Genomic DNA, 58,763 nt, shown 5'->3' with positions numbered 1-58,763 from the left:
AAATTCCACAAGACAGAGATTTTTTTTTTTGTCTGTTACCATATTCTCTATACCCAAAGCTGGTGCTTCGCACATAGTGGGTGCTCAGTAATTATTTGAACAAATCCATCAAAGTCTTAAATGTACAATCTGTGAATACTGAATGAGAGGTTGGAAACAGCCATATTATAGGGCAATTAATGAGAAAATGGTTGAATTAGATTATGAAATGTTAACTTAGAAGTAGTTGTGTCCGTTATAATGGTATTTGATGTCATGGGACAAATAGATATGATTTGGAGGCTTAGAAATATATAAACATTTTTCCATTAAAGTGAATGGAGTTTGCATTTTTAACTTAGGGGAATTCACTCCCTGAGAGATTTTTCAAGACTCTTATCAAGCAGAGGTAGCCTATGGTGAAAAATTAAAACCACCTGCATAACTATGGTATACCAATACTGTGGAATAGTATGCAACCATTACAAGAAATAAAAAAGAATGTCTTAGTCATTTGGGATTGGTGCAACAAATACAGCATAGACTGGGGGGCTTAAAGAACAAACATTTATTTCTGCAGTTCTGGAGACTGAGAAGTCCAAGGTCAAGGTGCTGGCAGACCCAGTGTCTGGTGAAATCTAGTATCCTGGTTTGCAGATGACTGTCTTCTCACTGTATCCTCCTGTGGCAGAGAGCAGAGAAACAGGAAGCAAGCTCTATTGTGTCTCTTCTTATAAGAGCATTAATCTCATTCATGAGGGTTCCCCTCTTATGACCCAATTACCTCCCAAAGTTCCATCTCTCCAAATATCAGTATACTGGGGATTATGCTGAATTTTGGGGAACACAAATATTCAGTCCATGGCAGGATGGAATAGATCTCTGTACTAACAGATCCCCAAGGTGTATTATTGACTGAAAAAAAGAAATTCACAGTATGGTGGTACTTGTATAATATTATCTAAAACAACGCACGCACAGACACACACACAAAGATAGACTACACACAGACACACATCCCTAGAAGAAGATCTAGAAAGATACACATATAACCACCAACAATGCTGTTACCAGGAGTGGGAAGTGTTGTGATAAGGTAGAGGAGAACTTCAGAATTTGGCATAGTAATCAAAGGGAACTCCGTTGTTATTTGTAATAATTGTTTTTACAATGAAAATGTATTAATAGATGACATGTAACAAAATTTTAAAAAATCAAAACAAGAAGCTGGGTGCCTGGGTGGCTTAGTTGGTTAAGCATCTGACTCTCAATTTCAGCTCAAGTCAGGATCTCAGGGTTGTGAGATCAAGCCCCACATGAGGCTCTGTGTTGGGTATGGAACCTGCTTGAGATCGTCTCTCTCTCCCTCTTCGCCCCCTCCCTCAAGAAAAATCAAAACAAGAAGCAAAAGAAAATTGCTTCTGATTGGGAAGACAAGAAGATAGGGCCCTACCAGTGATTTAAAAAGTAAAAGACAAATTATTTCTCAATAGAAGAGCCAGAAGTGTGAGTGGGGGCATGTTCATGATTTGGATTTCTTCATCATCAATATTTCTATAAGGTTCTCAGACAAGTTTGATGACTATACAAATCTCTTGCTTTCTTCAGAGAAGCCCAAACCAGGTATTCCAAAAGCATAGTTTGTAAAGACTGTGATGATGTAAACAGAAAAATTTGTCATTTTCATCTCACTGGAGAAGGACTCTTTCTTTCTTAGCCAGATAGTCTCTGTAATCTTCCTGCTAAATCCAAACAGCTCTGAGATACGTAATGGCAACAGAAGCAATTTCAGAAACTTCTGGAGGGAAACACCACACAAATAAATGAGTCTGTGGTTCAGAGTTATTAGCTTGATGCCCAAATGCATATCATATTTGCAAGAAGCAGTTTACAATCTGCTCTTCTTGACAAATGTAGCACAAGGGGATTTAAATCCCTGCATTTGCAATTTCTGTCTCCCCTCCAAATTTATGGCGAAATCATAGACACGAATAATGTGTCAGGGTTGAATGAACTGAGGTCTCTGCTCTCCTCCTACGGCTCCATTTCACTCAAAGGAGAGTAATAAATGGAAAGCAAAGCAAAGTCTCAGTAGAAAACGAATCTGAGTCCTAATGACCTTCCTGAACTACAAAATGGATTTGCAATTTATTTGGCATTGCCCAAACTATTTGGTGGCTGTAGTGAGGTGTGAAAACATTTTGGCCATTTTGGGCCACAACTGTATGTTTTAAGCATTTCCTCAACGATTCATGAAGGGTCAGAACTACCTTTCCCTGGCAAGGTAAAAATGATTCATCAGTGGTAATGAAAGACTTGTTTCCATCCTGCCCTGTACATTACCTTGATGGAAGGGAGTTGCGAGGAGTGTTGTGATTGATTACTAAGGAGTCTTGTTTGTCCTGCAGCTCCTGGGACCATATATGACCATTTATCTAAGATGTGGATGTTACAAACCAATGCCTGGTATCCCACATCTCTCTTTCTTTTAAAACCACCTGGTCTTTGGCAAGGAACATGAAGACTCACATTTACTTAAGTGAAGTCAGGTGCAAAATAACATGTTTGCTTGCTGACCAGTACCCAGTCTGTCACTTGACTGGTCATCTCCATCAGGATTTGCTGCAATGGCAGTAGTTGGTCAGTCATTGCTAGGTCATTGATACCTAATGAGAATAACACATCAAATGGTCTCAAATTAGTTAGCTTGAAAAATGAAAGGCTAGGAAAGGATTTTTAAAAGCAGGAATAAAGTCCTCCATATTTTGCACACAAATGTTGCCCTTTTGCCTTTTGAAGTAGTCATTTTTTTTTCTTAACCAGAGCTAAAGCTGAAGTAAATCATGAGATAAAGAGAACATTTATTGATGTTCATGAACCTATACTCTTTCTTCAATCACTTATCCATTCATATATCTATCCAGTAGGTCTCAACATAGGGTTCAATTTGAAATTCACTTTGCCTTTCTCCCATCCAAAATTAGGTAAATTAGTTTGAGCCAAGAAATCCAGTAGGTATATCCATGGTTCTACAAACACCCACTATGCTAATGACACTCAAATTTCTACCTGGAACCCTAACATCACTCCTAAATTTTAACCGGAATTGTCTTCCTACCAGACACCTGTACATCAGTATTTCGATATCCCACTAAACTTAATCTGAATGTGTCCAAATTGAATCCATCATCTTTCTTTCTCCTCCTACATCCTATGTTGGATACATGGTGTTACTTCTGTCAGAAGCCTAGCTGCCACCCTAGGCTGCTGCTTCTCTTCACCTTCAACATTCATTCAGTTGCCAAGTTCTATCACTTCTCTTTGTATCTTCCGTTATCCCATTGCCTCAGTCTTGTTTCACTTTCTTCTTTTCTGTTCTATGAACTGGTGTAAAAGATATTGAAGGATAGCAGGATATGGCACTCCACTATGTGACTGTGGGGCTTAGGATGTACACCTCAAAATATGGTGCTTCGGTATGTTGATTACTTTGAGCTGTAGGCACTTGAAAAACCGCAAATGCAGGGAAAGGCTTCCTCTGCGCTCCCTTTATCTGCCTAAAATTCCCAAAGAGGAACTTAGTTGTCACAAATCCTTTCCTCTGGAGATTCATCAAACCAGAGGTGGTAAACTCTAACTACAGGAGAGGAGACTAGAAGTGACACCACACCCAGGCAGATTTCATCACAACCCATCATACCTCCCATCTGTTCTTTTCAGGGCGGACTCATCTTTCCTAAAAATCATTTGCTTTCTCCTAAGAGGTCTGTATCTTCCTCCTCTTTCCCTAGTAATGGTGTATAAGCCTGAACTAAGCCACCTCTTTGAGTTACTCATTTTCCCCTGGGTATCACTAATGTTACATGAGGTTACAAGGTAATAAACTTGTTTTTGTTTTTCTCTTGTTATTCTGACTTTTATTACAAGGGTCTCAGCTAAGAACTCAGAAAGGTAGGGGGGAAATTATTTTTCCTCCTCAACACCAACTTGATGTCAACACAGGTCCTAGTACTCCTCCATGGAAGTGGATTGGGACGGACTCTCTGAGAAATCCCTTGACTAAAACCTTCACTGACTAGCCTCAGTATTCTGGAAAATACCCAAACAAGTCCTTACACTTTGGTTCTACATTTTCTAGCACTTTCATCAATTCCTTACCAACTCAAGGGTCAAACTCACAGAGATTCTTGCGGACTGTCCCTGGCACCATGCCCCCTCTCATCTCTATGTAGTGGCAATTGAACATATATAACTGCCACCATGCATAGCTGGAGCTCATGAAGGGCCCTCATGGATTGAAGTATTGAACAATACTGATGACATCATAGAACAATGCATTCCAAAATCAGTATAACATCATTAGCACAACTGAAACTGTTTATTTTTGACTGGATTTTAAAAATTTGGCTATAGTATAACCCCAAAGGTGGGATGAAATTCCATAAATCCTCCAGTGTCTCAGTCTTCTCTTACTGCAATGATTCAAAGCTGGTATTTAGGAATAATTTGGGGGGGAAAAAAGGATTTTCCTAAAAAGTGTGTTTAACCATTAATGAGACCCCCCCTTCACACACACACACACACACACACACACACGTGCCTTTTTTAAACTATAGGGACTTTTAGTTAGTTATTGTTCACCGGAACTCTCTAGAAGGTGGATTTAAGGGACAGCTTTTCTCCAGGTTGAATAGGAAAGCCTGGTTCCAGAGCACCAGTGCAGCACCCTGCAATGGTGCTCCTCTGATTGCAATCTGCCTTCCCTCTATTCCAATATCCTTTGCTGTAATAAATCATTCTTTCAGTTGTGCAGTAGCATTTAAGGCCTGCCTGCTTAATCTTTAATTGGGTAAGCAGTTACAAGCTCAAATTATATAGTGTGAAAAATATCACAATAGATCACAGTATTGTCAATTTCTCCTGCAGAACTCTGGCATTCTCAAGTTTAACAAAGGCCATCTCTGTCACATATTAATTACTGTGATGTCCTTGAAATAGAGAATAGCATAGTTATTACTATTTGAAAAGAGAGCATATTTCTGTCTCCTGCATGTCAGCCCCTGTGTGTGTGTGTGTGTGTGTGTGTGTGTGTGTGTGTGTGTGTTTGAAGAACACATAGATCTTGATGTAGGGCCTCCTTTCCTGTACATCATCACACAGGTGTCTTTATATATGTGTTCCTTCCTGGAAGAGATTATGTCCCCTCCTCCAGGAAGTCTTCCCTCAGTTCTGTCTTCCTCCTCCATTTAGGTGCCCCTTGTCTGGGTACCATCGCACTCCATTCATTAAGTCCACAAACATTTATTGGGTTATTTCCATATCAGGCATCTGGTTTGGTACTAGGAATTCAAAGACGGATGAAATCAGTTCCTCAAGGACGTAAGCCCCAGCCCAGCTCTTTTCAGGCTGCATTATAACTGTCTGGATTACCTGTCTTGGTTATGGGACAGGTAAAATAAAGAATAGAATAAATAAAGTAGCTGATATATTAACGAGTGGATGAATAACTAAAAGACTGCACTTCAGCAATATGTTAAAAGGGAGCCCATCTAAAGCTTTAATTAAATTTCACTGAAAAAAAACTGCTAATAAAAATTAAGTCTGGGTACTGAGATGGTAGGGAAGGTTCTACACTGCTCAAATATTGTGGTGGAATTAATTAAATGGGAAGGAAAGATGGACTTTCAAACACTGGCTTGTTTGGAGCACAGGTAGGCCAACCTGAGTTGCAGGGCTCATACCACTGGTTCTCAAGAGAGGCAGGATAATGTCCTCTCTCCTTTTCTGACCTCACTCTTGCTCCTCCACCATTATTCATTCCAAATGAGAACATTGTCTAGAATATGGCCTATGTGATTTCTGTCTCTGATGGAATTTCTGGCACTAAAACATGCCATTGAAAAAGATCTTTTTTGCTCACATTAATCTAATTGTTCTGTAAAAAAAGTAACAATTACTGAATAATGGAAAACTTTTCTTCTGGTATTAGTCTGTTATTTAGATAGAATAAAATAGACAAGTTTTTAAAACACTTTTTTTTTCCTACTGAATTTTTCACTCTGAATAAAGAATAAAATAAGAAAAAAAATCTTGCTATGATGTAATTATTAAGCACTGTTGTTTGTTTTGACACAGTGGAACTTTGTTATGCTACATTGTTTAAAAATAAAACCTATATTGTCCGTTTGCCAAAATAGGGAGGGGACTAGAGATGATTTCCTGTCTCTGTGTAGCAAATTTCAAGTCAAAAAATATGTTTTGAACCTAGTGAGTAGAAAGAGACTTTCAGGTACTCAATTCACAGCCTTTCTTCATCAATATTTGGCTGTTTTTGCATTGTCATTATTATCTTCCACCACAGGGGATCTTGAAATGAATGAAAAGATTTTAACTCTTTCAAGTAATCAATGACACAATGATGAAACAATGATTTGTTGAGTTATTTCATGAGTATCTAGAGCCAAAAGCTTCATTCTGTGCAATTCTTCTCACAGTCACCAAATGATTCAGTTCTATGAAGGTACTTTGATACACGGTAGATAGAAGCATTTGCGGCGTAAGAATACTTGTGGTAGAGTATTGTTTGTAGTGTACCCTCCAAGCATTGTTGAAACACAGAAATTCATGATACAGAACCCCCGTTGGAAGTGTTTACAGAAGGCATTTGTCTGTATTGGACGATATTTTTTTTCCTAAGAAAAATAAACCAGGGATCCCTGGGTGGCGCAGCGGTTTGGCGCCTGCCTTTGGCCCAGGGCGCGATCCTGGAGACTCGGGATCGAATCCCACGTCGGGCTCCCGGTGCATGGAGCCCGCTTCTCCCTCTGCCTGTGTCTCTGCCTCTCTCTCTCTCTCTGTGACTATCATGAATAAATAAATAAAATCTTTAAAAAAAAAAAAAAAAAGAAAAATAAACCAATCTTCCCTACATAAAGAGAGAGTCCATGATTATGATGCAACAGAGTAGAGGGTTAAAAGCATGGAGTTTAAACCTAGACTCTCTGGGTTCGATTCTCAACCCTGCCACTTATTTTTTTAAGATTTATTTATTTATTTATTTTTGAAAGAGAGAGAGAGAGAGACAGGAGTGGGAGGGAGAGGAAGGGAGAATGTCAAGCAGACTCAAACTGAGCACGGAGCCCAATGAGGTGCTCCATCCCAGGATCCTGAGCTCAAAAACTGAGCCAAAACAAAGAGTCAGAGGCTTAACAGACTGTACCACCCAGGTTCCCCTCAACTCTGCCACTTAATAGCTGTGTGATCTTGAGTAAGTTACATAACCTCTCTTTGCCTTCATTTTTCCACCTGTAAATTGGGGTGATTGATAATAGTCCTTACCTTCTGCTTCAGTACTGGTATTTAGGGATAATTGGGAAGAAAAAGAAAAGGATTTTCCTGAGAACTCTCTTTAATCACTAGTAAACCTTTAAAAAAAAAAAAACTTAACTACAAGGACACAGCAAACGTTTTAGGTCGTTACTGTGCATTTTAACTCTCCAAAAGGGGGATGGAAGGTATAGCTGTGAGTGTTATGAGACAAAACCAATTAACCAATCCCTTCTAGGTGCTTATAGTAGTAGCTGGCACATAATTAGTGCTACAGTCCTGCCCCCTTATCCAGGGTTTCACTTTCCTTGGGATCAGTTACTGGTGGTCTGGAGGCAGGTGATCCTCCCAAGGAATCAGCAGAAGGTCAAAAGTAGCCCAACACTACATTGTAAGGCCTAAGTGGTTCTTGTCATTTCATCTTATCAAGGAGGCATTTTCTCATCTCACCCCATTACAAGAAGAAAGGTGAGTGCTGTACGGTAAGATATTTCAAGAGAGAGACCACATTCTCATAACTTTTATTATAGTGTATTGTTATAATTTTTCTCTATGATTAGTTATTGCTGTTAATCTTCTACTGTGCCTAGTTTATAAATTAAACTCGAGGTATGTATGTGTAGGAAAGAACATTGTATACATAGGGCTTGGCACTATCCATGGTTTCAGGCATCCACTGAGGATCTTGGAACATATCCCCCACAGATAAGGGAAGAGTACTTATCATTATTAATCCCCTACCCAACTCCTACCCCAACATTTGGCCCTTTTGGCAGTGATTGCATGAGCTATGACTGCCCTAAAACAACTGAAAAAAAAATACAGCAGATATATTATCTGTTAGTGTGCAAGAAGAAAGGCTCTCTCCAAATACACACAGCTAAAAGTCAGACAGACTTGGAAGTGGTAAGTAATCACTTTGAGAACCTCAGCCCATACATTTCCCTAGAGCGAACCACTTCCTTTCCCAACATTATTTTCATGTAAGAGGAAAATAAACATTTAAAGATAGCTGGGAAGAATCAAGGCTCCATATAAGGATATAAACTGATGCCTGTCCTTACCAGATGCCAAATCCCAGAAAGGACTATCTCTGAAACAAGTTTTTAAACTATACAAAGCAAGTTGTCAGTTGGGGGGGGGGTGATTTTTAGGCCACTATTTTCTATTAAGCATTGCAGGGAGAAAGAGAGAGAGAGAGAAGAGAGACAGAGAAGGAGGCTGTGGTTTGTACTAAAAAGGAATTAAAATAAAAAGCAGACTCTAGGACCCTGGGCAAAGAAGACCTTGCCTTCATCTCAATTCTGTCACAGATGAAGTCTGTGATGTGAACTTGGGTGAAAGCCTCAGCCTGGGAGACTTCAGTTTCTTCAGCTGTAAAACGAGGGAGTTAACCGGATGATCTCTAAGATTTCCTACAGTTCAGACATCCTGACTTTATGAAATAAAATAGATGTTAGATGTTATATTCAGCAGGCAACAGAAGCCAAGTCTGGAAACTTAAGCAGGAAAAGGATCTTTCTGCAAGGATATTATTGGTAGCTCACAGAATCAAAGGGAAGGCTGGAGAAGCAAGCTCGGAACCAAAGCAGTTGGGTGGGAGTTCGGGGTGTACTGGGGCATCCAAAAGCAGAAATGACTCAACTCTGCTGCTGGAATGAACAAACCCAAGTCTTTTTTTCCACACGTACATCATTGCACCCATAAATCCAAGTCCTGACATAGAGGATCAAAGTGGTCTAGCTCTGGCCACATGTCACCCCTTGGCTGATTGACAAGAAACCTTGATTTACTGTCCTGTCAAGACATCATTCCATGGGTGAGAGGTAATTCCCTAAGAGGAAACTGGTATAAGGCTATGAAAGAAAGATAATGCCTACTATGTGGCTCTTCACTATGGATGTTGTGCCTGCTTTTGTAATATTGCACACTGATATCACTCTTCTATGTGCAAAGAGATGGGCTATTTTTACAGCCCATCTGAAAATAAACAGAACTTTGGAGCGAGATTATGATGCCATGACAACTTTGTGGACACCCATCATGAAAGTTTGGGCAACAGCACATACTTGAAGAGTAGCCTTAACATGCTTCAAGGGATTGTTCTGGGGAAAACCAAGCCTGGGTTTTATTTTTAGTCAGTTTCTCTCCTCACATCTCCCTGGAATTGAGGAGACATGTGCACAGAGGCACCTGCCAGTCTTCTGTCTTCCATATTTGCAGAGTCCTGTTTTGATTCTAACTGTCAATTCCTTTCCCCACCTTAAGAACTGGGCAAATCTTGATCCTCCTGAATTTATAACAATGGCCCCATTCCCTCACCATTGGTTGGTGTAAGAGCACATCTATAATCCAATTCTAGATGCTCTGACATGAGGAGAAATCTGGGGAGGCTTCTTTTTTTGGGGGGGCGGGGGGAGGCTTCTTATAAAGGTTTCTTTACTCTTAAAAATGGCATTGTGGATGTGATGGTTGCTGGCACTGTGGTACCACCATCTCATCTCTTCTTGGAACCGTGAGACAAAGCACCTGAAGACAAAAGTGAGCAAGTTGATGAGGGCAGAAAGGAAAGTGGGGGGAAACCTGGTTGTATTTCGGTGGGAGTTCTTGAATTCACCAATTCTGGAAGTGTTCCTTTCAGAATTCCTGTTAGGTAAGACAATACATTTTATCATTTAAGGCATTTTGACTTGGGCCTGTTATTATTTACAAATGAAAATATCTTAACTGATAGCCCGTAAAATGATTTTCTTCCAGTAAATAGCCATGGTAGATCCATATTTCCCTCTGGAACAGCCTTAGCTCTCAGGAAGGAAAATGACTTATCCAGAGGATTTTATGAAGTAAATTTTTACCAGGATGTTCTGATTTCCCCCTTCCTAGCTAGGCATGTACATTTCACCTTGTCCTTCAAATCACAGAAACTTCTAGACTCTTTTGCTTTTACTAAAGTACACGATTTCCAGTTCACAGAGGGGTTTTTAATGCACCTTGTGTTGTCATACCTCTAGGTTAATTGATAACATATCCTACTTAGATTTTAAAAATGTAAGAACTTCCTCCCCCTCATTGTCCTAAGATCACCATCCATCAGAATAGCACCAATAGTTAGAGATGGTTATGAAAGATGTAGACAGAAAAGAGAAGTAGAGTAAAAAAGAAACAGAGAAGGAAGCAATCAAAGTCAAATTATGAGAATAAATTGTCAGAAAATTGTGTTCAAGTCTTTATTCTATCATGTTTTACATGAACAGAAAGAAATAAGTTGGGAGAGCAAAAGAGAGAAGGTAGACAGACAGAAGCTATCTACTGACAGAGGGAGAAAGGAAAACGCAATTCATATGATACTTGTCTTTTGTAAAATTTAGGTTTATTAAATATAGATACAAAAAGTGTATGTATTTTATATACTTCAATCTAGGACGGAAACTACATATTAATCCTGAGACCATAGGCAAATTGGTGAGCTTCTCAGGCTGAGGTTCCTTAGGGACAATGACATCTGTCTCCTGGAGTCATTGGAGGGAAGAAGTGAGACTATAGAGGACATGTGCCTGATATACAGGGGTTTAATAGTCTCTTATCCAATAAATATGTATTAAGAACCTTCTGTGAACCAAGCATCATACCAGCTGCCAGGGATATTATGGTGAGCAGAATCAGTCTAGAAAGGGCAACAGAATAAATTAGTAACCATGAAAATAAATGTAAATAACAGATATGAAAAGGGCTATGGGGGCTGAGAAAGTGTATCCTTGAGAAATTTGACCTCTTCTAAAAGACCAAGAGAAACCATTTTCAGTGCTGCCTAAACCCACTTTCTTGAAAAGCCTACCCTGCTTACCTCCAACAGGAAATGATTCTACTGGCCTGTGAATTCTCAGCGGGAAGCGTGGAGCCTATAAATGACATTTATCTTACCCTATTGTGTCTAGCGTTATAACTAGTAGTATGCATGCCCCGTCTCCTCTACCAGATTTTGGACTCTTTGTAGGCAGACAGCAGGCCATCTACATGTTCGAACGCTTCATAATATCTATTAGAGTCTATTATTTCAATAAATAAGCAAAATTAGCTTCCAGAAAGCTGCCACAATTTAACAGAATTTGAAGCTTAATTTATGCCTTTTGTAAGCCAAGTTCCCATTGATTTTCAAGTCATTTGTCTGAACATAATAGGCAGTGTGCGAGGAAACAATAATTTGGCCTCTCAGAAATTGTATAATATCCATCCTTCATGGAGTGTGATACCCCTAAACTCCTGCTGAATAATGCCAGACCTGAGCCTGACTCACCTATTAATCAAGTTTACAGAGACAATAAAAAGTGAGGCTACTAGAATTCCATTTGCCAAATCTTCAACCCCTAAATGTTATGATTAGAATCTCAGTTTGTGGTCTAGCAAAAAGAAAGAAAGAAAAGAGTACAAGGGAAAACCTCTGTGTGCTGAATCATCCATGCCTGTTAGGTCGCTTAACATTAAATCTGACCCTGAAGTTAAACTCTAGAAATCTGCTCAGAGAAGCAATTGTAACCATATATCGATGCCAACTGATTAAATTCTACCCTAACTCTGGAAAGATATTTTTCTATTTTTCAATGTTAAGAGATGCCCTTTTGTCTATATGTGCTTTTATTGTAATTAATAACTATCATTTTTCTTGACATCAGTAACAGCTATGAAAAATATGACACCAAAAAGAATCAGAGGAAACATTTTGCTATTAGATTTAAATATTCAAGTTTCACTTAGTATTTCATTTAAATTCATTTTATTTTGATATCTTTGATTTTTTTAAAACATCCTCAGTGCTGAAAGGAGGCAAAATTTATAAATCCAAACAAATGTATAAACAAACAACCCAGGCACTGTTAAGTAATTTACCAAATAGAATCCATTTATATAAGAAAACCTATCACATGAGAATCTGCAATGTGGGCTAATGAGAGAAAAGATTTTCTTCCTTGATCCTGGTTTTGGTTCCTTTCAAAATCTAAATCTTGGGTCCATTGTAAGCTGTAGGATGACAGATATGCAAGGACAGTGAGCATTCCCTTGTTGTTTCCATGGGTTTCATCAGCTTGTTTTTCATGACTCATGATGCCTTCCTGGAAAAAAAACTCATTTCTTTGATCTCGTGGGGCAAATGAATGCTCTTGAGCCAGTTTTCATCAACCAGTCAGCATTCCTACTGTTTCCTATTGTGAATTCTCAGCTGAACCCATATATTCACTAGTTAACTCATTCCCAAAGTAAAATTATGAGTATTCTTCAAAAGGATTCAGTCCAAACAGTCCAGAGGAATTCATAAGGATATTCTGAAGATTGAAAGGGAAAAAAGACAAATATTATTTACACAAAGATGAAAAGATTAGTGGATAATAATTTTTAAACCATTTATTAAAACTGTGTCTTATAAGAATACCAAAAACCTTCCCAATATCACTAATTAACATCTCTTTCCAATCCTGTGTTAGGCAATGGAACCTCCATAATAAGCCTAGGAAGACAGTGTGGTTAGTGGTAACAACTCCTCAGCCTAGGACCCAGGAAACCTAGGGTCTCCTTGAGCTTTTGTCACCACAGTATGTTTGGGTTATTTTCCTCTTCTATAGAATGAAAGTGTAAGTGTTCACACAAGTTTCTTTTTTTTTTTTTTTAAGATTTTATTTTTTTATTCATGAGAGACACAGAGAGAGAGGCAGAGACACAGGCAGAGAGAGAGCAGGCCCCATGCAGGGAGCCCGATGTGGGACTCGATCCCAGGACTCCAGGATCACACCTTGGGCCAAAGGCAGACACCAAACCGCTGAGCCACCCAGGGGCCCACTACACACAAGTTCTTTTAAAGAGACATAAAAGTTGGAACTTAATCATGCATTCAACATATACTTATTGGACATCTACTAAATGCTAGGCAGGATTTCCTCAGAATGAGGGGTCTCTCCGTTGTGCTCTGTGAGTTCCCTGTGATACTTCTATCACATTATTGGCATTCTGTTGGAATTGGGATTCCTCAATCTGATTTCCCCACTGACTGCATGTTATTTTGCCAATGAATAGCAGAACTCTGGAAATACAGTAGTTCTCAAAAAGCATTAGGTGAATGAACAAAGAGAATCTCCTCATAGGCAAGGCTAATCATCCCAGAATAAGGACTGGAATGAGAGGTATCAAACATCCTATTTCATTAAAACAACTGTATGATTACATTAGTCTACCTAACGATTTCTGAACCAATAGCAGACTCTGATTCCACTAAGACCTGCTTCTCTCTAAGCCTGAACACAAGTATCTCCTTAGCCCTTAGTTTCCAGTTTGACATATTGAGCCACCTACACTCGATCCCTTTGGTTGCTTCTCTAGATCTGCATTCCATTTTTTGCCACCCTGTTTGGTACCCTGGGAGGCCAATCTATATGAACTGCTTCAGTCCAGCTTCAGTGTCTTCTGGCTCTGGTTGGGTTTGACCAATGGGAAGTACTATCACATGGGGGAAAGAGAACAGGACAGCCAAATTGAAGTATTCTCTCTCTTCAGGGCAATCACAGGCTGTTGTGTCACTTGACTAAAAATCACAGTTCCTATCAGTAGCCCTCCCCACGTAGTCCATCAGAGAGAGAGAGTGTGTGTGTGTGTGTTTGTGTGTGTGTGTGCCTCTGTCTTTCTGGGTTCCTTGCCACTTTAGTCTTAGGGACAGTGGCAGTGCCCCACTACTACTAGTTTTCAGTGCTGTGCTCTCCTTTTGGATTTTCCCACATCCTGAGTTAATAGACCCTTTATTAAATTCACCTCAAATGATCCAATTTGAGTATACTATTAGTTTCCTGCTAGAATCTTGACTGGTAACTACTCAAGTATCATGAAGAGTAAATAGGGAGATATAGGTATACCACTTCATAAAAAAGAATGAAATTGGGATCCCTGGGTGGCGCAGCGGTTTGGCGCCTGCCTTTGGCCCAGGGCGCGATCCTGGAGACCCGGGATCGAATCCCACATCGGGCTCCCGGTGCTTGGAGCCTGCTTCTCCCTCTGCCTGTGTCTCTGCCTCTCTCTCTCTCTCAGTGTGACTATCATGAATAAATAAATTTAAAAAGAAAAAAAAATTTTTTTAAAAAAAGAATGAAATCGTGCCATTTGCAATGATGTGGATGGAATCAGAGAGTATTATGCTAAGTGAAATAAGTCAGAGAAAGACAAATACCATATGATTTTACTCATGTGGAATTTAAGAAACAGAACAAACAAATATAGGGGGGAAAGAAAAGGGAGAACCAAGAAACAGACTCTTAACATGGTTGCCAGAGGTGAGGTTGGTGGAGGGGTGGAGGTGGATGGTTGAAATAGGTGATGGGGATTAAGGAGGGCAGTTGTGATGAGCACCAGGTGTTGTACGTAAGTTTTGAATTACTAAAGTCTACGCCTGAAACTGAAAAAAATAAAAAAGAGTAAACGATGTAGCCTATCACCACCAAGCACAAGAGAAGGATACTAGTAAATGCTAGTGTCTCCCCTCTTCCTTATAATTTTTATAGCCTCTACAATAGCTATCAATAGTGCCTTAACATAATAGCTACTTAATAAATATTTGTTGAATGAATGAAAAACTATTTCTAAGACACTTCTGACCACAGTCTGGATTCCAGCACCTGAAAATCAGTGCATGTTAATTAGGTCATCAGATGTTATGTCGAGGAAAGTTTTTTTAATTTCAGTAATTGAGGGTCAGTGGGTAGCTCGGCTTATAAATTTGCATTCTCCTCTCATGTTCTGACTGAAACAACGATTGGCCTGCTAGAATCATCTATAACTCAACCCCGGAAACAGCCAAGGGATGAGCTGACATTTCAGGGGCAGATGCTGTTTAACAGACAAAGATTAGTTTATTCGTACTTCCTAGACCTTGGAAGAAATAGTGATTTTATTTCATGTCATCTAATTCATATAAACTGCTTTTGCAAGTTCATCACTTTTTGTATCCTACACGCAGATAGAAAAGAAGGTTGGGAGGCTGGGGTAAACTGTACCTCCTCAGGTCTTTTCATGTTTTTTTTTATGTTTTTAATTGGATAAAGGCAAATCATTAAGAAGGCCAAATCATCACTCACCGTGTATATTGATCTTGCGGATGCACCGTGGAAGTAACTTCTAGTTCTGGTATTGGAGGAAGCACTTTCTTGACCTGATTCAAGGGCAGCCTTTGCTTGGTCTCTAGTTTTTAAGAAAGAGAGCTGTTCCAGTCTGTGTTTAGTTAATAGCAATGCAAAAACAGATCCAACATTTTCCAACGTACTAAGAGAATCATGCCCTCCATCTGGCAAGGATACTGGCAGTTTCCCTCACTCACTGAATTTCCTGCCTACAACTGTGATACCTTTTACCCATTTCTCTTAACTCTGTTTTTTTCATTTCTCCTCTCTCCCCACTTCCTGAGTACAAGCCCCGAAGCACTGTTAAAGGAGGAGCAAAGCAGAGAAAACCATTTTTTCCATACAATGCCAAGTAGAAAGAATAGAACTTTAGTATGGAAATTGACTGCAAACATTTCCATCTCTGCATTTCGTTAAAATAGGTCCCTAAGAATTTTTATTAACAACATCTTTGATTTCAGGGACAATTTTACCAAGAAACCAAGTTACAAATCAGATGAATTCTAGTCTGTCCTCCTTTTCAAAGACTATGTGGCATCAAATCCTTCTAATATTATCTGCAGCTGACTTCAAGGTAGGAGATGAAATTTCAGGCCCATGGCATATGGTATCTCTTTCATTCCACTGGGATCTAGGGCCTTGCTTTTCTAGTTTTTATACTGAAACTAGAGTTTTACATAATACATGTGGTTTTTGCTTCACAGATGTCTCTACTTTTTATACAAAGCCATGGACATGAATGGAAATGAGGTGACCTATAATTTAAAGAGAAGTTTGAGTAGCTGCTTCTGAAGAAGACAAATCAAAAAGACTTAAGTGTAATCAAGAATATGATGCTTATCAAAAACGCTTTTAAATTTTAAAGAAATTTCCATATGCATAAAAAAAGAATATCATGTTTCTTATTCATGAAGATGATTAAACACTGGAATAGGTTACCAAAATAGAAATACTGTCAAACCATCTCTTGGAATTATATACTTTAAAAAAAATTTTTTTTGGAATTATTTACTTTTAATTAGAAAAACATTTAATAAGAAAGACTTATTTTGGGGATTTAATTTTCTGAATAAGGGACACATAAACATGATTAAAATTTTACAAACTATAAAGGAATATTCAGCAAAATGTCTCCCTCTTACTCCATTTGCTATAGACAATCACTTTCTACCACACCAGATAATTCTCTTCCTTCTTTCCTTTCTTTGCCACAGGCAACCAAGGCTTTTAGATATGGGGGGATAGATATATAGATAATAGGTAGATAGATTTACACTTTCATATGTACATATATGTTATTTTTGTCTTTATTTACACAGCTGGTAGCATACTATACATATATATGTATATTTAACAGTATGGCTAAGATCTTTCCATAAATGCTTCCTCATTCTTTTTTACAATTTCCTGGTACTCCATAGTATGGATGTATCATCCTGTCTTCAAACACATCCTATTAGATTGTGTCCAGTCTCATACTGCAAACACGCTAGCAATAAACATTGTACTTTTGTCATTTCTGTCATATATAAGCAATCCATGGGAAAAATTCCTAGAAATAGAATTGCTGGCTCAAAGGGCTTGTATATTTGTAACTTTGAAATTACATATCATAGAAGTTGTTACTCATTTTAGCCTCTCGGTTTACCTTAGCCAAGTATGGGAATGCAGAACGCCTATTGCCCCTTGCTACAGAATATATCTAACTTCTGGATTTTTACCAATCTGGTAGATGAAAATGGCATTTCCATGTAACTTTAATTTTCATTGCCACCTGAATGTAAGCTCAACAAAACAGAGATCTTTATTTGGCTCATTGCTGTGTGTCCTACTCCCAGAAGGCCAATATTATTTGGCACATAGTAGACATCAAAAGAAAAGTTTCTTTTGAAAGAATTTATTGTTAATGAGACTGAACAACCTTTCATATATTTAAGAGCCATTTGTAGTTTCTTTTCTGTAAACAGTCCATTTATATCCTTATCCATTTGTCTATTGGGTTATGATCTTCTCTCTATCAATTATTAGAACTTCCTTTTTTACCAGGAAAGTTTGCTTATCATATGTGACGAACTGCAAATAATTTTTTCCTAATGGGTTTTGCTATGTACATTCTTTTTCACATAGTCATATTTATCAGTCTTTTAACTGAATTTTGTGTCATGGATAGAAAGCCCTACTTTGTGATTATAAATTAATTCTACCATTGTTTCTATTACTTTTATGGTTTCATGTTTACATTAAAATTATTGATCCATTTGAAATTTACCCTCATACTAGTGTGAACTCTGGAGTAAGAAAATTTTTTTCCAGGGAACCCTGGGTGGCTCAGCGGTTTAGCACCTGCCTTTGGCCCAGAGCGTGGTCCCAGAGTCCCAGGATCGAGTCCCACATCAGGCTCCCTGCATGGAGCCTGCTTCTCCCTCTGCCTGTGTCTCTGCCTCTCTCTCTCCCTCTCTGCCATAAATAAATAAAATCTTAAAAAAAAAAAAGGAAATGTTTTTGGTGGTTATTCAGTTGTCCCAATACCATTCATTCAGTAATCCTTCTCTTTCCTACCAATTAGATATGCGACTCTCATCATTTACTCAAGTCTTAAACTTTCTCATATTTCATTAGATATATATTTTTTAAAGATTTATTTATTTATTTGAGAGAGCAGAAGCAGGAAGGGAAGAGGGAGAGAGAATCTTAAGCAGACTCCATGCTGAGCAGGGGAGCTGGACACAGGGCTCAGCCTCACAACCCTCAGATCACAACCTGAGCCAAAGCCAAATGTTGGACAGTTAACTGACTGAGCCACCCAGGTGCCCCTCATTAAATATATTTATCTACTTATGTGCCTGTACCATGGTGGAACAGATCCTTCTCTTCTTTAGTCTTCTCTGTCAATTTTTATCTGGCTATTACTGACAGCTTATTTTTCATCAGGATGCTAAAATGACCTTGTTTATGATTTAGGAAGAACTGGCAACTTTACATATTCATCTTTTTATTCAAGAACATGATATACCTTTTTGTTGTTCTTCAAGTCATTTTTATGTCTCTCAGGAGCATTTTTCTGGGTTTCTTCAGAAAGCTCTTACTCATTTCTTTATATTAATTTTATTCCTAGTTATTTTATCTTTTTATGGTTGTTTTAAATGCAGCATATCTTTTAACTAGTTGTTTAAATATATGAATGGTATTGATTTTTTGTATTAATTTCATACCTTGCCCCTTATTGAATTTTACTTTTAAATTTTTCTAGAGAATTCTCTTAAATTTTCCAGTACATAAAGTGATCATTTTACCTTTCCGATTTCTGTCTCTTACCTAATTATGTTGACCAGTACTTCCAGGATGATGGTAGGTAAAGTGGCAACAGTGGACAGTCTTGAAAATTGCTGGCTTTATAGACATGCTTTTAGTGTTTCCCTAGTAAATATAATTCTGGGTTTTTGTTTGAGATAGATATATTTTATCATGTTAAGGAAGTACCTGTTTATCTTATTTTTATTGGTTGGGAGTTTTATGAAGGATGGACATTAGAGTTTGTCAAATGCATTTTTAGGATGTAGAAAGATAACCAAACAAATTTTCCCTTAGATCTATTAATGAGTGATGTTAGTAGATATCTCCTAATGGCAAACTGTTCCTATAGTCTTGGAATAAGTAGGAGTGTATATATGTATGTATAGATACATATATATATATTTTTAAACATTTTATTTACTTATTTATGAGAGAGAGAGAGAGAGAGAGAGAGAGGCAGAGACACAGGCAGAGGCAGAAGCAGGCTCTCTGTAGGGAGCCTGACGTGGGACTCGATCCCAGGTCTCCAGGATCAGGCCCTGGGCTGAAGGCGGTGCTAAACCACTGAGCCACCCGGGCTGCCCAGATACATATATTTTTTAAACTGTGCTACTACTGGGTTCTTTTGATAATATTTGTTTAGGGTTTTTGCATCTATATACATAAGCAATATTGCTCAATGATTTCATTTTAGGCACAATCTTTCTTAGTTTAAAATATTATTAATGTTTACTTTACAATAGAATTTGGAAGCAGCCTTCTTTTCTATGGCCAATAATAAATACATTGAAAATATCTATTCTCGGGGATCCCTGGGTGGCCCAGCGGTTTGGCGCCTGCCTTTGGCCCAGGACACGATCCTCAAGTCCCGGGATCGAGTCCTGTGTCTGGCTCCTGGCATGGAGCCTGCTCCTCCCTCTGCCTGTGTCTCTGCCTCTCTCTCTCTCTCTCTCTCTCTCTGTGTCTATCATGAGTAAATAAATAAATAAAATCTTAAAAAAAAAAAGAAAGAAAGAAAGAAAATCTATTCTTTGGTGATTGGTAAAAATTCCCCCATGAACTGCTCTGTTACTTTCTGAGGGGTAACTGACAAATTTTCTATTTCTTCTATGATAATGGTTTTGTCTAGATTTTCTACCTCCTCTGGTATCAGGTTTTGTAAAATTTTCCAGAAAATTATCAATGTTAATTAGAGATGTTAAAAAGTAGCAACTACTCTTTAAGGGGCAGGAATGATGCCTTTTAGGGGCCATTTCAACAGACATTGAGGACCCTTCCATTCCTATGAAAATGCTAAAATAACCACCAAAGCCAGAATTTCTTCTTACACAATATTTAGCCTTCTAAAAAGTGATTGACAAAGCTTTCCTGACTGGCTGGGACAAAGGTGAGAAAATGAGACCAGTTTTTATGTGGACACCAAGCTCTCATCTCCTTGCTCTCTTCCTCACAGACCCATCGCATTTGATTACCTTAGCATCCTTTATTTTTACCTTATTGTCTATAAGGACAACCACATCTATGGGGATAATTCTATAAGCCCTATTTGTCTCACACTGAAAGTTCCTAGGAATCTGTGATTTTTGTCTTTCTAAATCTCACCTTCTCCACGGGTGAGTGTTGTAGGCAGAACTCTAAGACAGCTCCTGAGATTCCCATCCCCTGGCACAATGCCTCTTCTAATTCCTTTCCCTTGAGTGTGTGCAGGACCATGAATGGGATTTCCCTCTTGTGATTTGGTTACATTATATGGCAAAGATGAGATTTTTGCAGGTGTATTTAACACTCCAAATCAGTTGATGTTGAGTTACTGAAAAGGGAGATTATTCTGGGTGTGCCTGACCTCATGGGGTAAAAGCCCTTACAAAAGAGACTGGGCCTAACCTGAAATTGGAGAGGATCTCTTGTGGGGCTCCAGGAAGCAAACTGCCATGCTGTGAACTGTCTATGGAAAGGTCAGTTAGTGGGAGTCTGCAGGTGGCCTCTGGATGCTGAGGTACTTCAGGCAGACAGGTGGTAAGAAGCCAGGGCCCTTAGTATAGAACCTCAAAGAAATGCATCCTGCCAACAATCTAAATGAGATTAGAAGTAGAGCCTCCAGGGGACCCCTGAGTGGCTCAGCAGCTGAGCATCTGCCTTCAGCTCAGGTCATGATCCTGGGGTCCTGGGATCAAATCCCACATCTGGCACCCCATGGGGATCCTGCTTCTCCCTCTGCCTATGTCTCTGCCTCTCTCATGAATAAATAAAATAAAATATAAAATAAAATAAAATAAAATAAAATAAAATAAAATAAAATAAAATAAAATAAAAGTAGAGCCTCCAGATGAGAATAGAGGCCAGCTCTCATCTTTATTTTAGCCTTGTCAGACCCCAAGATCCAGCAAAACTATGGCCAGATTTCTGACCCACAGAAACTGAAATAACAAAAGAGTGTTATTTTAAGGCTTCAAATTTGTGGTAATTTTTCACACAACAATAGAAAACAAATAAAGTGATCAACGGACCCTTGGCCTGCAAACCACAAGAAGTTGAGTTTAGAATGCAGGTTCTAGAACCCTGTCCCAAATCTACTGAATTATAATCTCTCTTCAAAATGGTCCAAGGGCCTGAAATTTTACAGACATCCAAGTTGATTCTGATACACATTAAGGCTTCAGAATGCAGATAATTGCTTAGGTAATCTTTGACAAAGTATCTTATATACAGAATTTGAGATTTGGAGGCAGTTCTTTCTATGGATAAAATATCAAAAGAACCTATTCATGACATTAAATAATTATCAAAGAAAATTAGCAGAGCTCTTTTGGTTGGAAAGCCAAACTGTTCATCATTTGTGAGTTATTTGGTTTGCTGATGTTGGATAATATGGTGTAACCATAATTTACTATATAAAGCTATTATCTGTCAAAATGGTGGCTAGTCCAAAATAATTTTCTAGTAGTGCATTATATTCTGTTTCTCCTCATATCCAAGGAAATGTAACTTATATGCTAATAGAAAAATTTCTGAAAAATTGATAAAAAGGCAAAAAGGTAGGCCTTCTTCAGAATAGCTAAGATGAGTGGGATATTATTCTGATTCTACACTGGGAAATAGAATTTCTTTCAAATAATATTAATTCACCAGGACTAGTTAAGGCAGCAGAAGCTGTCAGGAATATTTTAAATCTTCACAGAAGTCTATTCATGAATTTGTCAAAGGTCTGAACCAAATACTTCTTTGACTTTTTTTTTTCAGGAACCTTGGAAGAGCCTTAAAAATTAAAAAGAACCTTAGTATAAGTTTTGACCTGCCTGAATCTAGTACACAAAATGAATTTCCAGCAGTAGAAACTTGAATTAAAATTCCATGCCTTATATTCTTGAATAAGCCCCTGTCACATTGGCCATGACAATGTCCAGATGGCCCTCTGATATTTCCTTTCTTCTTCTTCTTCTTTTTTTTTTTAGATCTCTGTCACTTTTCAAAAGTGCTTTATGTCTATAACATCTGGTATCTAACCTTAATTCACCCTTCCAAAGTAATTTTTGATTCCCACTGAGTAATGGAAACTTGCAAGGTCTTTTCTTCACTTTGCTTCTTGATGATTTTCATGTCAAAGACAAGGCGCATCCCCCATGGTGATGGTACATCTAAAACCTCCTCGTCCTAGCTGGGAATCTCTTGGCTGCTTAGAGAGTTTTGCCCCATCGATCCATCAATTTTTTATATTTGTATTTACAAAACTACTTGTTCAGCTCTACTTGGGTATGAAATTGGAAAGTCGAAATAAAATAACAACCAACAAAACAAGGAGTAGTAGACAGAGCTAGGGATCCAGACTATAATCTTGTGACTTCTATTTCCTGATAGTGAATTTATCCGATTTTGTTGCAACTGCTTATTTGCCTGCCTCCTTGTGTATAAAGACTGTATTTTATGCAACCCATTTTCCCCAAAACCAACCTTGGGGCATGACCCATAACAGGTAAAAAAAAAAAAAAAAAAATATGTTGAATGACTGAAAGAATGACACCTAACTTCTTTGAGTTTCATTTTTCTTAATAAAAGTGTGGGGGTCCAAGCAGTACAAGAAGTCAACTCTGAGGTGCCACCTAGGAATTTGGGGATAAGAAAATAAGATTGTCCTCTGAGAGCTGGCCTGTAAAATCAACTCGTGATTACACAGAAACATGCAAAGTCGTCTTCAGAAATCACTCCAAACAAAGTTAAAGCCTATTATGTGTTAAAAGTGCTATGTTAAGTGAGCCAGTCAGGCTACCCCTAAAGTTGGGGAGAAGGCCTGTCAAGCTGTGTTGGCAAAGGAATCTATTTTTAAGACCTACCAAACAAGCCTTAGCCGTGATTTGACTTCCCACGTGGTTTTGTCTACGGAGAGAGGACACACGTATTAGCTGTCTGAAGTGTTTTGGTCCATATTTTCTCTCGATTGTGTTGCTCATTGTGAATTAATGCATTGGCCTTCTGCTCTTATTAACCTGTTTTGTGGGCTGGATCACACAATGGATCTTTTTTGGTAGGCCGCTATTGCAGAAGGCTGAGCCTACAAGCCTGAAGGAAGGCCCTGGACCAAGTAGTCACCTACATGAGGCACTCGTGTTGCCTGGTGGGTGGAGCAGTGAGGCAGTCCCCGCTGGCCTCTCCCCACAGGTTCTCTTTAAAGGTTCAGCAGTGGATACAACACCTGAACTTCCTTGTGACGTCAGCAAAGCTAGTGTGGCTGCCTTGAAGCTACATGGAAGAAACTAAAGGTAAGGGTAATTGAGGTAATTAAGGTGTATTTTGATGTACTTTGAAAAATAGAAAGCACTACCAACTGTAAAACAGAGTATTTTTCAAGCATCATTTTAAGCCCACTCGAGGGGTATTTTTGGAATTGGGTGGGACTGCATAGGTGCTCAGCAGGATGGCTGACCTTGGAAATGGGGACCTTAGCGCTTCCTTCCTCTCCCCGTACTTTGGGAGATTCAGCTATGACTCTGTGGTGCCAATGGCAATAATGTCTACCCTGGTACCCACAAAGTACCGGCTTTCCTTTTAAGAGCTTCCCCAGAAAAGAAGGAACTCACATTAACCCTCCCAGATGACCGTAGTCAAGATGGATGTGGGCATTTTCAGATGGTTTGGTGATTCTTAATCAGTTCTCTAATCTGGCTCCAAAAAACCTTCCAGTCTTATTTCTTCTTACTGCCCCAGGAACCCAAAACTTCAGCGTTGCTATGCATCATTCTGACCTTTTTAGCACATAAAAACCTGGGCACTTTTGTGCAAGCCCAAGATAGCTACTTGCTTTTTAGGGCTAATAGAACCAATTATGGCAGCTTGAAATAGACTTCCATTATTCAAGGAGCCAACTTTCTACTACATTCAAAGCTCCATCTGTTAACAGTGATCCTAAAACCACTCAGCTGTTCCAAATCTGGCCAGTGTGAAAATCAAATGAGGATGGGAAAGTACATGATTGCAAAATTACCTAGAATTAACGACTAAAGAGAACAGACAGCTGCCAATATTCTGAGCTATTGTCTCAACTCCTAGTTCATTCACACTGTGGATATCCTTGGCACTTCAAGGAATGAAGCTGATAAAGTGCCTTTGTCTAGCTCATGCCAGCCCTCACTTCTGATCTCAGTTATAATTTAGGGGGGAAGAGTTTTTGAAGGGTCTTCGTAAGACACCACAGCAGCTGTACTTTCCACATAGTCAATGTAGAACTGTATTTATCTCACACATATTTATTGGTACCTACTCTGTGCCCCCATATGCACTATGCTATGAGCTGGGGATGCAGTGATGAATATTATTAGGTAGAGTTCCTGATCTCAAGGAGCTAGGTGACTCATGGGAACAATATCAATCAAATAACACAAATATATGGATGCCTGGGTGGCTCAGTGGTTGAGCATCTGCCTTTGGCTCAAGGCGTGAACCCTAGGGTCCTGGGTCCCAGGGTCCTGGGATCAAGTCCCACATCAGGCTTCCTACAGGGGCCTGCCTCCCTTTGCCTATGTCTCTGCCTCTCTCTCTCTGTATCTCTCATGAATAAATAAATAAAAGTCTCTTTTAAAATAACACAAATAAAATAACAGTAGTGACAGCCGGCACAGGGAGAGATGTGTGGTGTTATGAGGGTAAGAAGGGGAACTGACCTAGACTCGGAGGCCCAGTATAATTTCTTTGAGGAAGTGTTTGTGGAGCTGAGATCAGAAGTGAGGGCTGGCATGAGCTAGACAAAGGCAGGGTAAGAGGAAGGGAGATCTGCAAGGAGGGGCAAGGGAGGCAGGATGGTCCTGGCGAGGAGAATCTGCGCAAAGATGGAGAAGAGGTTGGTCTGTATATGTTTTATCATCAGGTCTTCCAGACCTTGCACAAAAGGCCATCACATAAAGGCATCCAATGAATGAACAGAATAAATCATTCTATTTGGCCTGTAGATTCTCCACACTTAAGAAATTCTTTCAGCATAAAGAGTCACTCTCCGCAGTCTGCTCTGTTATCAAGCAGATGGCTTCAACCTTTACTGTTTTATGAACCCAAATCTGTACTCTAAGAGTCATAAATATTATAGTTAAGCAAGTAAAAATTAAATTTCCATGTTATTTTGCTTGGTTGTTGGACATCTGGCATGGGTAATTTATCTTCTCCTCTGCTGGAAATCGAAACGGATTTAGTCTTTATTATGCTGGCCGTAAACATGTTGCAAATTATGATTTTACGTTGCCATTAGTTATATTTTGGGGTAATACAAATTATAGGGTCATCCACTTACTTTTGGCATTTAGTAATTCTCTTTCACAGTAAAATTCCATTTTGTTTGCTTCATGGTCCCTAAGAACCCACCCACATTAACTGCAAAAAACATTTCACTAAAGCTGAAGTGTTACTTTGAGGGTGACTCACACTGTCACACACAAGCTCCCACAACCTTATACAGCATAGGGAAAAATGTTTCATCTCAGTTTCCAATGTTAAATGTAAAAGAACAAGGTGAGTTTTGATCTGTGACTTGAACCAGCAGGGGTAAACTCCCCAGTGCACCAAAGCCGGTAAGTGCTGTGCCGAAAAGCCCGCTGGACAAAACTGAGTTTGAACCCTGACTGTGCCAGGAACTGGCTGTGGGTCAGTTACTAAAACTCTCTTAGTTCCAGTTTTTCTCATCAGGAAAAAAGTAAGATTCTTGTGAAATAAAATGTGGTCTAATGAAAGTTGCTTAGTGAATGTTTATAGTTTAACCAGATTTCCCTTCTCCTAAGGCCACAGGGTAGGTGGAGGGGTGGGGGTGGGGGGCATAGAATCTCCTTAACCTTGACATCAGCTCTGTGAAAGCGGAGACCGTGCTGGGCTGTGCCACTGTATCATCAGTGCTTAGCGTAATGCCTGGCCCTTAGTGTCCAACAGATTTTGGTTGAATAGTTGAAGGTGAAGAATTTCAAGTTTTAAAGATTTCACCATTTTCAGTGGACATAGAGTGGAGAGATGAAGTGAGCCCCTTCACCAACCCATGCAGCAAGTCTGTGGAGGCTCTAATCCTAGAAACCTGGTGTCGTAGAAACTTAGTTATTGGCAATCCAACAATGGGGACATCTCTGGGGTGCTCTCAAAGATGCAGGAAGCCAGAGGGGCAGATAGTCCTTCTCCCTGCTTCCTGGCACCCAGAGTACCAATCCATGGCCTGCACTCAGTCAGGGCTTACAATCCTGGACAGTGATGCAAAGCTGAATGATCAAAGGATAGGTCTGGAAGCTCCGAGGGAATGTCTAGTGGTGGTGATACCAACAGAGAGGCATTCTCACAGGACCATTCCCATCATGACTTTCATTGTACTTTTGGCTGCCTGTCCTCCCTTAGCTCCTGTTCATCTTCAATCTCTGAATGCCTAACATTCCCGTTGTTTCTATGGGTTACCTGCTGGTATTCCAACACGTTTCCTTTCTGCCAAGCCAGCCAAGTTGATTGCTATTGTTTGTATCCAGTTATTGGGGTCCTAGTCCCCTGCTCCTGCTCTTGACTCTGGTCTCCCAATGTGATCAACCTTTAAACACTGTTTCTAGGGATATATTTCAAATTTACTTTTGCATAGTTCTCAAAATCTCTTCTTCTAGACAGTTGATATATTCCGTGATTCTTTAATATCCTTGGCAATTCTATAGGGTTACATAGTCTTTTCTTTTTTAAGATTTTATTTATTCATGAGAGACACAGAGAGAGGCAGAGACATAGGCAGAGGGAGAAGCAGGCTCCTCACGGGGAACCCCATGCGGGACTCGATCCCAGGACCCCAGGATCACGACCTGAGCCGAAGGCAGATGCTCAACCACTGAGCCACACAGATGCCCCAAGTTACATATTCTTTGATGAAGTTGAATTATGTCTCTTCTGATCACTTTCTCTTTTCACCTTTCTCAAACCCCAAGATTCATTCCTTGCTCATCTGCTCTTTTTCACTCTATACTCCTTTCCTGTTAGGCTTTATGTGACTTAATAAGCTTTTCTGGTGCACACACTAACTACAGTGCCAGATATTATGCTGGAGACAAGGATCCAAAGCTGAAAAAAGAGAGTCAGCACCTGTGTGAAGGTAACACTCGGCTGAATAAAATGTAGATAAATGCCAAGGCAGGCAACAGAAGCCATCACGCTTCTCAGAACATCAGAGGCATATAAAAGCTTGGGATTTGATTCTTTGGGACACGGCTTTCTGCAGCCAGGAGACGCACGTCTTCTGCCAGTGGTCACTGGGCTCCGGGCGGCGCCAGGCACCGCGCAGCGCCAAGGTCAAGGTCATCTCCCTTTATTTCTCTCCCGTCTTTCGAGGGTGTGAGCCCATCTATCTCTGAGTGACAACACTTCCTTTGTAATACATGAACAACTGGAGAGACATTCTGGAACATACAGCCTGAGACAGCAGCAAGCTGCTCCACTGAATGTGACAGTAGTCAACTCCCTTTGAACTGGTTTTTTTGCACTCGCGTTACTGCTTCGCCAGAAAACCAGGCTGGCACGTTTTTTCCTTCCATTCTCACTGCTGCCTGTAATCCATCATTACAAAGAGAGGCCTTAAAAACGGCACTCGAGGGAGACATTATTTCCTTCCCGTTTCTCTCTCAGAAAGAGCAACTTATAATAGGAGGGGGAAAAATGGCATTCAGGTTAAAGGATCATAAATAACAAGAAAGAATCTGCTTCTTCCTGCCCCACCCCCCCTTAAGATGCTAAGCCTCAAAAGGACTCTTGATTTTTTTTTTTAAAGTCTTTCCCCAGTTGGCTTGCTCGAAACATTAATATTCTATACCTGGTGATAAAGCTCGAGGATTTTTAGTGAGAGCTGTTAAAGGGAGCGGATGGCCAAGACCGTTTCCTCTGCTGAATTAAAATCAAAGGCTCATAAAAACAACTTGTGAGGTTAGCCTTGTGGTTAGCTAGTACTTTAAATTTGTGATCCCCCTGATGATGTGAATTGACAGGGGGACTATTGCCTTTTTCTCAGACGAAGCTGCAGTGCTCAAAATTATGATTCAAAAAAGAGGCAGGACCAGGATTCCTGAGGCCACGGAAAAAGCTCAACAGAACAAGGTTATAAGGGTGCGTGAATGTCAAGGCCTGGGTCCAGCCACAGAGGGGAGAACAAGAGGAATGGCATTTTTTTTTCCCCTATAAAGGTGAATTTGGGCATTTGAAACAACCTGCTGATTTTCATTTCATTAATCAAACAGAACTGTCATTGAGCACACAACACTTCCATCAATGGTCCCCACATTTAGCTGGTATCAAATGACTACTTAGCTACTGCCTATTATCAGCCACAGGCGAATACTTACTGCTAATGCAGAGAACAGAAAGCCTGATTTTTTTTTTTTTAATTGAGTTCTCTAGGTACATTCCATCTGATTTTTCCTCCAGCTCAGGGTTGCTGAGTCGCTGCTAATTTAAATAGGTGAGAAAAGCCTCGGGAGCAGAGTTTCCAGTGAAATGCTGTGCAGATGTGCATGTGGCTGCAGATGCAGCTGTGGGGCGTGGGGGGTGGGGGACTGGGCTTTGTTCACTTTCCTTTCATTTTTGGAAACCGTTCATACACCCAACCTGAAGCCTCCTTATCTGACTTCTCAAAGTGTGAAGACGACTGCTCGCTCACCGGCTGTACACAAGGAGCTGGAGAAATTATCACTCATCATGCTGCGGTTTTTCAAAGAGCTGAGGATATGATGTCTCCCTGATGAAGAGGACTTTGCTCGCGTCACATTCTCCCTCTCTCCCTTTTTAATAGGATGTGACAGCTTGAATTCCAAAGGAGGCTTCGCAATTAGGAGATCGAACCACAGCGTCTGTGCTAACAGCTCCCTTCACTGCTCTAATTAGGGTTCCCCCTTCCATTCCTCTTTCTCGGGAGAGGACAGGGGACTTTTTAATTGGGGCTATTAGAAGTTCTCTTTACACAATGACACCCTTTGCTAAGTGAAAGCTCCAGCAAAAGCCATGCCCACTCTGCAATTACCTCTTGCAATTCTGAGGAATAATGGTATCTTGTCTCATTTAAAAATAAATCTGAGGCTTCTTCCTTATTGCTTTCTCTCCTCTGCCCACTCACATGAATTTCTTCTTGCCAATTAGGCAAACTCTCCATTATTTAAGGAGCTAGTTTTGATCATAACTGTCCCCTGATAATGAGACATATTAAACTAGATTTCATTTGCCCGCAGCTCCTTTCTTCCAGATACAAGGCTAATTTAAAGGAGCTCAGATCATTCGATCATGGGTCTATAGTAAAATGGTGAAGCGCTGGGATTTTCAAAGCCATGCTCTGCTGCGGGCCACAAAACTCACCTGAAATAACCTGCACGTGCAGTGTTCGCAGTTTCTCAGAATCTTGTCCTCGTAAGAGAGCAGATGTAGGTTTGTATTTATGATCTAGTCCAAGAAAAGAAATTAAATATTAAAATGAAAAACAAGCACATTCTTAATATACATTCCCCATGTTGATTCAAAAGGTTACTGAGGAAAATGGGCCATTTACAATAGAGCCAGGAGTAACAAGACATTAAGGGCTTTCCTCATTAAGTGGTTTTCCATGAGCAAACACAGGTTCTTTCTAAAACAAGTGGTTTCTCCACGACCGCCAGTGCCATCATGCCATTGCCTCTAATGAAAAGCACCAGGTCTTATGTACAGAATATTATATTATTTACATTATTATATATACATAGATATTTACAGAATATTTAATGCATATTTAATATTTAATGATTTTAATGCCCTAAATGGCGAGACATGTTTCATTACTTCATACACTTGGATTTGTGAGGCAAGCCTTCAAAAGCCGCTAAGCCCGTCATTTGGGTGGATGTTTATAGGGATGTTCACTCCTCACTATTGGTTCCTTTCCAGACATTTTCTCTATCTGGCTTCTCTCTCTTTCCTGATATGCAGTTATGTGGCAAAATAGATCAAGAAACTCAAAACTATGCACTAAGGTATCAAGGACAATGATTTGAAACTGCTCTCAGAAATATCTGCAACAGGGGCACCTAGGTGGCTCAGTCAATTACACATCTGACTCTTGATTTGGGCTCAGGTCATGATTTCGGGGTCGTGAGATCGAGCCCCATGTGGGGCTCTGTGCTGGGTATGGAGCCTGCTTAGGATTCTCTCTCTTTCTCTCCCTCTCCCCCATCCCTCAGGCCTGATATTCAGGCAGTATATGCATGGGTACTTACTAGTAGTGTCAGTACATGCATAGGTACACACGAGAAGGGTTGGTATATGTGTGTGGGTACAGACCACTAGGGTGACCTGAGTAGTTTACAGTCAGTGTCCATCCTGATAGGTGGATGCCTGTGTCATGCTAGTTAAAAATTTTAGTATCATCCCTATTGCCTGATTCCAATGACACATTATACCTCTGCCCAACCAAAACTCTACTGACACCCTTATACTTATTAAAGATTCATTCCCATTCACCCTCATCACCTAGAACCACTCTGTTTAAGATCTCCAACTCTGAAATTCTTTATCACCACTCCTTATTCTTCTACCTGTCTTCTGTCTTCACGTTCATTAAGCGTCTGCTCAGCCTCCCTATTTGCTTGTCTAAGTAGAGAAAGATGCACAAAGCTCCTTGAGTGCCAATACTGTGTCTTACTTATGCTTATATTCCTTGGGTTACCTAGAACTGCCACTTATAGTAAGTGCTCAATAAGTGATAAATTGAACCTTAAAAAAATGTAAATCTATAAGTAAGACCCTAAATGGATTGTCCCAAACAATGGATTTATCCCTCAATACTTACTCTGCCATTTCCACATTCTTCTGTGGCTTTCAAGTATTTTATGGATAGTGAGGATGAGAAAAAATATAATAACGACTAGAACTAAAACATACCAAGTCATCTTCATGGAACAAGTGAAATCTACAAAGAAAAAAAGTACTATTAAAATACAATAAAAACACACGTGCACACACACAAAAAATACAATAAAATGATGCAACAGAGAGAGGCCTTATGGTGGAGTAGTTGTGTTCTACTACATATTCTGGCCTTAACTGAAACACTGAATATATGATCATCTCTGTTATAGGGTCATTTGCTATCTTTATTTCTTCTCTGATATGTCAAATGATTGTATTAAGTGAAGAAATTTGACCAGAGAGCTTCCAGGGATCCCTCTAATTCCGAAATTGTGGGATTAATTTCAGTTACAGATTATTTATGTTGGTGATAGTTTCCTTGGGGTTACTATCTCAAAGCTAAGACTACAACAAGCTGAGTCCCAAAGTCAAGGCCATTTGTAATTATGGCCCTCAAATTGACAAAGATATAGTGAGTGTAAGAAAGATGTAGAGGAAAGAAAAATACAGAGAAAAGGTTGGACTGAGCATATGAGAAGCCAAGGCAGATGAATAATCAGAACCCCCCTTCTGCATGGACTCTCTGCAATGATCAGAGCAGGTGCACACATTAATTAAACATGCCGTTACCCTAAGTAAAAACTTGTTCATTCAAATGACAGTGAGGCACACGGGAAGGATAGTCCCCATCCAACAATAGCTTAGCACCATCTCCTTTGGTCTCATAAAGATACACTGGCCAGTGGACCTAGGAATCAGTGACATAATGAAAGGTGACCTCGCCATGTCCAAGATATAACTGCCTACTGTCTTCCCAAGCCACCCTATATACCCTCTTTCTTGAACACAAAGCACAACACTTGCTCAAAGTTAGCAGGATATATAACTTGTTTATCCCCTTGGATGATTGTCCTTGTGGGGTTCACTATTTGGGTACCCCTTTCACAGGACCTACCCCCATGAGCAGATGTACATTATATAGCCATCCAACATTTATTCAGAAAAGAGGCTAAATGCTAAAAGGGTAAACGTTGACTGGGATGGCATCTCTCAGTGTCCCCCAAATCATCCCATGCTATTCAGCTGCAAATTTGCATTCCTTGCTCAGCAGTTAATTGGAATAGAAGCCTTACAGTGCCAGCAAGAGCCACGGTGGGCCAATGCTCAAAGAGTTGTTGAGCACTGATCAATCTATGAAAAAAGAATGACACATTCACCAACTTTATCTAGCAATAGCAGAATGTGTGCAACTGGGGCCAGGCCAGCCTGTACAGCCACCAAAGCCCTGATGCAAATGCAGAAGAGTGTCTCTCCCACATCCCATGCTGCCTACCTATCCCCCATCCCAGCAGTCATCTTGGAGAGAAGCAAGGGGGAACAGACAGGAATCTGAAAAAAAAATCTGAAGAGAGAATTTAAATTATTGTTTCAGAGTAAATTTACCAAATTGGACTAAATTTACTTTCACCTGCTGGGGGATAGGGCTTTTAAGGGAGATCAAATTAGTCTCTGCACAGCAGAGTAAAATACACATAAATGTTATATCTTCTACATGTGGCAAATAGATATACTTTTTCCAGAATACAAGACTATATGTTTGTTTAGACTGTATCTTTCTGAATTATGTTAACTACTATTTCACTTTGACTAGCATTTATGGATTTTTTCATTAACACAGAAAATTCTCTTGAAATCATAATTATAGAAATGCTTATTTTTACTTCATGTTTTAGAAAACAAAAAAGCAATTCGATGGATACATGGAAATAAATATGATTTTTAATATTTGTAATCTAAACCTCTTTATCTTTCACATTCCATCATTGTCACCATCTCTATGCAGTCCTTCCAAACCCTACCTTCTAACCTCACTCCTAAACCCAAGAGAATTGACCTCTGTTCAGATCATCTCAGATCCTCCCCGTATCTTACACACATACACACACCTTGAAATAACCCCTAATTGCAGATGCTGTATGGCCCTGCAGACTAACTCACAAAAGAAATTCCTTTGAAGCCTTATATTTTACTTTAAAAATGCATACATATTACATAGTTTATTTGCTTGAAAATATATATAATATTTTAAAAATAATTACCTCTATAGGAGGGCACTATACGTTGGCAAATTGAATTTAAATAAAATATTTTTAAAAATAATAGAATTACTTCTAAAAAATTAAAGCTTTTAAAAAAGCACTCTAAGGCAATACGAAAGGCTTCCATATGTCTGGAGTATCAAAAAGCTCAGCAACTTACTCTACCATAGCTTCTGTTACACTGGACACACTTCCTGAATTGTTTGACATTCATCTACTTTTGTGTCCCTAATGCTAGCATATTGCTTGCCATACAGTAGGCACTTATTAAATGGTTATATCATAAAATACTCTTCAAAAATAGATTTTATAGGTAAAGTGGGGCATACTGCTTAGTGGAAAGGATCAATTGTGGTAATTGCGAATAGGGTGCCTAGGAAGCTAATAAGCTAATAAGATATGTGTGATGTTTATCTTTTGGGCTACTCCCTTTGCCTCAGAGCTATCCAGTGACCCAAAATGCCTCATCTGCACACTGCCTATCTCTATGGCTTTACATCAAAAATCTTTATTTAGTCCTGGTTCTCAACTCTAGAAGACATAAGTCTATCCAAAGTAAGATTTTAATAGCCCATCCCAAGGTACATGGATATTTGCATTTAAAAATAAATTTCACCAAAAATAAATAAATAAATTTCACCCTTTAATACTCTGTGACACTATGAAGGTGTCATAGTGTTACTTCAAGTACAGCTAATAGGCATGTCCAAAGTTTACTCTGAGGTCTTGCTAGTGCCCCTCAAATCACAACCCACAGATGCCTTCTCTGTTTCTCAGTACAGGTCTAGCTGTACTCAGGAAAAGCAAATTTTGAAAGAAAAAATATAAACAGGTAAAAGGACTAGCTTCTTTCTAGTCATATTCATCAACAAAGTCTTCAACTATTTAACTTTTAATGAAGTTAATGTGTTAGTTAACCTTTATTTGATTTTGTATCCAATTCTCTTTTCCCTCTAACTTCCTTAAGTACTTACTTTTGACATCCATTTCTAGGTACAGAGAAATGTATGTACAATTGTTCAGGATTTCCATAGTCCTACAAGTATAGTTCCTAGACTTTTCCTTGGGTGGATTTTCCTCCATGATTGCTAACCTTCTCGTGTGGGTTTTTAGATTACAAGTAATGTTATATTCTTCCAAGGGATCAAATGTAGGAGCTGCAGTGAAGTTAAAATGTCGACAGGGTGAATGAAAATCATTTGCCTTCACTTCTGTTGATCCTTTCATGGTAAGAACTAGAAAGAGATTAAGAAAATATTATTTGCAAAATAGTAATACATATTAAGAAGACACACACCACTCAGAACTAAACACCGTCTTTCCTCTACAGATAAAGTAGTGTTTACATTTTTTTTTAATTGTGAAAACCAGGTCACGGTAGGGTTGAAATAGAATTGGAGTATCTCAACAAAATAGAGACCTTTCTCTGAGGACTTGTGGGACAGATTATAATGTTCCAAGCCAGAAATGTCCCCATTATGCCCATTCTGAATCCCTGGCCAACCAGAGAAGAAGGAGAAGGGAGACAGAGGGAAAGAAAAGGAAGACAAGGAAAGGAAGAGAAAGAATAAAATGATTGCCATTGTGTAAGCCACTGAGTTTCCAGGTGGTATGTTATACAGCCATAGCAACAGGCATAACTTATCAATGCAGTGTCTCACATTTCAAGGAGGCAGAGAAGTAGCATCTGTGAGTTAGCAACCCTCAAAACACTTCCTAGTTCTCTCTCAGCATAAAGGTTTATCACCTCAGCTTACTCTCTGGTGAATTTGACCCAGAACAGTGCAATAGTTACAGCACTACATGAGCAAGAACTCAGAAAAAGATCTTTTGTCTTTTATCCAAATTCCATGCCAAGAAATCTCATTCCCATCCTGAAAGAATGGGAAAGATGCCAATATGGAGTGATACAGAGGGCAATTTCACTGAATAGGGTATAAATAATAAATTTGATGCTTGGGCCTGAGGCCACAAGTATATTTTATGACTACAAATGAGTCATTTAATTTCTCAATGATGAAAGCTGATTTAATTTAATTAAATAACATATATTGATCTCAAAATAGATGCAAGATTCAGTTAGACATTACACATAATACATGGTTATTCTTTCGTTTGTTTATTCATTAAAGAAATATTTATTGAGTGCCTAATGGCAGGCATTATTCTAAGATCTAGAAATATCATGAATAAAGACAAAGTCCCTAACATCAAGTGGCTCACTGGACAGTTAGACAAGTAAAAAGATAATTCATACACAGTGAATAAATGTTAGGCAGGGGAAGGTACAAATGTATCAAGGATTCAATGACCTCTTAGGAAATCAAAGTTTGATTTTACTTGAGAGCCTACAGATTTACTTAGAATTTTTTTTTCAATTAAAAAATTGCAATACCTCTGAAGAGAGCATGCTAAATAATCTTTTAACCATCAAACATACATAAATTATGGTGGCATTTTGATATCTTTTAAAAGTAGATATTTTGTTTTAGATAAACTAAACCAAGAACAAGTAATATCCCAAAGCCCTGCAAGTCACTCATCAAAAGCCACACTGCTGAGTGTTCTGATACTATTGGATTTAAAATTGTAATATATCATTATTTTTTTAACAGACTAAGGTAATTTATTCTTGATAAATTCTATTATCATTTTACCTTTTGATGTTCGTTCCTGAGAAATAAAATCCATGCTCTTTTTGGACTTACAAGCCAAACACGGAGAGCACATTTTGAATTCACCTGTGATGCCTTGGCAAATTCTGGTGAAGTTTTGAAAGTTGGAGTGATTTAGAAAGATTCCCATAATAGTCTGAGTTTCTCTTAATGGTTTCAGAAAAGTCACAAAAGAAAAATTTAAAGAGGGGAGTGAATAATTGAAATTAGGTTGTAAACATACTTCCAGACATGATAGCTCCAATATATTTCCTATAAAAGAAAAAAAATTGTTTACTATGAAATGAAATACTGAGGTTTTGTCATTCAAATAAATACACAATAAGCTCCCAGTTTTTCTTAGATGGATACAGTATACTTCAGTTTGTCAGTGATATGACTTTGTTTTTACATGAATTAACAATATCTACTTCACTTAAATATTTCCTTTTAAAATATGTAAATATTCCCTATTAATTTTCAGAGACGAGAACTAGAGATATTCTTATAAACCCTAACATTTTAACCATTCTCTCCTAGGAAAGCTCTAGAGGCCAAAAGTTCAACATCAATTTAACTGGTCTGAAATCTCGGTGTTTGCATTGACCACCATTCCTTTTTAAAGCTCCAGGGAAGGCTCTGTTCTTTGTTCCTCTTCCAACTTTTGCTGGATGTTGGCATTCCTTGGCTTGTGGCCACATCCCTCCAGTCTCTGACTTTCTGGTCACGTTGCCTTTTCCTCTGTGTCTCTGTCTTCTACTCTTCTGTGTCATATCCCTCTGCTTCTCTCTTATAAGCATCTTATATGGGACACTTCTGATGGGATATAGTTTCACCTGGATAATGCAGGATTATCTCCCTATCTCAAGATCCTGAAGTTAATCACATCTGTGGAAATCTTTTTTCCTCATAAGGTAACATGTACAAGTCCCAGGCATTAGCACATGATACCTTTGGGTAGCCATTACTCAACCTACCTGAACCTACAAAGATGAAATGTAACAAGATGACATCATAATTTTTATTTTTGTCTGAAGACAAACATCAGATATGGAAATGATATACAGAAGAAAGAGCACTGTATTCAAAATATAATACAAGGACTCCAGTCATTAGGCAAGATACTTGGACAATTAATCTCCATAAGTCTTGTTTTCTCATCAGCAAAATAGAGAAAAGTAACTATAGATCCCACTAACGTCATAGGGTTATAGTAGCTTCAAGTGTATGGTACATATGAAAACATTTTTGAAATTTGCACAAATGTATATTATTTAAAATTCAAACCTATCTCTATAGTCAGTTGGTTAAGCAACTGACTCTTGGTTTTGGCTCAGGTCATGATCTCATGGTCATGGGATCGAGCCCCACCTTGGGCTCCAGCCCCACATTGGGCTCCATGCTGAGTGTAGAGTCTGCTTGAAGATTCTCTCCCTATGCCATCCCCCCACTCATGTATGTGCACTCTCTCTCTAAAATGAGTAAATCTTTTTACAAAAGATTTTATGTATTTATTCATGAGAGACACACAAAGAGAGGAAGAGACATAGGCAAAGGGAGAAGAAGGCTCCATGAAGGGAGCCTGATGTGGGTCTTGATCCCAGGACCCCTGGATTACCACCTGAGCAGAAGGCAGATGCTCAACCACTGAGCCACCCAGGTGCCCCAGTAAATAAATCTTTTTTAAAAAATTCAAACTTATATTCCAAAGTGAAAATGAAAATTCAACCTTCATTTAGAGTAGGATTATCTGTGATCCAATTCACACAAGTAATTAAAGCTCACTGTATAAAAATCCAGAATCCCTATTTGTCAGTGATGATCATTTAAGGAATAGGAAACCTCTCTCTCAGGTATTCCTAGTCTGACAATCATTTGCTAGTATGAGAAAATAACTCACATGCTCAATTGTACCTTTATGTGGCTTTCTTTACCATTTCTTATCTAATCATATAGGTCAAAATAATTTTTTAAATTTTTTCTAAGTAATGTGGAGCACAATGAAAGTATCACATTAGTTCTTAAAATGATTACTGCTAGTCATACAACTTGGTTCAATCTTAAGAGTAAACCAGGCTATTGATTGGTATTAAGGAATTTTTTATTTGTGGAATTTGTACTCTAATAGTAATTCCTTAAGTATCTCCTTACGATTATTATATTTTTATTATTTAATAAAATGAGAAGCTCATTACCAGCCCTCTACATTTGAAGTTGTTTCTGTAATAATTCACATGTGATTTCCAGCTACAAACACGTTTCATACTTGAGTTGCTGTAAAGGTTTTTTTGGGGGAGAAGATGGTATTTTACTCAAATTCACAATTTTATGTCTTAATATATTTGTAAACAAAGTAGATAAACAAAGATCAAATTGTAACTAATTTTTTAAACAATTGTCTTCAGTAATAATATCCCAGGAAAGAGACAGAAATGTACCATCTGATGGAACTCTATAACCTATGGGGTTTTTTATACTAACAAAATACATAAAAACATTTCTTGCATGTTTCTATTTTACTCACTGGGATTTTTCATCTTACAAAATTTTCCACTTCTTGAACTTGTATGCCTAAGATACAACCAAAATAGAGAAATTTCTACTGTCTATATTATAGTCCTCTTACCCAATAAAGTGACCACCCAGGCTTTCTAGAATTAATGACATATTTTTGACTTTGAGGTCATTTTATGATGGTTTTTAAACCCTAGTTTTAAATTATTCAGTTGGAAAGGAAATAAATAGAAGATATATATCCTTCCCTGGCATAATTTTAAGAAATAATGAATTCTATTCAATCATTGTTGTTATCAGGTGGACTATATTCTCATCTCCATAAACAAGGATATATGAATTTAATTACTGCCATTAATATTGCTGGGAGTCAGACATCTAGCTTCTTACTCCCATAGAAAGAAATGCATTCCAGAATTATTCCAGTACTATGACTACAATCTCTAAGCATAGTATACAGAATACTAAATAGAATTAGGAAAATATATTACAGTATAGGACAAATGCTCAAGTCAATCTTTTTTTCCTTAAGGAAACCTGACAGTAAGGCTAAAGAAATATCAAATATGTTTCCTTTTAATTTTTTGTTATAAAACTTTATCATATATAAGCATATGTAAAATGTTGGTGCCAGTTAAAGAATAACAAAGATAAATGCCATGCATCTATCTATCATGAAGATTAAGGATATCAATATTACCAATATCTTTGAAAAACACTATCCATTCCCATCCCTACATAATCCTTTCACAGAGGTTAACCACTATCATGAATTTTGTGTTTATCACTCCTTTGCTTTATCTTAGAGCCTTTCCAAAATGTATATATTCCTAAATAACATTGTTTCATTTAGCATATTTTAGACATGTGTGTGTGTGTATATATATATATATATATATATATATATATGAAATAGACTTTATGTATTCATCTATGACTTGCCTTTTTAAATAAATTTTAGTCATGTTGCTCCATATAGCTATGGTTAATTTAATTGTCTGTTGTGTTCTTTTGAATGAATATACCATAATTTATTCATTCTTCTGACAGTAAACATTTGGGTTGTTTCTATTTTTGCTGTTATGAATAACGCTGCTATGAACCATAGCCCTCATATATTGCTAGTGGGAACGTAAAATAGTGCAACCACTTTGGAAAACAGAATTATATCTCTTATATGTTAAATATATACTTATTTTTTGACCCAATAATTCTACTCCTAGGAATTTACACAAGAAAAATAAAAATACCTGTACATGAATTTTCATGGCAGCTCTTTTATTTGTAATAGCCAAGAACTGGAAACAATCTAAAAGCCCAACAACTAGTGAATTATTAAAGCGATTCCTGACATATCTATACAATAGAATACTACTCAGCAACAAAAAGCAAGAAAATACTGATCCAAACAACAACGTGTACACAACGAATCTGAAGTGTATTATGCCAAGAAAAAGAAGCAAGACAAGTGATTACATAGTTCATTATTCCATTTATATGATATCCTGGGAAATGAAAAAGTATATTGACAGTGGGAGAAGGGTTTTTCTGCAGAGGAGAAAGAGGGATCTTTGGGGGATATTGGAAAGTTTTTATCTTGATAGTAGTGCTAGTTACATTGATGTAAACATTTGTCAAACTTTATACACTTAAAATGAGAACATTTTATTATATGTATATTTTATCTCAAATTTTATTTTTGAATACTGCTATGAATATTCATGAATGTATCTGCTGGTACAAAAATACAGAAGTTCCTCTAGTATACATACTGAGTAAAATTGCTGGGTATTCAGTATGCACATCTTTGATTTTTCTAGAAAATGTCAATTCATTATATGAAGTGATTGTACCAATTAATACTCTTACATGCAATGTATAAAAGCTCCACCTGACATACATCTTGGTCAAGGCTTTTCAAGTTTTGCCAATTTAGTCAGTGTTAAATAGAATCTTATGATGGTTTAAAAGTGTACTTTCTTTCATTTTTTCTACTTCTCCATTTTTTTTCTGTTTTTGTTTTTTCTTTTTTTTTTTTAAGATTTTATTTATTTGAGAGAGAGTGACAGAGGGAGAGAGAGCACAGAGGTAGAGGGAGAAGCAAACTCCCTGCTGAGCAGAAAAGCCAATGCGGGGCTCAATCACAGGACCCAAGATCATGACCTGAGGGGAAGGCAGCGGCTTAACCTACTGAACCACCCAGGTGCCCCTGTTTGTCTTTTTCTTATTACTATTTAGGAGTTCCTTAAGTTTTTTGTTTAAAATTTTAAGTTTTTTATTTAATATTTTAAATTTTTTTATTTCTTCATTTATTTGACAGAGACAGTACACCGTGTGTGTGCAAGAAGGGGGAGAGGTAGAAGGGGAGGGAGACGGAAAAGGAGAGAATCTCATGCAGGCTCCATGCTGAGCACAGAGGCTGACGCAGAGGAGCTCAATGTGGGACTCAATCCCAGGACCCCGGAATCACGCCCTGAGCCAAAGACAGACGCTCAATCATTGAGCCACCCAGGTGCCCTGAGAGAGAGAATCTTAATCAGGCTCCACACCCAGCCTGCAGCCCAACTCAGGGCTCTATCTCATGACCCTGAGACTGTGACCCAAGCTGAAATCAAGAGTCAGACACTTAACTGACTGAGCCACCCAGATGTCCCCATGTATGTTCCTCATCTATCTGAAATTGGTTCAGTGTGGAAAGCCACATTAGTTTTTCCACATGTGATAAGCAATTGCACTAGCATTTATTAGATTGTCTATCTTTTCCTCACTACCTATAAAGTGCCTCTACCATATAACAAGTATCCATAGACATATGGGTGTGTTTCTGGGGTCTGAATTTTGTTCTATATTCCATTGTTCTATCTTGGCAAAGATATTATACTTATTTAATTACGTTTTCTTTGTAAAAGCTTTTATAGTTTTTCTTTTTTTTCTATGTAAAAGCTTTTATATCTGATAGGAAAAGTCCCCTCGTTCATCTCCTTTAAGAGTGTCTTACCTATCCTTGGCCCTTTGCTCTTTGCAATAAATTTTAGAATCAGCTTAAGTTCAGTGAAGAACCTAGTTGCAATTCTGACTTGAATCTTGAAATCCACTGGAGAAGATAAAATCTGAGTTCCTCCTATCACTTTTTTCTTACTTTCTTTCTCTATTTGTATGAGTTTTCTTTGATATTGTTCAGTGAAATTTCCAAATTCTCTCCATGATGGTCTCATTTATCTTTTATTACATTTCCTCCTAGGTACTGTTCTTTCTGTTTCCAGTGCCAACGCTATCTTCTAAGGAATATGTTTTCAGTTTGTTAGTGGTATATGGAAACACAATTAACTTTTGAATATCAATTTTATTTTTGCCACTTTACAAACTTCCTTATTAACTTCTGTTTCTTACAAATTAAATCTTTTGGGCTTTCTATGCAGATACGCATATCAATTATACATAATAACAGCTTTATATCTGGATTTCCAATCTCCATACATTTATTTCTTTTAATTTTTTAAAAAGATTTTATTTATTTATTTGAGAGCAAGAAAGTGTACATATGTGTACAAGCAGAGGGAGGAACAGAGAGGGAGGGTGTGGTAGAGGAAAGAATCTGGAGCAGACTCCCCACTGAGCACAGAGCCTGAAGTGGGGTTTGATCTCACAACGCTGAAATCATGACCCGAGCCAAAACCAAGAGTTAGACACCCAACTAACTGAGCAACCCAGGTGTCCTATTTCTTTTACTTTTCTTATTGCCCTGTCATGACCCCCAGTACCACAATGAACAGGCATGTGGGGAGAGGTCATCCTTGCTTGCTCTTAATCTTAAGAAGAATACTTACAATGTCTCATCACTGAGAATAATATTTTACATAATCATTTTTGGAGGAAGTTCTCTTCTGTTCCTTATAGAAGGAACAGTTTTTCATTATAAGGGCTGCTGAATATAATTGAATGTTCATTCAACAACTTTGAGATGATTATGTAGTCTCTCATAAATAATCATTAATACAGCAAATTATATTATTAGATTTTCTAATGCTGACTCATCATGAATTCCAAGCATAAATCTAATTTGATAATTTTACACATTTTTATACATATTTGATCATTTTTATCCAAGTAGATTCTTAATGTTTTAATGTAGGCTCCATGCCCAGCATAAAGCCCAACCCGGGCTTGAACTCACAACACTGAAATCAAGAACTGAGCTGAAATCAAGAGTTAGATGCTTAACCAACTGAGCCAAGCAACCAGCCAACCCCTTTTCAAATTTGTCTGTTTATAAATGAGATTTGCCTATAAGTTTTTCTTTTTTGTTTTATCTTTGTTAGGCGTGGGTACCAAGGTAAATTAGACTTAAAATTAAATTGGAAAATATTCCCCTGTTTCTATCTTCTGGAAAGGTTTATTGTAAAATTGCATTTATCTATTGAATCTATTTCTTGAAAGTTTGGCAGAAAACCATGTAAAATTATTGAAACCTAGTGTTTCCTTCAGGGAATATAACCTATTGGCTCAATTTCTTTGAGTTCTACAACTCTTCAGTTTTCCATTTCTTCCAAAGTAGGTTTGGGTACATTATATTTTTCCATAAATATGTCCTTAATGTTTTAAATTTATTGACTTAAAGTTATTCATAATACTCTTACTACATTTTAAATTTCTACTATGTCCATTTCCGGTCCTAACATTTCTTACTTGTTCTTGCTTGTTTTTTGATTATTCAATTCTAATAGACAGAGTAATGGCCTCCTAAGAATGTCCACATCCTAATTCCCAGAACCTATAAATGTGTTTATGGTACATGCTAAAGAGAAATTAAGGCAGAAGAAGGAATGAAGGTATCTTGTACATTTATCTTAAAATAGGGAAATTATTGGGGTGCCTGGGTAGCTCAGTCGGTTAAGTGTCCCACCCTTGATTTTGGCTCAGGTCATGTTCCCAGAGTCCTGGGATCCAGCCCCACATCAAGCTCCATGCTCAGTGGGGAGTGCGCTCAAGGATTCTCTTTCTACCTCTCCCTCTGCCCCTTCTTTCTCTCTCTAAAATAAATAAATAAATCTTTTTAAAAAAAGTTTTAACTGGGAAATTATTCTAGATTATCCAAGGGCCTAATATAATCACAAATGTGGAAAGGAGAGGCAAAAGAGTCTGTGTCAGATAACACAATGTGACAAAGACTCAACAGGCCATTGCTGGCTTTGAAGGTGGAAGGAAGACACAAACTGGGGCATACAGGCAGCTTCCAAAAACTGGAAAAGTAAACAAAATTGATTCTCACCTACAGCTTCTGAAAGGAATGCTATTTTTGTACGCATTTTAGTTCTCTTACTTTTTCATTGATATACAAATTAGTAGTTATTTTTGTTTTACGCAGCTAATATTTTCAAGATTTACTTAGATATCCACATGCTTATAATTATTGAGAGTCTTTTCCCTGCCATTTCTTACATCTCTGGCCTCCCTTCTAGGATTATGGTTTTTCTCCTGAAGTTAATTCTCTACAAATTCCTTCACTAAAGATCTGCTGGTCAGGGGCAGCCCTGGTGGCTCAGTGGTTTAGTGCCGCCTTCACCCCAGAGCCTGATCCTGGAGACCCGGGATCAAGTCCCACATCGGGCTACCTGCATGGAGCCTGCTTCTACGTCTGTCTATGTCTCTGCCTCTCTCTCTCTCTCTCTCTCTCTCTCTCGTCTCTCGTGAATAAATAAAATCTTTAAAAAAAAAAAAGAAAAAAAAAAAAAAGATCTGCTGGTCATAAACTGTCTGTTTTTGCTCATGTGAAAATGTATCTCACCAATTCCAGTTTGACATTAATTTTACCTCAACACTTTGCAGACATTATTCCACTGGCCTCTGAATTTCATTGTTGCTTTCAAGAAATGAGCTGCCAGGCTAATTATTATTCCTGTGAAGACCATCAGTCTTAATCTCTGGTTTATCTCTTTAGTTTTCATGTTCCATGGAATTTTTAAATTTATTTTGTTTGGGACATGTTGGGTTTCCTGAATCTGAGGATTTGTGTCTTTCATCACTTTTGTAAAATTCTCAGCCACTCTCTTCAAACATTGTCTTTTCCCCATTTTGTCTCTTCTCTCCTGTGGTAACTTCAATTAGAGATCTCTCCCTCTGTTCTCTGTGTCTCTTAACCTCTGTTTCATATTTTCTCTTTCTCTGGCTCTCTGTGATATGTTCTCAATAATTTATTCAGATCTATATTCCCAGTCATTAATTCACTATTCAGTTGTGTCTGATCCATTTACTCATTCCTTGTGTTTCTACATCATGTTATTATATTTTTATAATTAGAATTTTCAGTTGACTCTTTCAAATCTACCTGATTATATTTTTAAATTAAATTTAATTTGAGATTCCAGTATTGTTAACATACAGTGTTATATTGGTTTCAGGTGTACAATATAGTGATTCAAAAATCTGCCTGATTATTTTTAATAGTCTTGTTTCCTACTCATACTTTTTTATATCATTTTTATTGAAACAAACCAAATACTTACTTTGTGTTATATATCTCATAACTCCAATATCTGAATTCCTTAAAAATCTGATTCTCCCTTTTAGTCTCTGTTGACTCTTGTCTATTATGTCTTCATGTGTTTTATGATTTTTAGTAGTAGCTATGTTCCTTAGAATTTTGTTTGTGAAATATTTGAGATCTGGTTTGAAGATATTTTCCTCCAGAGAGGATTGGTGTTTACCTCTGCTTGGTGTCTAATAACACATTATCTCAAAACTACTTTAAATTAAATTTCTGGGTGTGGTGGAAAAAAAAAAGGAACCCTTATATACTGTTGTTATGTAAATTAGTTCATCCACTATGGAAAACAATATGGAGGATCATCAAAAAATTAAAAACAGACCATATCATCCAAAAATTCCACTTCTGGGTAGATACCCAAAGGAAATGAAAACAGGTTCACAGTATTCCCATGTTTATCACAGTATTATTCATAATAGCCAAGATATGGAAACAACCCAAATGCCCATCAATGGGTGAACGAATAAAGAAGATATGTTACATATACAATGGAATATTATTCACTTACGGGAAAGAAGAATATCCTGTTACTTGTAACAACATGGATGCACTTGAGCACATTATTCTGACATAAGACAGAGAAAGACAATTACTATATGATATAATATATATGTAAAATCTAAAAAGGTCAAATGGGAGAGAGGGAGGATGATGTCAGAGTAGGAGGACCGTAGGCTCATCTCATCCCATGAACACAGCTAGATAACTATCAAATCATCCTATCACCCCAGAAATCACCTGAAGACTGACAGAACAAACTCTACAACTAAAGAGAGAGAAGAGGTCACATAAAAGAAGGTAGGAAATGTGGAGATATGGTTTAGGGGAGAAACGGGATCACAGGTGCTATGAGGGGAGGAAGCCATGGTCATGCAGAAAGGCAAAGAGAGAGAGAGGAGCACACAGGGGAATGCACAAGGAGAATGATTCCCTGATGTGATGGACTTGGAAAATGAGAGGGGCTGAATTTTGTGAGTTCTTGCAACCAGCAGGGCTTAAAGCCTGGAGTTTGAAAGGTCAGTAGGCTTGGTTGAAATAGAGCCTAGAGGACACTGTTCTGCTCCTGGAGAGAAGACAGGCAAACAACCCGGGGATGGAAGGCAGATGGCATGAAAACAACAGTCTGAAGAGTGCCTGAGGCACACAGTGGGGAGATTATTTGCTCTTCTCAGAGCATGTCCCTGAGAGGAAGTGCTCATGGAGACTCCTCTCTGGGAACAAAGGAGCTGGCTGGTGCCATTTCCCTCTCTTGACCCTCAGCATAGACCCAGAGCCACTGGCAGGAGTCAGGGCAGCACCAACACTAGCTAGTGTTGCTTACGCCAAGCCCCCCACACCTGCTCTCTGACTAGACTGCCCTTCTTGGGCAAGCCTGCCTCAGTCTCAGCTTGGTGAGCCCCTCATTAGAAAGGCCAGCACAAACTCCTACCTACAGCACATCTCCTGACCTGAGAGTTCTGTAGGGTCCCAGTTCTGGTGGAAGTGATATCAGGTCTCATCTCACAAGCAGATAGAGCACACCTAGTTAAAATTGGCCAAGGACCAAACACTGCCCATAGCAGGCAAGGAGAGCCTCTGCAGATGACTAGGCTGAAGGATAGAGCAACCAAAACAAATGTCTGCCTTTGGCTCAGGGCATGATCCCAGGGTCCTGGAATTGAGTCCCACATCAGGCTCCCTGCAGGAAGCCTGCTTCTCCCTCTGCCTATGTCTCTGCCTCTTTCTCTCTCTGTCTCTCATGAATAAATAAAAAATCTTAAAAAAAAAAAAAAAGCAGCAAGACAGAAGTCTTTAATTTACAAGAGAAGACCCATAAGGCTAGCTGAAGATTTCTCAACAGAAACTTGGCAAGCCAGAAGAGATTGGCATGATATATTTAAAGTGCTAAATGGGAAAAACCTACAGCCAAGAATACTCTGTCCAGCAAAACTATCATTCAGAATAAAAAGGATAGGCAACGAGTTTCTGAGATAGAAAAAAACTAAATAATTTTGTGACCACTAAATAGGTCTACAAGAAATATTAAAGAGGACTCCTTGAGTGAAAAGGAAAGACCAAAATGACAAGAAAGGATTAGAGAAAATCTCCAGAATCAACCACAAAACAAGAAATAAAACGGAAATAAATATATATCTATCAATAATTGCTTTGAATATAAGGGGACTAAATGCTCCAATCAAAAGACATAGGGTATCAGAATAAATTAAAACAAAAAACAAGACCCATCTATCTGCTGCCTACAAGAGATTTGTTTTAGACCTAAGGACGCCTGAAAATTGAAAGTGAGGGGAATGGAGAAATATTTATCATGCAAATATTTATCATGCAAATTCCAGAAAGCTGGAAAAAAAAAGAAAGCTGGAGTAATAATACTTATATTGGACAAACTAGATTTTAAAACAAAGACTTGTAACAAGAGTAAAGAAGGGCACTATATCATAATGAAAGGGACAATCCAACAAAAAGGTCTAACAATTATAAATATGCACAAAACATGGAAGCACCCAAATATATAAAACAGTTAATGACAAACATAAAGGAATAATAAATAATAATACAATAATAGTAGGGGACCTTAACATCCCACTTACATCAATGAACAGATCATCTAAACTGAAAATGAACAGGGAAATAATGGCTTTCAGTGACACACTGGACAAGATGGATTTAACAGATATATTCAGAACATTTCATTGTAAAACAGCAGAATACACATTCTTTTCAAGTGCACATAGAATATTCTCCAGAATAGATCATGTATTAGGTCATAAAACGGCTCAACGGATACAAAAAGATCGAAATCGTACCATGCACCGTTTTTTGTCCACAATACTTTGAAACTAGAAGTCAACCGAAAGAAAAAAATAGGGAAGACCACAAATACATGGAGGTTACAAAACATTCTACTAACTAATGAATGGGTCAACCAGAAAATCCAAGAAGAAATTAATGATGATCACTAGGTATTGTATGTAAGTAATGAATCACTGAATTCTACTCCAGAAACTAATGTTCTACTATATGTTAAATAAACAAAATTTAAATCAAAAAGGAAGAAATTTTTTAAATACATGAAAATAAATAAAAATGAAAATACAATGGTTTAGAACCTTTGGGATGCAGCACAAGCAGTCTTAAGAGGGAAGTATACAGCAATGCAGGCCTACTTCAGGAAAAAAAAAAAATCTCAAAAAATGACTTAACCTTACACCTAAAGGAGCTCAAAAAAGAACAGCAAACAAAGCCTAAAGCCAGAAGAAGGAGGGGAAATACTAAAGATTAGGGCAGAGATAAATGATATAGAAACTAAACAAACAATAGAACAAATTGTTGTTCTATTCTTATCAATGGCAGACTTATCAAAAAGAATCCAGACTTATCAAAAAGAAAAGAGAAGAACCTAATTTAAAAAAAAAATCACAAATGAGAGAGGAGAAAAAACAACCAATACCATAGAAATACAATTATAAGAGAATATTATGAAAAAGTATATGCCAACAAATGAGACAGCCTGGAAGAAATTTATAAATTCCTAAAAACATATAAATTACCTGAAACAGGAAGAAATAGAAAACTTGAACAGATTGATAATTAGCAAAGAAATTGAATCAAGAATCAAAAAATTCCCAAAAAACAAAATTTCAGGGCCAGAAGTCTTAACAGGTGAATTCTACCAAACATTTAAAGAAGAGTTAATGTCTATTCTTCTCAAACTATTCAAAAAAATAGAAAAGAAAGGAAAACTTCCATATTCATTCTATAATACCTAAGAATAAACCTAACCAAAGAGGTGAAAAACCTGTACTCTAACTATAAAATACTGATGAAAGAAATTGAAGATGACACAAGGAAATGACACACAAGACATTCCATACTTATGGATTAGAAGAACAAATATTGCAAGAATGTCTATACTATCCAAAGTAATCTATATATGTAATGCAATTCCTAATAAAATACCAACAGGGTTTTTCACAGGGCTGGAATAATCCTAAAATTTGTGTTGAACCACAAAAGACCCTAACTAGCCAAAGAAACCTTGAAAAAGAACAGCTGGAGGCATCACTATTCCAAACTTCAAGTTATATTACAAAACTGTAATAATCAAAACAGTATGGTACTGGCAACAAAAATAGACACATAGATCAGTAGAACAGAATAGAAAACCTATAAATGAACCCACAACTATACGGTCAATTAATCTTTGACAAAGCAGGAAGGAATATCCAATGGGGAAAAAACAGGCTTTTCAACAAATAGTGTTGGGAAAACTGGGCAGCAAAAAGCAAAAGCATGAAATTGGATCACTTTCTTATACCATACACAAAAATAAATTCAAAATGGATTAGAGACCTAAATGTGAGACATGAGACCATAAAAGTCCTAGAGGCAGTAACCTCTTTGAAATCAGCTATAGCAACTTCTTTCTAAATATGTCTCCTGAGGCAAGGGAAACAAACACAAAAAGAAATTATTGGACTTCATCAAAATAAAAAGCTTCTCCAGTGTGAAGGAAACATTTAACAAAACTAAAACTCAACATTCCAAAAATGAATAATCCAATGAAAAAGTGGGCAGAAGACATGAATAGACATTTTTCCAAAGAAGATGTACAGATGGCCAACAGACACATGAAAAGATGCTCAATATAAGTGATCATCAGGGAAATGCAAATCAAAACTACAACGAAATATCTTACACTTGTCAGAATGACTAAAATTGACACGTGAAACAACAGATGTTGGCAAGGATGTGGAGAAAGGGCAACCCTCTTGCACTGTTGGTGGGAATGCAAACTGGTGCAGCCATTCTGGAAATATGGGTTAAATAGGTGATGGGGATTAAGGAGGACACTTGTCATGAGCACAGAGTATTGTATGGAAGTGTTCAATCACTATATTGTACACATGAAACTAATATTACACTGTATGTTAACTGGAATTTAAATAAAAACTTAAAAATATTTTTAAAATGCAGTTAAAAAGAGAGAGTAAAACAAACCAAGGGATGAGGATAGAGGGGCAAGATTTTTTTTTTTAAGATTTTATTTATTTAGGGACAGCCCGGGTGGCTCAGCGGTTTAGCGCCGTCTTTGGCCCAGGGTGTGATCCTGGGGACCCGGGATTGAGTCCCACGTCGGGCTCCCTGTGTGGAGCCTGCTTCTCCCTCTGCTTGTGTCTCTGCCAAGCTCTCTCTCTCTGTCTCTCATGAGTAAATAAATAAAATCTTAAAAAAAAAGATTTTATTTATTTACTCATGAGAGACACACAAAGAGAGGCAGAGACATAGTCAGAGGGAGAAGCAGGCTCCCTGCAGGGAGTCCAATGTGAGACTCAATCCCAGGACCCTGGAATCATGATCTGAGCCAAAAACAGACACTCAACCCAGGTGCCCCTGGGGGGACAAGATTGATGGTATTTAAAGGTACACATTTGTAATTAAATAAGTACTAAATAAGTCATAGATACCTAATGTGCAGTATATTGATCATAGTAACATTTTACTTTAAGTATGTGATATGATAATTATTATGATGGCAACCATATTACAAATATATAAATGTATCAAAGTAACAGGCTATACCCCTTAAATTTATACAAACTCATATGTCAAATTTATCCAAGAAAAAAAAAACAAAAGCAAAACTTAATTTAATTAATTAAATTAAAGCCCAATTGGATTGGGCTTTTCACACCTCATAGGCAATGAGTATTAATATCCAAGTTATGGCTAGTACATATTCACAAACTCTCCAGGGAAATTTTTTCCTTGCTCTCTCTACGGCCTAGATGGAGATAGACAAATTTCCTCACAGCCAAGCAAGACTTTTCCTAGACTACTCCTTACTCCCTCACAGAGCATGTTACCTTTGCATCCCAATGTTAAGCTTTGGCTTCTGTTCCTCCATGTGTGACCCAGGAAACCAAGACTCTAGGCCACCAGGAATTTGTAGATGTTCCTCAGATCACACCAATCTGTTCACTCTTGCTTACCTATCTCGATTCGTAATTTCTTTTTTTTTTTTAAGATATTATTTATTTATTCATGAGAGAGGCAGAGACACAGGCAGAAGGAGAAGCAGGCTCCATGCAGGGAGCCGGATGTGGGACTGGATCCCAAGTTTCCAGGATCACGCCTTGGGCTGAAGGCGGCGCTAAACCACTGAGCCACCTGGGCGGCCCTGGATTCGTAATTTCTAATCCTTTTCCACCTTTAAGGAGTTTTCTTATTTTCTTACTACTTCAACTATGTGTTTTTTGGTAGTTGTCTTCAATGTTTTAATCTCACATTTTTAGATATTTTGTGCCAAGTGTATTTTCCAAGTTACAACTGCAAGAACAAAAGTCTCAACTCTCTGTTGACCTTCAAAAAAAGTGAGAATTTACAGGAAAACCTTCATTGTTTGACAGACAATAGGAGCTCCAGAAACTACTGTATGTCAAGTCATATTTTCTCAATACCTAAGCTATTTCTCTTTTAATGAGTTGTCAAGAAACTTTGGAGGAAGCATGGATTATTTCAGACAGTACGTATTTTAGGTGTTATTTCTTCAATATATGAAATGCAAGCTGAAGAAAATAAGAAATTTTTACCACTAGAAACAGCCACTTTGAAGATGCACGCAGTTTTTTTTTTTATTAAAGTAAGCTATTTTACTACTATTTACCTGATAGAAACAAAAACATATTTTCATACAAAGAGTTGTACAAGAAGGTTCATAGCAGCATATTTATAATGGCCAAAGGCTGGAAACAACCAAAAAGGACAAATGTGACGGCCAAAAGGACAGATGTGATGTTATTCTTACAATGGAATATTTAGCAATAAATAGAAATGAGGCACTGATGTACTTCATCACAAATGAATCTCAAAAACATTATGCTGAGCTAAAAAAACAGACCAAAAGTAGACACTATGTGATGATTCCATCTATATAAAGTATAAGAAGGGATAAAGCTAAGCTATGATGACATAGGTCGGAAAGTTGCCTTGGGGAGAGGAGGAGATTTGACAGGAAAGAGCAAAAGGAATCTTTCTGGTACTGATGAAAATCTGTATTTTGTATGGGGCTGTAGTTACAGAGGCACATACAATTGTCAAAATTTATAAAACCAAACATTTAAGATCTTTGTATTTTATTGTAAGTTGTGCCTTTAAAAACAACGAAACTAAACAAAACACAGACAATGGTTTCTAAGTATCTTTCATCGTTATTGGAGATTATGTATCATAATTCAGCAATTTAAAAATATTAGCTGCCAGGAGAGAAAAAAGCTTATGGCTTAGCAGCCTCATTTACAGAGATACTAGTTAATGTACATTGTTGTCCTTTGGTCACAGGTCAGCCTCTTTAACAACTGGCAACGACTCACAGAGTACCAATTTCAATAGCAAAAGCTCAAATCATTTTATTTCTATTTGGGGCTCAGTAATTGAAGCTTCTCTAGTAATATTGAGTGGGAAAGGGTAAAAATATATCATGTTGCAAATGAATAATATACCCATGGTGTTACCAGATAAGGAATGGGGGAGTCTGGATATGATAAAGATATTTTTTTAGTTTTGCTTTTAAATTTTTTTTAAAGACTTTATTTATTTAACAGAGAGAGAGAGCACAAGCAGGAGGTAGGGGTAGAGGAAAAGCAGACTCCCCACTGAGCAGGAAGCCCGATGTGGGGCTCCATCCCAGGACCCCAGGATCATGACCTGAGCTGAATGCAGGCATCCCTACGAATGGATTTATTCATAGAACATTTGGGAAAGACAATTTATTTTTTTAAGATTTTATTTATTTATTTGAGAGGAAGGGAGAGAGAGAGAGTGTGTGCACAATTGGGGGGAGGGGCAGAGGGATAAGCCGACTCCACTCCACTGAACTAGAAGCTAGAGGCACGGCTCAATCCTAGGACCCTAAAAATTCTAGGTGTGCAGAAAAATTTTGTTTCAAAAGTGTAACATGAAGATAATAATGCCTGGTCTGCCTGAATCAGAAGGTGGTTGTGAGGATCAGCCAAGAAATGCTTCCTTTAAATATGTTTCCCTTTTATCTCCTTTACAATATGACTCAGAAAATTCACTCAATCAACAAATACTCAGTGAGTTCCTCCTAATGTGACGTGTACTGTCCTAAGTGCTTAAAATATGACCAAACAGACAAAAATCTCATTTCCATTGAGCTTACATTCTATTTGGAGAAATAAGACAAGAAGTATATATAATAAATAAGTCAGTTATATAGGGTATAAGTGCTATGGAGAAAAGAAACAGAGCAGTATAGGGGTAAGATATATCACCATATGCTGTTTTAAAGAAAGTTGTTTTTTCTATAAAAACAAAAAAGATATACAGAGAGAGCATTTATCTACCAATGCAATAAGACAAGCTGATAGCAAAAGCATCCCAAGCAAGGGTTGCTGGTATATAATATAAGAGAGGAGAGAATAAAACAGTTCTGTGAAAGCAGTGGAAAGCATTATATTCATCAATATCCTTTTTTTTTTAACCAGCACCTATTGTCTAAAAATATAAGTAAACATATTGTATTGATTATTATCCATTTCCATGCTACAAAGATTCAGAAAATTCCATAAGAAAAAAAATGTTTTTTTTTTTGTTTTTTTTTTAGAAAAAAAATGTTACAACGAAGTAAATCTATCCATCTAATTTTATTCCTTCTCTCTGAATATTTCAAGAAAAGTCACTCTTCAGAATGATGCTTCACCATGAATGATTTGAAATACTTAATGTGTTGTAATGAGACATGGGATGCCTGAATGGCTCAGTGGTTGAGCAACTGCCCTTGGCTCAGGTCATGATCCTGGGGTCCTGGGATGGAGTCCCGCATTGGGTTCCCCATGGGGAACCTGCTTCTCCCTTCGCTTTGTCTCTGCCTCTCTCTCCGTGTGTGTTTCTCATGAATAAATAAATAAAATCTTTTTTAAAAAAATTTTTATATGTAAAAGTACTTGGTATGGTACCTGGTACATGTGTAAGTATTACATTTTTAAAACTTTTTTAGGGGTGCTTGGGTAGCTCGTTGGTTAAGCATCCAACTTTTGATTTCGGCTCTTCAACTCTTGATTTTGGCCCAGGTCATGATCTCTGCTCAGCTCATGATCTCAGGGTAGTAAGATCAAGCCCCACAACAAGCTCTGAGGTAGGCAAGGAGTCTACTTGAGATTCTCTCTCTCCTTCTGTCCCTCCCCCCACCCATGTTTGGTCGTAAACGCCGCTCTCTCTCTCTCTCCCTCTCTCTCTCTCTCTCTCTCTACTCTCTCAAATAAATAAAAAAATCTTTTTTTTTTTAAGTCTCTAGTCTCTTTCCCAGACCTTACTGGGAATTACTGATTAACTTTTTAATGAGCCAGTCAATAGGAGGGAAATAAAGTGCCCATCTCTAAGAACTAAAATAATCCTTTCAGGCAAATTAGTTGCAGTTACCCTTGATAACACTCTTCTTTATCATACAGACCTGAGTAAAGTGTACATAAGCTCATATACTTCAGGGTTTATCCTATAGTTCATGAGTAAAGTTCTTTTATCCATTGTTTTCTTTTCTTTTTTTTTTTTTTAAACTTTTATTTATTTATTTATTTATGATAGGCACACAGTGAGAGAGAGAGAGAGAGGCAGAGACACAGGCAGAGGGAGAAGCAGGCTCCATGCTCCGGGAGCCCGACGTGGGATTCGATCCCTGGTCTCCAGGACCGCACCCTGGGCCAAAGGCAGGCGCCAAACTGCTGCGCCACCCAGGGATCCCTATCCATTTTTTTCTTAAAGTTCACTGACCATTATACTACCATTTCCATCAAAAAGTATGAAATGCAAGGGGGAAATGAAAGCTGGTAAACATGGTTCATGTCAGTTTGTTTCTTAAATGTAAGTGAGGAAGTCAGACAGCTAGATAAAATTAGGTTTCAGGTATTTTCATCTCTGCTATTCCTGTCTTGCCTTGCCTCAGTATCAGTAAGGCACTTTTATAACTCACTACAGTTTCTGGTTTCCAGAACTTCTGAGATATTTAGATGAGTACATTTTATTTGAAAATCAACAATAATTACTGCTCTTAGAGAGTGCTTCTGCAAGTAGGTAAGGAGAAATATTAGCTGATCATTAGAACTGTGACAGTGGTTTTTCTTTGCAACAAAAATGGAAGGAACATCTACCCCAGACAGGAATGGAAGCAACTTTTATGTTCCCATCACACTTTTTACATTGCTATTTTAGTAATTATAGTATTATATTTAATTATTTATCAGTCAGGCATCCCCCTAACTGAAAACTCCTTGAAAGAAGAATTGCCTTTTGTTTCTGTGGCCCTGGGTTCCTGGTACAGGTAGACACTATTCATTTCAATATCAGTATATGGGCCAAAGCGACCACAGGTAGGCACTATTCATAAGTGGAAGTATCAATAAATAAATAAAAGATCACTGAGATTTATAGGAGTTAACCAGTTCTCTCCCAAACACTGTAAATTCAATAAAAGGTTGGTGAAGTCTCTTGTTTGGGGCTACCCAGGCTCCCTTAATTGCAAGCAGTTCTGAATCAAAATATATGCATTCCCTTTTCTATCTCTATTATCTATATGCAATATGCGTGTATCAAATCATTATATTAACTACCGTATCTTAGGATAAGCTGCCTTTCAAATAAACTGAAAGTACTAAAGTGGTTTTTCTTGCCAGTGCATGCTCAATGCAAACTCATTAAAAGTCCAAAACACCATTGAAGAAGTTTCTCTTCTTTGGCGAAGTTAGACTAGATAGCTTATACTGTGTAATTATGATAATTGAATATTCCGAGTAATGATTATTCAGGGTCTCAGATACATTCTTGATGAAAAATGATCAAACACGGTTCTCTATTTTTAACTTAGGCCTTCAGAGGGTTTATTATTTTGAAATCAAATCTATTAAACTTCGTGAATACATTATTCCTCATTAAGATTCCTTCTGAATTAATTTGATATCTTAACGACACAGTATCTGTGAATAATTTATAAGTAAAAATCATTTTATAATATTTATCTTAGAAATTAAAGTGAATAGAATATAAGAAAAAACTGAAAAAAAAGAACCCAAGTAACCCAAGTAATAGGGAGAGTCTCAAAGTTAATTTTAGCACTTCTTGAACACTCTTAGCTTATCATATAAATAATTTTACCATATATTTTATTTTATAAAATATACTAGTTGATAAGTCAACTCACTTCGTGAGGCAACTATTATTGTGATTTAAAAAGTACTGAGAGGGGCAGCCCCAGTGGCCCAGCGGTTTAGCGGCACCTTCAGCCTGGGGTGTGATCCTGGAGACCCGGGATCGAGTCCCACGTCGGGCTCTCTGCATGGAAACTGCTTCTCCCTCTGCCTGTGTCTCTGCCTCTCTCTCTCTCTCTCTCTCTCTGTCATGAATAAATAAATAAAATCTTAAAAAAAAAAGTACTGAGAAAAAGTGAAACAATATGTGCCCTTAGTTGAATCTATATTAAACTATATAAGGTGAGGCTATATGAACTTGTTCCTGGTGATCCATAAGCCATTGTGAAATATAAAGTATTATTTTGCACTATTGCATGTGTAAAATATTTTGCTCAACCATCGACCTTTCATTGATGGTGGCTCTGTGCAAAATTCCTTCTACCACAACATGACATCAGGATTAAGATGATGATTTTCAAACATTTTTGTTTGTTGGCCCCAGGGAGGGTCCCTTTGAAACAAAATTCCCAAGTAAATCCATCCCCCCCAAAATGTCCAAGGAAATATCTATACTATTCTTGGTCTAGGAAAAGAGAAATGGCCATTTTCAGTTTGGGGAGGCAATACAGGGAGTATTGAAAGCTGATCTAATCAGTTATGAAAGTAAGAAAACAAAAATCATTGATGGTTGATTACTGTCAAGGCATCTGCCCCCAAAAGAAAAACTTCTAGCATGCTCTAGCAATCACCAGGTCTTATAAAACACTAACCGACAGTTAGCAAACAGTTTATGAAAGGCTGATTACCTGGTTTTCATTAGATGAACCTGCCTTTTTGGAAGTACAAGGTGCACCTTTATGGCCTACCTTAGATACCATTAAATGAGCTTACTCTCCACCACAAAAAGCTTAAAAATTGAAATATGTTGTCTCTATTCCAATTCTAATTATTCTCTTTATATTTTCACCTGAGTGGAATCAAAAATTTAAAATATATGTTATGATTGTTTAATCTAAGCAACAGAATACCAGAAAACCAAGAAAATTTTGAAAAATACAGTCATTCACAAAATTGCACATAGTGTTTATTTAGTAAAATATTGTTCTCTGGCCACTTAATGCCATGTATATGCAACCATAATCATCCCAGCAAGTCTCAAAAATAAGCTTTTCCCTGATTTTAAGCAAATTCATGTAACTTTAATGATAGAATACAGCACTTTCTTTTTATCCTTTTTTCTTATTAAATGCTGAGGAGCACAATGATCATCTAAACAGTCACATTAATATATTTTCAAAACGATGTAAAAATAGTTTACATTTACTTATTTTCTTATCCTAGGCTTCAGCAATCAGATCACAAGTCCCTGAATTACCCATAGAGTTCATTTTTTTCATCAGTTACGAATCCACGTACACACACCTGCTGAAATTTTCACTCATCTTATTTTAATTGTATTTTTCAATAATCTTACTTGTCAAAAGGCAACAGTGAGTTATTTGTGTGAAATAGCTGTGATGGAGGGAAATCAAGCATTTTAACATAATAAATATTACTTGCTTTATAAAATAACTCCAGAATGTAAAAGTATACTTAAAACTGTTTTGAAGGAAACTCCTTTTCAAAGAGCAAAATCATGTGATAAAATTAATGTAAATTAATGTTTAAAATCTAGACTATAGAGTTTAAATAGTTCTCTTCATTTTTTATCTCATTATTGTGTGCCACAATAATTAAGTACTGTGAATAAGGTTACTGTGCTCTCTAACAGCTAAAATTACAATCTCATTTTCCTAACTTTTCAGACATAGAGCTTCAGCTCATGCAGCATGTGTCCAAAAAGACCTTTCCTGTAACCATTAGCTATCATAATTTTTAAAAATTAGAAAAAGAAAAGATAAATTACATACTCACCTTTTGATGTCTTAAAATATTCTGGCAAAATTAAAATGAATGTGACCACTATTGCCAAAAGTAATTTAAAGAGGGCTGTTTTTGTCATGTCTCTTCACATGATACAATGTGTTCCCTTCTGGGACATCGGTAGCATGTTTCTTCCTGCTTCGGGCTTCATCTCTGTGGTGCTTTAAGTTTATGCAATTTACTTCATACTCACTTCCTTTTGGGTAAGACTTAAAAAAAAAAAAAAAAAAAAAGAGGGCTTGAACTGAGACTTCATTTTGAGTCACTTACCATTGTGAAAACTACCATCTAATAAGGAAGACACTTTCAAACTATCTTCTAAAAAAAGAAAGAGTAAAAAAAAAAAAAAAAAAAAAAATCTCAAGAGGCTAAGGGGTCTTGTTCTCATCTGGATTTGAAGCTATTTTCCCATATTTACCAATCTGTATGAGTAAATATAAACCCACAATATTGACACCCAAAATAAAATGATGGTCAGTCATGTCCATTTCCTCATTTGCTTATTAAATGATTGATGACCCCTTATATGTACCAGGCTGAACTGCATCCTGGTGTTCGGAAAAGAGTGTGTCTGTAAGACAGCAAACAGTATAAATGTGAGGATGAATGTAAGGATAAACCAAAATCTCAATTCTACTTTACTACCCTGTATAAGGCAGTGGAATGGGACTCATTATCATGATGCCTATAAACATTGTGACAACTGTTACCGAATCTACACTGTCAGTTCTCGT

At 37.7% G+C, this 58,763-nt stretch overlaps 1 protein-coding gene and 1 long non-coding RNA gene across 2 annotated transcripts; both read right to left on the bottom strand.

Annotated features, from left to right (window-relative positions):
- Positions 1-526: 526 nt before the first annotated feature.
- On the bottom strand, positions 527-4,284 carry LOC111095296. The gene is made up of 3 exons (XR_005357293.1): positions 4,159-4,284; positions 2,509-2,645; positions 527-661 (listed from the first exon to the last, which is right to left on the bottom strand). It is a non-coding gene; the product is annotated as an uncharacterized LOC111095296 (long non-coding RNA).
- Positions 4,285-12,059: 7,775 nt separating this feature from the next.
- On the bottom strand, positions 12,060-58,207 carry TMEM156 (transmembrane protein 156). The gene is made up of 7 exons (XM_038533478.1): positions 58,021-58,207; positions 35,851-36,120; positions 34,168-34,428; positions 31,036-31,155; positions 29,574-29,657; positions 15,414-15,516; positions 12,060-12,623 (listed from the first exon to the last, which is right to left on the bottom strand). Exons 1-7 carry the CDS (start codon positions 58,106-58,108, stop codon positions 12,611-12,613), a joined length of 939 nt encoding a protein of 312 aa, XP_038389406.1. The 5' UTR covers positions 58,109-58,207; the 3' UTR covers positions 12,060-12,610.
- Positions 58,208-58,763: the final 556 nt, after the last annotated feature.

This window comes from Canis lupus, chromosome 3 (assembly GCF_011100685.1).
Source record: "Canis lupus familiaris isolate Mischka breed German Shepherd chromosome 3, alternate assembly UU_Cfam_GSD_1.0, whole genome shotgun sequence".
NCBI lineage: Eukaryota > Metazoa > Chordata > Mammalia > Carnivora > Canidae > Canis > Canis lupus.
Note: the sequence above shows the minus strand (reverse complement) of the source record. Positions and strands in the feature narration are given on the sequence as shown.

Bases quoted from the DNA above. Each gene is read 5' to 3' on its own strand.
- TMEM156 (XM_038533478.1), bottom strand. From the start codon at position 58,108: ATGACAAAAACAGCCCTCTTTAAATTACTTTTGGCAATAGTGGTCACA. The intron at 29,658-31,035 runs GTAAGTATTGAG...TTCTTGGACTAG, and splicing joins AAGAATGTGGAAATGGCAGA to ATCATAAATACAAACCTACA. The intron at 15,517-29,573 runs GTGAGTTTTGTG...CTTAAAAACTAG, and splicing joins GCACGTGCAGGTTATTTCAG to AGACCAAGCAAAGGCTGCCC.